Source organism: Xenopus tropicalis, chromosome 2 (assembly GCF_000004195.4).
Source record: "Xenopus tropicalis strain Nigerian chromosome 2, UCB_Xtro_10.0, whole genome shotgun sequence".
Lineage (NCBI taxonomy): Eukaryota > Metazoa > Chordata > Amphibia > Anura > Pipidae > Xenopus > Xenopus tropicalis.
In genome coordinates this window covers 72,174,620-72,246,708 of record NC_030678.2, presented here as the reverse complement: position 1 = coordinate 72,246,708, position 72,089 = coordinate 72,174,620, and the positions used below count along the sequence as shown (strand labels likewise).

Genomic DNA, 72,089 nt, shown 5'->3' with positions numbered 1-72,089 from the left:
ATGTAGTATAGTTCTATATTAGTACAATCAGATAAAGTCAGATGGTGGGTTTTGTTCCTGTATCTACATCTGACATTGTTTTTCTGACACTATCAGATTTTATCTTGTTGGATGCAGACACAGCATGCAACATTCCCTTTTAACAGGCACGTCACGTTGGAAAGGAAAGCTTCTATATAGTTTGCACGTCAGATTTTTCTATCAGTCCAATTATATAACCCATGCAACTAGATCCAACTTGTAGGATACAATCTGTCCATCCAACACCATCCGCACTTGCATCTGGGGGCTTTTTTAATGACTCCTTACTAATTTTCAAGATATACAAGCCACAGGTTAAGGCTATTTGGTTGTGACACCACCCTGCCGGATAATTGCAAAATAAATTAAAAATATACAGGCACTGGGGGGTAGGATATTGTATGTATTTAAAGCTTTAGCTACTAATAAGTCTTAAAATTAAACATATATTAATTGCAATTAAAATAATATTTTTGTAATGATTGATTCTTGTGGTTGATTGGTTTGGTATTCTTTAAATCTGTATTATTAGCCTACAATTACCTGCATTAAACAGGAGAATGTTTTGATGAACAAAAGTCTTCTTCTACTTTTGACTTTTGAACTGTGAGTTCAAAAGTGAGTGCCTTCCCAGCTATGAATGTTGGAACACTGTGTTGTGAATGTTGTATTTTACAGAATAATTACTTTTTTCTTTAAAAAAAAAACAAACAAAAAAAACCTAAATATTACACACTGTTTTCAGGCATGAGTGCAAGAGGCATCTTGTAGGATACTAGCAGTAATGAGCAAGAATTGATTGAACATGGACATATGATGTGCTTAATACTAACAGCTTTTCTATGAACACCCCAATCCAAACTGTCCACTGAGGCTGATGTAAAGGCTACTGTCCCTATGGGCCAGATAAGAAATATAAAATCTACCTGCTGGCAAATAGAGGTTTGGTTCATACTCATACCCTTATGACATCCACCTTTTACGAGAGGCATGTTGCAAGGGAGCCTGGGGCAGAAATAAGAAGTAAAGTCAGGAAGCAGGGATCCCAATGAGGTTTTAGTAAGTGACAGTTACAACCCCTGTCATAGTACACCCCAGAGATGTAAGATAGTCAGGACAGCTTAGAAAGAGAAGCATTTGAAGGGGCACACTTGGTAAGGGCTAGGCTTTAATCCCTGAGGCTTCCACTGGAAGAGCCCCGACCTCTAGCAGCTAACTCTGTGATGGTGATCTTAAACTTTTCACATTTCTTTTCTGGTACTTTTGCATGCATATCTACATTTTACCTGAACCTCACTATGTTCTTAAAATACCTTGAGTACCTTATTTATTTTAAATTAAATAAATATTTGCTTTATGGTTGAGAACCACTGATGGCCTTATTTCTTCAATCGCAGCATGTATGCTGCTACAATTGAAGAAATGACAATTGCACATTTGTTACACAAAATGGGTAACAAATGTAACTGCTTGGAATTAGCCAAAAACATGATCTGGGCCAAAAAAGGTTACATATGTAACAAAAAATGTTTGACGACTTTGGGGCTCAAAGTTCTCACAGCGTAGAATTATTTGGCAGTGAACATATTTGCTCTGACCGTGTTAATATTTATAAATCTGGACAAGATTGGTGCATTAAATGTGCAAACATAATTGTGAATTGTAGTGCAGTGTGATTGTCCTTAAGGGCTTTGTAAATATGACACAATCAAAAAAAAAAATGTGCACACTCTATGTTCAAATTAGCCACTTTGTTGTGTAAAAAATATTCACTAAACGGATTTCACAAGTTGTGAATATTAATATTTGGAAAGTGAAAGTGAAAATTGGCGCTATATTTGCACACAACAAACATGCAATGTGGCCATGCAAACCTCAACCTCATTCACAAACCATTTGCGAATTTTCGTGCACAATGAGCAATTCAAAGCGATTCGCAAAAAAAAGAAAATATGGGCATAAAAGTGCAAAATGTAACCGTTTAGGGGAAAACATGCACAAAACAACCATTTGCAAATAAAATATGCACTGCTCAAACTTTAAAAATGACCCCATTAGTCTCAATTACATTAGCATATATGAAACAAAATGCATGATTTACACCTCTGGATATCCCCTCTAAGCAGTAAGTGTTTAGAGTTTTAATGACTTGCTACCCATAATTATTGGGCTAGCTTTAGGATGCAGGAGGAGCCAATTTGTTCAAGTCCATATAAGGCTTGGTAGGATTGTACAGTATGGACTTTCACCAATAACAATATCAGCAATTAACCTCTTCTGGTCTGAGTGCATTATAAGCCTCATTAACAACCATATGAGTGCACTAAAATGCACACAAATGCTACACATATTGATGCAGTTCATTAATAACTTGTGTCCAAACATGCTCATTCCACAGCTATATAGTTCAGCTAAGTGCAATTATGTCGGTTTTTTCTTATTGAGCAATTTGTGAACATATTGACCTATTTTAGAGCAAAGAGTGACTTTTGAACCCTGGAGCTTCCGCTAGCCAAGTTGTTGTAATTCCAGGCATCGTATAGTAGTTTGCATTAATAGGCACATCAGAACTGTGGAAAAGAATGACACACTAAGGCTGATGCCACACGCGGCGTAGGGCTGATTTTTTCGGCAAGCGGAAAAACGCTTGCCGAAAAATCAGCCCTACGCCTGCTACTTGTGCCTGCACCCGAATGAATGGGATACGCTCGGGTGCAGGCACATGTAGCCGATATACGCATGAAAACGCGAGAGAATGCAAAGTCTCGCTTTTTCATGCGTATATCGGCTACATGTGCCTGCACCCGAGCGTATCCCATTCATTCGGGTGCAGGCACAAGTAGGAGGCGTAGGGCTGATTTTTCGGCAAGCGTTTATCCGCTTGCCGAAAATTTCAGCCCTACGCCTCGTGTGGCATCAGCCTAATACCCTTTTTAATGCTGATCAGCAGTAGCGACACAATCCCCATCTGCAAATATTAGCCACAACTTGCACCTGATTTCAGAACACCCACACTTGCAATTGCATTTGTTTTGACCCATTGGGTGCAATTGCAGCAAATGCATCTCCCCCTGTGGGCACAATTATCCTGGGAAAAAAATTGCTGCATTATGGGTAAATACATAGTGATGTGTGTCCTTGAATTGCTTTTTTCATATTCCACTGTATTTATATATAAACATTTATCCTTAGCCCATGGTTACTTTGCATTTACGGAAAATTTTAGCTGCTTTTCCAGTGTTCTTATCTGAGAGTACTCAAAAATGTTTCCACATGACTCTATATCCATACCTAAAACAATAACAAAACCTTTAAAGGGGTGCTTTACCTTTACATTAAGGAATTATTGAATGGCCAATTATAATGAACTTTTTAATTGGTTTTTATTATTTTATATAGTTTTGAATTATCTGCCTTCTTTTTCTAACTCTTTGCAGCTTTCAGATGAGGGGTCACTGACCCCAACAACCAAAACTATTAATCTGTGAGGCTACAGTGTTACTGTTACATTTTATAGCTTATTTTTCTATGCAGGACCTCCCCGATTCATACTCATTCAAACCACTCCCTGGTTGCTAAGGCAATTTGGATCCTAGTAACCAAATACTTGCTGAAACTATAAACTAGAGAGTCGCTGAACAAAAAGTTAAATTGCCAAAAAACTACAAAAAATACTAAATGAATACCAATTGCCCATTGTCTCAGAATATTACTCTTTACATCATACTAAAAGTTAGCTCAAAGACAAACAACCCCTTTGACATCCCAACTGGAGCTTCCATACTTTAATGACATACAGTAACATTTTTAAACAGTGTTCTGACAGTAGAGGGGACCTTGAAGGAGGGGGCAATGGGTTGAGGGGTGAGGATAAGGGGGTTTATCTCTCCTTTAAAGGTATTTAACTTTAAAAATTAACTTAAAGGAAAACTACACCCCCAAAAATGTAGATCTCTATAAAAAATATATTGCATAAACAAGCTCATATGTGAAACCCTGCTTTATCTAAATAAACCATTCTCAGAAAAATATTCTTCTCTAGCAGTATATGCTATTGGGTACTCCTAAATAGAAAATTGCCATTATAAGAATTAAGGGCCCCCTCCTGAGATCCTAGGATTCCCAGTGCACACAAACAAGCCAAGGCACACATCTGTTGGTTTAGTATTCATTCTGGGGGAATAGTTTTCTTTTAAACTTTTAGTATATTCTTGCAAGCTTTGCAATTTTACTGCATTGATGATCTCTTTTTTGGTGCATTTTTGTGGGGCTCAGTTACAACCACAGCTGTAGTTGCACAAAAATTAACAAAGTAGTTACATGCATTGATGCCATTCATTAAATATACTTACTCTTAAACGCACTCCCCGCTCTCATTGCCCAGTTTGTTCCGATCAATTGACTGACACAGGGGAATGCTGGAGCTGCCATGACCTCAAAGGCAAGCACCGAAAATTGCTCAATGCCCACACTATTTGTTTGCACAATTGTGGGCATATTTTAGTGCACTAGATGCAATTGCACCAAAAGCATATTATATTGGAATTGTGGGCAGTAAATTGCATTTTGCACACTGCACTTGGGTTCATAGATAAGATTTTTTGTACAGATAATACTGTAGTTGAGAGATGGTAAAATGTTATGGTTGCACATTTGCAATGTTATGCAGAAAGGCAGTAACTACATAAATGTTATGTACACCAAAATGTTAAATATTTGCACAAAACCCTGACCTGTATTGAACTCTTATAATGACGAATATTAAGCGAATATGTGGAAACCATTTAAATAAAAGGACCTTTGATAAACACTCATGGGCTTGATCAGCAAGTGCTTTTGCTAAGATTTCCATAAATAGTTTTGCAAATGATTTGTTACAAGTGAAATTACCTTTGTATAGTTTATTGTTACATAGTATAAGACAAGTGATCTGACAAAAATGAGTAATGACTATAATTGCTGAAGAGAGTGTTATTAAAGTTTTAGTAAGGAAAACATAATACTTGAATAGCTTTATGAGACTGGAAGTTATGCATAATACATTGTAATTTAGATTTTACATCAATCTATTAATCCACTAGTATCCATGAGCATAAGTTTTTCTCTTGTTCCAGTTTCCAAAATTAGTAAAATGTTAGAAGGACTATGCAAAAAAGGCACTACTTATAGATTTGTAAATCTTGGCACATCTCTCTCGCGATACAGTGTTATTTGCAGCCAGTCATACTGTTGTGGAGAGCTCAAAACCTCTGAAAAAAAAACCTTTTTATGATGTTGGGTGCAGTAATGGAAACAAATGGTCTAACAAATGTCTACTGTGTGTTGATGGGTTAATATCATGCCATATGTTGGGGATGTGAACAACTGAATTCAATGGCTGTAAATAAAGATTGGGTAAATCCAGTGTCTGCCAATTATTAAAGCTAATCACTGACAAAAATTGGAAGGAGAGGCAATTCCACTGTCCATTAATAGATACAACTACATACTGTATGCTCTGATCTGTCTATTGCACTGTATTGCTGACATATCTGGTGGTAGGAAGGTCATTATGATGCAGTGAATTGCGACTTGAAGCTATATATATGTCGTAATTAAAGGTTTTTTTTTTTACTGTGGTGTTTTTAATGCAGCTGGCAAGTTCATAACAGGTTACATGCACCTTATTTTTCAAAAAAGCCTATAAAGTTGGAGAGTGCTGACTAACCTGCATTTCTACCTTGTAAGTTTCCTGCCAATTAAGAAGTTCATACCAGTAGGAAATCTAGCGCACAAGGAAAAAAACGAATGAGCCTTAATTGTACTTTTTCTACACCCATAACCTTTAGGAACCGGAGATCTGTGTCAGAGCATATGTGAGCAAAATGTTTAGTTACATTAGTAATATCTTTAGAATTGAAAGCTATAATATGTTTCTGTGTGCATTCTTTGAGTTTTCTGGATTTTTGACCAATGAATGGACACCCACATTTCATGCAAGTGAAAAGGTAAATTACATTTCTAGCATTACAGTTAATATATTGTTTAATAGAACATGCCTTCCAGGTTTTGAAGCAAGAAAATGTTTTGGGACATGTGACGAAGGAACAGGTAATGTAATGTCTCAACCCATATTTAAACATGCCTTTATGTGTTAGCCATATGTCCTCCCACCCTCCAGTATCCCTTTGTAGTCTAGGGGGTAAAATATTCTCCATGGTTTTAGATTTCCTTGAAATAAATCTGCAGCCCTCGGACAAGGACAGGCTCTACCACTGTCTTGGTAAATCTTTTGTATAGTGTTTTTCATTTGAAAAAATTGGGAGCTAAATGTCAAAATACAAATCCATATCCAATAACTTCCCCTTTGTAACAGTAATTTTCTCAGAATGCTTTCTATTTCAACATATACCATAATCCACAGTATCTGTTTCTTTATGTCTGTGTTCATAGAAATGTTTTGTTAACATTGTTTTGTTTTAAATTCTTATGTTTATTTAATCCTATTTAGATCTGAAAGGACATCCAACCCACATATAACATGGGTATTTCAAGCGACAAACCACCCCTTTGGTATTGCAGGTTGTACAAGCTGTGTTAGAGCACAGAGCAATGCAGTGGATACAGACAGCCTGTTAAGGATAGCACATACAGAGAGACAGAGTTCAGGTGGAACATTCTTATACCATATGGTTGTTTGAGAAATCTATTAACACTTTTTGGAGAACTCTCCATGCCATCTCTGTATAATTATCAGCCTCCCTAGATTCTCTACTTTATCTGTGGAAATAAATCTGATAATTTCCCTGACCCCATCACATGGTGCAATTATCAGTATTGCCTATTTTATGGCTGTGACAAGTTGCTCCATGAGTTATTGCCCTCAAACTCTTTACTATCTCTTTCAATGCCCCAGTACCCATTAGTTCAACACTTAGGGCTTCATTCATGAAATCACGAGTTCGAATCCCGAATGGGAAAAATTCAGTTTGGATACGATAATTTCTAATGATCACAAATATCACGAAAATGCTTACAAAAAAAATCGTATTAGTCACGATTATATCATATTGGCGATCCAAAATTTTCATACCAAACGATTGTAAAAAAAAACGGGAAAACCTTTCCGACTTTGATCCTTCAGTGCATGATTTTGGAAGCCTCCCATAGGACTCAATGGCACTCTGCAGCTCCAACCTGGCCCAAGGAAAGTCACGATAACGAAGCTTGAATGAATCCGAAACTTTCGTACACGGCGCGACAATACAATTTTGTCACACAAATTTCGTCGCACAGTACGAAATTTTCGCACAAGCTATGAAATTGTCACGCTCGGAGCGTTCGTGGATTAATAAATGTGCCCCTTAGGCTCACCTGACTAATCAGGAGGCTTTAGGCTGATGGCCCATGGGGAGATTAGTCACCTGTGATTAATCTCAGCTACCGCAGACAAATGCCTTTCCATCAGTCTCCTACTTTTTCCTGCAGGAGGATACTTTTTGCTATTTTGGAAAACAAAGCAATGCTGCCTTTCCACCAGAGATTCACTTTATCACCAGTGGAAAGGTGTTTCAGGGAGATTAGTCTCCTGCTGTAACCAAGATTAACTGCGGGCAACTAATCTCCTGTGGGCCATTGCCCTTAAAACCCTATCTGGTTACTTTGACTGATTTTCAAGCTTAGCAGGTAAGAGTTGTGAACCTGTGTTGATGGAATTTGTTGTGGACCTTGTGTACATCTGTTAATGCAGTGACCCCCCCCCCCCCCCCCCGCCCAGTTCCTCATTAGTAATATGTTGCTCACTTTCCCCTATGATGTTGCTTCCAGTGGCCTCAAAGTAGGTGCCCTTTCATAAATTTCTGGCTTGGAAGCAAATGAAAGCACAGAGGCATAGTTTTACTCGAAACGCCTAGCATTATTAGAGCCTAGCATTATACATGGGGCTACCAAATAGCCAACCACTGCCCTTATTTGGCATCCCCAAAGAACTTTTTTCATGAGTGTGTGGCTCACAAACATTTTTACATCTGAGTCTGGTTCAGATGTAAGAAAGGTTGGGGATCACTGTGTTAATGTCTAGGTTAAGAGAAACAAAATAACTGCAAAACTGAGAAATAAGTCCAATATTTGCCAGTAGTTGAGGTTAGTGGTAGGCTGCAGCTGAGTCCAGTAACAGTATGGGGGGACAGGGCTGCAGAAGACAGTCCAAAAACAGGCTGAGGTCTTTGCAGGCAGCAGGCAGAAAAGAAGCTGGAGGTCAAAATCAAAAGGCATCCAGAGGCATCAGGCAAAGGATGGGGAACAGAAGCACAGGGACAAGAACAGAGTGAGTTGTGTGAGTTTGTAATTGCCCTTATATAAATACCCTGACATGTATCCATGGGGGCAGCCATTCAAGCTAGAAAAAAGTAGAAAAGGCAGAGGTTACATAGCAGATAACAGATACACTCTGTTGGATACAATGGGAATCTACACAGTTTATCTGTTTTATGCTATGTAACCTGTGCCTACTTTTTTGAGTTTAAACAGCTGCCCCCATGGCTACACAGTGGCTTTGTTTATATAAACTATAGTAGGGGTATCAGTTGCAAAAACATAACTTTAAGGCTAGTGCCAAACAGGAGGCAATAATTATAACTTTGTCCTTTGCTAAGTCCTGTGTTGGGCCAAACTCTTTTATTAATATATATGAAAATATTTGTTATTTTGGTAGCAGATGGGATGCAGTGTAGGAAAATGCAAGGTTATGCAAATGGGAGATTACAATGTGTGTTCATCATATAGTCGTATACATGCTTTATAAATTACTGTATATATTACAATTTTAAATTAAATAAAATGTATTTTAGTTTTGAAGTCATTTGCCTAATGGCAAGCCTGGGTTGCTATTCCATTATCCATTGTAAATGGACAGTTTCAGATTTTTTTTTTTAGAAAGGAAATAGATGTTTTTCTGGGACTAATGTAAGTATATGTAAGTAAACATCCCTTACTGCATAAAAACATAGTCTTAACAAGACATGGAATTTATTTAACCTTTAACCAATACACTCATCTTCTAAACAAGTAATGAGGGAGGAAGTTGTTGCTAATGGCTTAAATGTAGCACGGGAGATTTTGTACTGCTGGAATGTCCCATGGGGCAAAAGAATATAGTTTTGCCTCATCTTGGAAAAACCCACAGATTACTGCAGAAAAATGAAGTTAAACAAACGTTTAGTATGTTGCAGGTAGAGGTACTCTAAGCAGCTGTGCATCTAGTCTTTATTCTTCATGTCTATGATAACTATTTGCCTTTCTATTGTTTTGCTACTCTCAGATTTAGTACTCTGATCTGTGAGCACAATAATCACAATGCAGATGGGTAATGAGACTAGATTTTTTTTGTTTGTTATTTTTACTGTTTATCAGGCCTTTCCCTTTTTATATTTCATTATGAAATACAAACAAGTACTAAATTGTTTAGGTCAGTTGATACAGCATTCATAATACAGTCAAAATTACAAACTGGAGATTTACAGAATAAAATCATGCCATTTTTAATTAAAAATGTCTTTCAGTTTAATTTTCTACACGTTTATTGTATGAGAAACTGCCCCCTTTAATAAGCTTCAGCTGAATCTTTGCAGATTAATTATTGCACAAATGCTAGAACTGCAGGGATGGTTTGACTGAAGTCCTTCTCAGAATACTATTTATTTCAGATGCTACATTACATACTTAAAGGAACAGTAACACTAAAAAATAAAAATGTTTTAAAATAATTAAAATATAATGTACTTTTGCCCTGCACTGGTAAAAGTTGCGTGTTTGCTTCAGAAAGACTACTATAGTTAATAGAAATAGCTGCTGTGTAGCCATGGGGGCAGCCATTTAAATTGCAAAAGGGAGAAAAGGCACAGGTTACATAAGAAGATACCAGATAAACTGTGTAGAATACAATGGGAATCTGCTACTTATCTGTTATCTGCTTAGTAACCTGTGCCTTTTCTCCTTTTTTCAATTTAAATGGCTGCCCCCATGGCTACACAGCAGGGTATTTATATAAACTGTAGTAGTGTTTATGAAGAAAACACACAACTTTTACCAGTGCAGAGCAATAGTATATAATATATTAATTATTTTTATACACTTTCATTTTTTGGTGTTACTGTTCCTTTAAAGTAGACCTCTATATTGCTACTAAACATGAAGCATCAGAAAGACCTATTGGTTACAGTCTAGACATGTCCTGTCTTGAACTTAGGCTTTTGTAATTTCTGACCAGCACCCTTACTGGCTCAGCCACTAGAGGGTCAAAAGGCTTAGTTGTGCGAGTATTTACTGCATCTACCTATGCAGTATACACTTCTTACAGTCAATTACCTGCAATTTCCAAAAGAAGGTACTTAATAAGCATGCCTTCTCATTTCTTATTTATCATTGCTTATAAAATTTTACTAATCACTATCCTTGGACTCCAGATGGTGCTCTTCTTTGGTGAAAAGAGCTGTAACCCGTATTAAAATCTGGAGTGAGCTGCAGATCGCAGAGCTGGTGGGTGCAAAGTTGCCCTGTCCTTTATGCCATAAGGTAAGCAGTCAGGACAGGGCTTCTTTGAATGTTTTTAGCCTGTTGGAATAATTTCCAATATTGGGGGCAATACTGGGGACTCGTGAATCTCCCCCAGACTGCTCCTTATAAATACATTACTACTGATCACTGGCAGTGCTGTATTTATGAAGGAAAATACGATATTTGCGCTTTAGTGCAAAGGTCTGCATCTGTGGTGGAAAGTGCAGAGGATGGGGCAGCTGTGCCAAAAACATGGCTGTTTGTGCACTTTTTTGTACTTTGCACCCTGCCCTGAACTTTGAAAATTAGCCTGCAATGATGCTATTGTAACACTATTTTGGCTATAAAGGGGTAAATCCAGGCTAGTAGATGATGTAGAGCATGTGTTACATGCGACCCCCTTTCCCAGGATGGGCCTCCGCTATGTGGGAGAAGTAAGATAGGAGCTGAGGGTGTAGTTGAACTACAACTTGCTGAGGCTGTGTAGTGCAGATGGTATAAATGGACACCAGAGAGGTTCTTATGGTGAACTATAATACAGATTTATTGGTCCAAGGCACAGTTACTACGCAGGGTTATCATACTCCCAGACAGGCAGATTGAGATGGTACAATAATGAAATGCTCTTTTGCAGAAGAGAGGGTATGCACCGTTTTATCCCACCTCTTGGTAGAGTCTGGGCAGGAAAACACACCTTTCAACCAGTACCCCTTGGGAGGTAGTCCAAGTAGTAAGAACTCCTTCAGGTTGATAACCTCTAGTGGATGAGTCCTCCAGGTGAGTAGGGATCAGGGGTTATCCTGCCTGTCCTACTGCCCTGCACTGAGGCAACATTGCCGGATAGGAGAACTACTCCTGGATCTAATCACTCCTTTGGTGGGGCTAATGGCTGCCCTTTCTAGTTAGAGCTGACTACCTTCACTTTCCTAGAAAGTGCTATTAAACAATCTGACTGTGCTTGCTAATTCCTCGTTCACTGGGCCCTGTCCCCGACTTTCACTAGAGGTATAGTATCCTCTAGGGCAGTGCTGTCCAACTTCTGTTGTACCGAGGGCCGGAATTTTTCCAACCTACATGGTGGAGGGCCGATAATGGAAGCCAGTTTTGACCACTCCCCTTTTTGAAACCACACCCACTTGAAACCACACCCATGTTATCACATGACCATACCCATATTAATGGTTGTAGTACAGCAAAACCTGCCATACTCTGCCTGCCCTACCCTGCCTGTGTGCCATACTCTGCCTGCCCTACCCTGCCTTTGTGTGTGCTATACTCTGCCTGCCCTACCCTGCCTGCGTGCCATACTTTCACTGTGTGTGCCATTCTTGGCTGGTTTGTGCCATACTTGGCCTGTGTGTGCCATACTCTGCCTGCCTGCTTCTGGCACCTACTGTCTGCTCCCAGGCTCAGATGCAGCCAAAAGAGGAAGTCACACCCTCCTGCCAGACACTATATCAGTCTGCAGGGGGCGTGAACAACCAGGCTAAACCTATAGGGAACTGTTTTAGAAGGGCTCTTACCCAATAACAATAAAGGTGTGAAGAGGTAATGGTAAATAGAAAAATAAATACACGTTTCAAGCCTATTCAATAGTGCAATTAATTAATGCAAATAGAGACAGTACCATCACATCCGTTTCTGGTATCCTCTCCTGAGGCATACCCGGTACAATGGATAGCTGTAAAAGTTTAAGGCACAGAACATTTTAACTGTTTCGTTACTAGTTGTCTTGTCCCTAATTAAATCTGTTCAGGCACCTTGCACAGGCTTTGCAGGAGACTCTGAAGCATGTGGGTAAGACAGTGAACCAGATCACAGGCACACACACGAACTGGTCTTGTAGAGAATAACTTTTACTAAAGGTTAACGCATGTGACCAGCTGCTGTCCCAAGCTTAAGGTGACAGCACAATATATTACACTAGTTACTTGTTTCTGTAAACCATATACATACTTTGTACATGAGTGTCACTATGGATCACTCAGGCACTTTACTTAAAGGGATCTTGAAATACCACTTGGAACTTGTAACAGGGGTATAACAGGCACAATACTTAGTGAAACCGTGAGTCCCCCCCCCGAACCCATAAACAGGGGTTCTCAGGCACACACTTACATGGGATCATCCTGCCTTCATTCAGGTGTCCTAGGCACATGCTTGGCTGTAAAGAAACTTAGTGGGTTCATATTACTGTGGAAACATTCCCCACCCATCAACTTTATTAAGTCCATGCCTTCCCACCCTAACCCAGTGGTCGTGACTACCCTGCACGCACTCCGTAGGTGTAGATAAGGCAATGGGTCCTCCCCAAAGGCAGGTTGAGGTAGAAGTTGGAGTGAGGGGCCCAGCAGTCTTTCTGTAACCCAACTTTTTACAGTCACCTGACAGGGTTCTCAGGGTTGAGGCTTCCAAACATGAAATAAATGAACAAGTCCATCTCTGTGGACATAACTGACGGATGGGGTCACACCCTAAGTATCAGCAAACCGGCAGTCATTTAGGGGTGTGCCCAAAAACGGTGGAAAATCCCATCTGTGAAGGGGAAACCGAACCGGCATGGGGTTTTCAGTGCATGTTACGGTCAAACTTGGCCTTAGTGACTTCGTAAGACACATAATAAGCGGGGTGTGGTTTGTCAATCTTGCCTGCACTAGGGAAGTCCGACAGCAAGGTGAAATTTTTCTCTTTATCATACTTCCCACAGGATCTCACTCTGTGTTTGAGTACGGTGGGTCCAAACCACCACTCCCGGGCGATGTTTGCCAGATAGTCGACATCCTGATGACGTCTCTGAGGGGGTTTTGCCAATAGTCCTCCAAATCCCAGTTTTTCGTGCCTTGAAATCTCACCGTACAACCACTCATCAAGGTGTTTCTCCACTTCATCGAATACCCACTCAGGGGCATAGGGCATGTAGAATTGCCATAGCTCATAGACTTTATTATTTATTAGTCTCTGGACTCGCGACACTGCCCTATATTTTTCAGGGTCAGCACGGCCCGGGGCCACCCAGCAAGTTTCCTCTTTGCTAAAGGTGTATGATGGAGGTGGAGTACTTGACGAACAGCTTCCGTGGCCAATGGGGATGCACGAGAGAATCTTCAAGACCCAAACCCATGGCCAATTACTTTGTAGTATTTACGATCAGGCCTGCAGGTGCCTTTGCCTATCATGTCCGGCAGTGCCTGTCAGCAAAATTTAAAGTGATACGCACAGCAGCTCAGTGCCCTCAAAGTAATGGCTCCGGATTGAATATAATGGTTCAAAAAGCACTTTGGGCACCAAATGTAACACTATTTTGGCTATAAAGGGGTAAATCCAGGCTAGTAGATTATGTAGAGCATGTGTTACATGCAACACCCTTTCCCAGGATGGGCCTCCGCCCATCATTAATACATACACACACACATATATATATATATATATATATATATATGCATCAGGAGAGAGCCGGCACTCACGTCAATCGGGTCACAATAGCCTGGGTGCAGGTCCAAATGAAGAATTAGATACAGCAGTGAAGAGATCCGCACTCACAGGACTTATAGAATTAATCTGGTGTTTATTGAGAAGACTAACGTTTCGGCTACCTCAGTAGCCTTTTTCAAAGTGACTCACACAGCTAAACCAGTGTCTAATTAACATTCAGGGGCAGGAAAAGTGGGGAATAACATCATCAACACAAGTCAATCATTGGGGGAAAACACCAAAGTTGTGAATAAACAAAAGAATTTGCAAAAAAATAAAAATAAAAGGGAATATATACACAGAAAATACGGCATATAACAATATACAGGAGATTCTGAAGCACTTGTGTCTCAGGAAAGCGCAACATTGTATGCTGTTAAATGTAACAAAACACAGCTCAACTGGTGAGAAAAAAACATCAGCTACATCATCATAGATTTGTTGCAAAGTTAATTCAAGTACCTTAGAGTCAGTGAAGGAATAGGGAGTTCACACTAGGCATATGTTGCAATAATTAGGAGCGGTTACAATGTATTAGGGACTTACTGTTACAAATGTTACATCCAGTGTTGTAGCCAGATCCTGTCAGTGAGAGGCGGGAATTGTCCTTGCCCTACCAATTCTGATATACCCCATATACAGTAGTACATGGCCACAGCTTTTTTACAGGACTTCTGTCCTATATGAGAATGGGGAAATAAAGTACCTTAAGTACATTATGTCTTTATAGGATTCAAGAAGTGTTAATAACCATGTGATGGGTTTTGTACTTATCTTATAAGTATATCTTATAAGTATTATAGCTGACACTATAATGAAATAATGTGTTATTAACATCCTTACATGGATTATATGTGTCTGGCAATAAACTGCGCCAAGCATGGAGGGCACCAAGAACATGTTACACCATTAAAGGCATCTATTAAAGTCTTTATTGGATCTTTGTTTTTTCTGCCTGGAGATAACACTGCACTGATGCCTTTGGAAGGCTGTGGGTAACAGCATAAAAAAGGCAGTGACTTTTATCACAACACTGACAAGATATTTTCTCGCACAAATACAGGCCTCAGGAGACAGTTAAGAGGTTTCATTTCAAGCTGTCACTATGCAGCCAATTGTATGATGTCATCCCAACACTATATGCATCTACAGAACACTGTGCGGCACAGCTGCATCTCTTCTCAAGAAAGCAGAACCAAAAGGATTACCAATGACATAGTCTTTCTCAATTTCACATACCTATCTAAAAATACCAGTGCTTTGTTGAGGGCTAGCGTTCCTGTATCCAGTTCTTGACTCTTTGCAGTCTGGTTTATTCCAGCAACTGGTGAATACGCCGCAGTTATAAAAGCTATCAGGTATTTTTTTGTTTGACCACAGTGATACGTTTTAAATGTTAGTTTACCTGTTATAACCTCAAACTCTTCAATACATATCACCTGTCAAGGGAAAGTATGACATGCAGGTTCAGAGATTTACATCTGTTGCAACATGAGGACTTTCAATAGTTCCCAGGGATTAGCAAGATAACATTTAAAGTAACTGTGACTTCTTAAGGAAATGACTTATAGAACAGAATAAGAGGGATTGGACGGGTTGAAATTAAGGGCAAGCAAAGGCCTAACAAGGTCAAATATAACCACAGGCAGAATTAGCACAGAGATTGGACAAATGGTTGTTCGGGGTGTTTTCAAACATAGTAATACAAAGATGAGAGGAAAAACACTGTTTCAGCAAATGCAGCACTTTGGTTCTGATTTTTGATGCCCAGCACTACTAAAAAATCTACATCCAAGAAAAAAGCACTGATAAATAAAAGGGCATTGAGCATGGGCTGTTGGTTTTTCTTAGTACAGGTATAGGACCTGTTATCCAGAACGCTCGGGACCAAGGGTATTCCGGATAAGGGGTCTTTCCGTAATTTGGATCTCAACACCTTAAGTCTACTAAAAAATCAATAAAACATTAATTAAACCCAACAGTATTGTTTTGCATCCAATAAGGATTATTTATATATTAGTTGGGATCAATTACAAGGTACTGTTTCATTATTACAGAGAAAAAGGAAATCAGTTTTAAATTTCTGAATTATTTAAATAAAATGGAGTCTATGAGAGATGGGCTTTCCGTAATTCGGAGCTTTCTGGATAACGGGTTTCCGGATAAGGGGTCCGATACCTGTACTGCTAAGACAAATATGAGGACAGATAGTTGGGGCCCTTTGGAAAAACAGGGGCTACATACATGGCTCTGTTGAAGAAAAAGTTGTTTTAGAAATAACTATTAGGGAACAAAAAAATGTCAGATTCATTTGTGCATAGGTGTAAGTGTTCTGCTGAACCAAATCCAAACTCTGCTAATTCTGCTTATTCTGGAGAAAGTGCTGGGATTCAACTAAATCCAAAACATAATTCTGGATTTGGTGCATCCCTAAACCAAACAGCGGTTGAGCAAAGGGTGGAATTTCTTGGATGTGTTTTTATAACCTTGTTTGTTAGTGTGTTAAGGAATTAAATACATTGGGTTGCAATCTTTATTGCAATGGCCCCATAGCCACAAAATATTGTATCCATCTCAGCTGTAAACTACAGAGTGACTGGGCTGGAGGACAATCCAATAAAAAGAACTGAATGAATGATTTGGATGGCCTGTGCTGGCTAGTGAAATACTTGTTTAGGGTTAAAGTTGGGGACCACCATGACCAAATTTGCCCTGGGGCATTTGAATTTTCACACTATACAACCTGTAATGTTTGTGCTATAACTTCCGTCTGTCTTTCCTATTCAGTAGTGGTGGGTACATACCTACAAGTGATTCATGCATTTTTGCAGAAGGAAATTCTCTACAATTACACTTGCGCTGGTCTGCTATTCTGTATTGTGTTGTGACATTAGCTAAGAGATAAGAAACACTTTTCTATTTTAGGATTCTCCAAATGAAAATACTGCAAACTTCTCATTATGTTTGCTTTTATCATTGTTTCTATAGTTGTGTTGATTTTTGCAGCTTTAGTACCCAACAGAGGATGACAAAATTCCGAATGTTTGCCTCACATTGCTGAACTCTGTGACATCCACTTAGCTCCAATTGGGCCTTTATCATCTTGTACCTGTGTGAAGCTGCTTGATCTGTCAGAGGCTTTTTTGCCTGGAAGCAATGTCTCCATGGTAACTGCTGCTTCTGAAATGCTGAATGGAAAATACCGGTTAAGGAAAAAGAAAAAAACATTTTCAATCTAGGAATGCTGATTTTGCCCAGTGTCGGAGTTAAAAAACAGTTCAAAATGTCATAGCAACCAGGAACTAAAGGTAAACCGAACACTAATGCACTACACTAATGCATTATATAATATTTAAATATTTTGTAAGCTAAATCAGTATGTAATAAATAATTGTGCACCTGCCATCAAATCAATTTTGCAGCTATATGTACCTTCCATAGCTGTAAGAAAGTAGTCCCTCTATTCAATTTAGTAAAGTTATGAATATTTTTATTATATGCCGTTACACCATGCATTATAATGGGTTCAGCTGTTTATACTGAGATTTAATTGCTTGCTGATATTTACATAATTACTTAGTTAAATAATCAAGTAACAAGATTTCTTTTTTTTTTCAACTGTTTTAATTTATTTTTCACATTTAAAACATAAGCGCAATGCTCACAGAAAGTCGTTCATATGTAAACTTATATAGCAAAAGTACAAATTCATGCTTTCTAAAGAGAAGATAAACAAAGCAAAATATTTCATCATTTGAGAAAGTTAATGACAGTATGTGGTACATAGCTGGTAATATATTTAAGGTGCACCATGGTATTCCCTTTTGGGAGTGATATGTGCTTTTTCCCTTAGGATTTATCTGCTGGTGGTTTTACCCTCCCCTGAAAACACTGGAGCCCAACCAGGGGGATGCCAATACTGAAAGCTGTAGCAAGATTTCTTGATGTACAATTGCATTATTTTGCCTGCAGTGTACCAGAGTAGATCTCTATACCTTAAGTCTACTAAAAAATCATTTAAATATTAAATATGCTCAATTTAATATCTTAATTTGGATCAAGTACAGGGTACTGTTTTATTTTTACGGAGATAAAGGAAAACATTTTTGAATTATTTGTTAAAATGGAGATGAACTTCCTGTAATTCAGAACTTTCTAGATAATGAGTTTCGGGATAACAGATCCCATACCTGTACAAACATTTATATCAGGGGTCCCCAAACCTTCTTACTTGTGAGCCACAGTCAAATGTAAAACAACTTGAAGAGCAATGATAGCATCTTAAAAGTTCATGGAGGTGCCAAATAAAGGCTAAGATTGGCTATTAGGCAGCCTCTATGCACACTATCAGCTCACAGGAGGCTTTATTTGGTAGTAAATATTGTTAAAATAGAAAAAGAGAGACTTGTAGAAGATAAAGGAAAAGTGATTAAGAGATAAAACACCATGACATGAGAGAGTGTTGAGAAAATGAGAAACCCTCTGATGGGTCCATAGCACTCTAATTTGCTGTGATACCTACTAATAGTGGAAAACTCCAAATTCATAATGGGGTTTGGTGACAAGGTGCATTAGCTTAATTATCCATTTAAAACAGCACTAAACATTCACTAAATCCAATAGTTCACTTCTGTATGAATGTTTCCAGGGCTAATATATACAGAGAAAAATTACTCATTATTATAAAATATACAATATGCTTATGGTGGAAAACGCATAAAAACGAAAAAAAGAATGCAAAGTCTTGCGTTTTTATGCGTATTTCAGCTACATGAGCCTGCACCCGAGCGTATTCCATAAATTCCGGTGCAGGCACAGGTAGGAGCGTATGGCACATATTTTCGTCAAACCTTTTTTCAGCATGCCGAAAATATATATATACACTATGGGGCTGATTTACTAATCCACGAATTCGAATCCGAATGGGAAAAATTCGGATTGGAAACAAATATTTTGCGACTTTTTCGTATTTTTTGCGATTTTTTTCGTCGCCGTTACGACTTTATCGTAAATTGTCGTGACCTTTTCGTAGCTGTTACGACTTGCGCGAAAAGTCGCGACTTTTTCGTAGCCGTTACGATTTGCTCGTACATTGTTGCGACTTTTTCGTATTGAGCGCTCGTAACCGGCAGGCAAAACTTTCAGACTTTGCATGATTTTGGAAGCCTCCCATAGGACTCAATGGCACTCTGCAGCTCCAACTTGGCCCAAGGAAAGTCTCCCATAGGACTCAATGGCACTCTGCAGCTCCAACTTGGCCCAAGGAAAGTCTCCCATAGGGCTCAATGGCACTCTGCAGCTCCAACCTGGCCCAAGAAAAGTCACGATACTGAAGCTTGAATGAATCCGAAACTTTCGTACTCGGCACGAAGGCTACGAAAAAGTCACAACAATTCGCGTAAGTCGTAGCGCTACGAAAAAGTCACAACATTTTGCGAAACAGTCGTAATGGCTACGAAAAAGTCGCGACAATTTACGAAAAAATCGCAAAATACCGATCATTAAGAAAAAAACGCATTCGGACGCTTTGCGGACGTTCGTGGATTAGTAAATGTGCCCCTATGTGTGGCATCAGCCTTATATTTATATATAAACCGCACACCTGACGTTATTAAATGCCTATTATAACAAATAAGATAACTGCACTGCTTATAAAGATTTATCTTAAAGAACAATAATCTTGGCAGGCTGACCCACACTGTTTGTAATAGGTAAGTACACAGCCCTCACTAATGTATGTATTCATGATGTTGTCTTTCTTTTGCACAATTTGCTTTCTTAGCTCATCAGGTATCCCATTGCTGCACAGATTACACTGGCATTTTGAAACTGAATGTTCATCATTGTATGAACAAAAAGCCTCTCTACTATTTCTTGACTGTTGCCAGACTCCAGCTTAGTTTTCAGTGCACTTAGATTAGTTTATGTTTAATGTGGCACAAAAAATAAAAACACTTCCTTTCTTCCTTTCTGTTTGTGCATAATTAGAAAATATCAATGCATACAGGTCCGTAATTCACTCTGCTCTAGCTACTTGCCAACAACAACATTAAGTTTAGAGTATAATACATAGGCAGAAGAGCAGCAAGCAATTCATGGGAAGACATAAAATGCTTTACACCATGAGGCGACTATCAGATTTTTTTTTCTTTCTTATATTATAATTGTACTGGCTACAGATGTTACAGCTGTGTAGGCAGATATAAGTTACTGCCACTGTGGTATAAAAACTGTAGTTTAGAATTGCTACACTTTGTTTTTACTGTTCAGAGTGTCAGAAATTGTAGTGGCACTTTTTCTATTATTACGTTCTACTTTAATTTTATAATAGGATATATTCAGAAATCGAAACAATATCAATACACATTTGTTTAAAGAAAAAACTTTATTTTGTTGGAAAACAGTATTGACTTGTAAGCATCATCCAGAAATGAAATCCTCTTATTTTAATTAGCTGCACAGAATCTGTGGATTCTGGCAAATGCCAGGGGGGCTGCTGTAAGATGCCACAGACACAGTCACCATTTATTGGGCTGGTGGGGGCTGTTTGGGCCACTGTGTACTTGACTCTCATTCCAGACCTGGCAATAACTCCTAAAAAGGTTCTTATGCTTGTACCTTCGCAACAAGAAGGACCTATATGGTTGCATAAACTGATACTATAGTGTGGCCTATAATGCTCATACAGAGCATTGCTGCCTGGGAGAATGGCTGCACTGTGCATACTGCAGGCTCCCTTCATGATGTGTAAATTAGGGGATGGGTAGGTGAAGGGGTTTACCAAATGCCTTGCCCCTCTGACACCAAAATGGAGAGCAGAGGCCTGCAGCAGTCAGGGACAGAGGAATATATTGTGCAAAGTTAAAAAAAATGACCCTTAAGTAATTCACCCCTATGATGTTTTGCTGGGATCTATGCAGACACACACACCTATATCCAGTCAATTAATCTTGATGCCAGATGACTGAAACCCTGGTTAATGTGACAAGCCAAGCTGAATGTCTATAACACGTACAGCCTATGTTTGGCAAATTTATTTAACTATTTCAGATAAACTGAGAGAATCTTGTCTCTTATTTACAGAAAGATTTAGAGACAGCAAAACAAACAAAACTTCCACAGATTCCCCTTTAAACCACTTTGATGCTTGTAGTTCACCCAACCGCCCAAAAGGACTTCTCTTAATGATTTCAATGCAAGTCTGTAGATGTAAGTGCTTGGTGCCCCTGGGAGCACTCACATCCAAATTTTATATGCATATAAAATGCAGATGTACACAGCTTTTCAAGTATTTATTGATGCAAACCTAGAACACAAAGTTGCAGGCAGAGGGACATGCTGAAAAGTGTGAAAAACATGGCAGCTTTCTATGGTGGGCCCTAGGCAATCCAGCCAACCACCTTGCTTCCTACACGCGCATGTGCGTCACACCACGTTGAGTAGTGGCAGTGGAGAACAAGACCGTGTGGTTAGAGGTAGGTAGAAGAGGTACCTGCCTGGCGCCCCCCTGCGGTGCCTTTTCTGCCTACCCCTAGTTCCGGCCCTGGCAGCTTGCACCTGTTTTCAGCACTTTGCACCCTGCCCATCATCAGTAATTGAGCCCTTATATGTTTGTAGTGCTTATCTACAATATATAACCATTAGCACATATAACACATTTTTCGTTAAGTATATGTTTATCTGTTATTTTCTGAATAGGATGTACAGTTTGCTGTGGTAAATATCTGTCCTAATGTTAATCAGCTGCACACAGGAATTTTTTGATCTGCACAAGCTTTTTGAAATATTACAAGTTTTTGGTGACTTTAAATAATGATGTTAATTACAATATTTAAATGAGGTAACTTCTCATGGGTAACTTAATTTGTATTTGCCATGTAGCATGTTTAGGAAAAGCAATGTATGTGATAATTATTTTTATTCTATCCTGTAAATATAGGGGCAGAGAAATTTAAGGAAGACCTGTCCTGCATTCACTATTGGTGTCAGCTACTATGGGTACAGTCCTATAGTGCTAAAGAAAACACATTTACACAAGTGCAGTTTCCAAAAGCACACACTTAATAAGTATGTTTAAAGGAGAAGGAAAGGCTAAGTCACTTGGGGGTGCCAAAATGTTAGGCACCCCCAAGGGACTTAGATCGCTTACCTTTTACCCCGGGCTGGTGCCCCAGTACGAAGAGAACAGCACCAGCCCGGGGTAGCAGCGAGCGCTTCCTACTTCCTATTCGCATGCGCCGGCCCACGGATTTCGCCGGCAGAAGAAAAAGGAAGCGCTCATTACAAGTACCCTGGGCTGGTGCTTTTTTCTCCTAACATGGGCACCAGCCCGGGGTACAAGGCAAACATTTGCTACATGGCAAATACAAATTAAGTTTCCTTCTCCTTTAAAGTATGTTTGTAAAACATATTACAATGATGATGACTGATGATCTGTTCTACAGATTTAGTACAGGTATGGGATCCATTATCCAGAAACCCATTATCCAGAAAGCTCTGAATTATGGAAAGGCCATCACCCATAGACTCCATTTTAACCAAATAATTGAGGTTTTAAAAAATGATTTTTTTTTCTCTGTAATAATAGAGAAAATATAAAGAGATAATAAATCCTAATTGGAGATAAAACAATCCTATTGAGGTTATGTATAAATTATTTTTAATAGACTTATAGAGCAGAGATCCAAATTACTGAAAGATCTATTATCTAGCAAATCCCAGGTCCCAAGCATTCTGAATTACAGTCCTATAACTGTATACCAATGGGCATTTTAGGCAGGCCACAAAGACCCGGGCCTAGGGTGACAGGCATCTGACGTTGGCTTATATATTAGGAGCACTGGGAAACAGGCTCACAGGAGATTTTGACAGTAATTTGAATCTCCTCAGCGCCCTCTTCCCTGGGATTTAGGTGTAGGAACAAAGGATGCACGTGCGTATGATCCCGTAGGAGGAGAAGCGGCGCTGAAGGCTGCCAACCTCCAGTCATCCCGGTGCTGAGTGTAGAAAGTACAATAATGTGGATCTGAGCTTACATTTTTCCCAAAGAGTGCTGTTACTTAAATTACTATGTAACCATGTAGCTATAAAGCTGACAATTATTTTCCTTCTTTTAATGACTATGTATAGATCAGGCTTGGGATCAAAAGAATAGTTTGTATTGTTAAGTATTTCACTTTAATGAAAATTCTTCTACTGTTGCCTTTGGTTTGCTTATAAGAGCACTGTAATCTCATCAGTTGAGGAATCTCACCAAGCTAAACATAATGGGATTAAGAAAGGTGTGTTCTATTGCAGTATAGAGAAATATTATATCCAAGATTGTCCTAATAACCATCAGGCTTTTCACATATTGCATTGAAAAATGATTCCTAATTAGAAGTCTCCAGTTTGTAACAGAAAGGGATTAATCCTGGATCACTGGGAAGTCAGGGAAGTACTGAATCCACGTATCTGCCAACAAATGCCAAGTCTCATGTTTGTTGGTGGATATCTGCTCTGTGTGCCTGCACCCAGGCGGATTTAATGCTTCCAGTAACAGGCATAACTAGAAGATTTTTGCTGAGAATAAGCCCCATGCAGCATAGGCCTTATCCTTCAATGACTGCCTACCAGTTGATAAATGATGCTGCCACACACCATATTTCTATAAGACTGGGAGCATTAGTGAACTATATTTGAAAACATTTCTAGTGATGCACCAATGATGGTACTTGATTCATAAAAATTTGATTTTTACTTATATTGTGTGGCCATAAGATATTAACCTGTACCAGCAAAACAAAGGGACGCCCTGATCCCCTTGCTACATACCTGCTACACAGCTGGCATGCTTTACATGGTTCTTTTGAATAGTTTCTGAATTAGTTTTTCCTCTCACCATATAAAATGTCATGATAAAGGCAAAAAATGTACCATTGTAAGAAATTAAGACAGCAAAAATTAAACCCATTAACAAGGCAAATTTTTTGTATATCTCCTTGGATGAATTTAAGCAATATTATTGCTTCTTACATAATTGCTGGTGCTTAGTTTCTTAAATTGTCTGTTTATTATAAATGGCTGTTCATGTTCATTGGGGTGTGCATTAAACTGGCTTTCACATTTAAACCAGGACATTCACTTTTGTATATGCAGGGAGTAAGATGCTCCATATCTCAGGAGAAGGGGGACGGGGTTGACACAGTATGCTGTCCATTGAAAAAAAATAAAGCCACAACATTTAAAACGTGTGTGTTAAGAACCTGTTAAATGTGGGTATTGAAAGTAGAATAATAAAACACTGTACCAAAGAGTTTTCTAAAATAAATGTATTTATTTTCTTACCAAAGAAGCATTGTGTGTTGAAGGACAGTAACTTACACATTACCGCCCAGGTGACTTTAGACTAGTTTTATGCATTCATTAGCTGCTTGAAATAACAAAGGCACTACTGGGAGCAATAAATTCTAAACCATGGTACTATCAGGGCCAGTCTACAGAGGTTACAGAAAGTAACAGAGGTCACCTTTGGCCATTTGCACAGGGTGATGCTGCATTTGGAGACCTAAAAGCTGGGGTGCTTGTTCTTTAAGCTTTATTTACTAACATATTATAGTGGTTCCTGAGCATTAGATTGTATCTTACAAAACCCAGTATTCAGATTGCGTACCACCATCCAATGACTGAAAATAATATCTTCCTTTTGCAACAATTGTTGTTAAGCCTAATCATGCCTAATCATTTTTTCTAATCGACTAGGTGGTTTGGGGCTCTAATAACACAACTAGTTTGTCATAAAACACAATATATAGCTCTGCAGAGAATATGTCTAATAAAATGTGATATATATTTGTATTGCTAGATCCCCATTCTATATACGATAATGTTAGTACTCAATTAATATTGTTTTAGTTCACCTGGAAAGTGTCATATTTTGCTTGGTCCTACCCATCTGGGAGTTTCATGTTTGCGTTTGCTGCATGAAGAGTTCTTATTGTTCTTATGTGCGGAAATTTATATTTACCTTTCCACATATAAGTAACTCATATACTCATATATAGTACCAGGGCCTGAACTAGGGGTAGGCAGAAGAGGCACCTGCCTAGGGCGCAACAGTGAATGGCCTCTGTTGCCACCCCTAGTCCGGGATCTCATACCCCGACACTTCATTTCCTGGTGCTCCCTCCCTGCACAGCATCTGTGGCAGTGCTCTCTCCACTACCGGCATCCACACGTGTGTGTGCTTGAGTGCACGCGGTGGGTAGAGGAGTTTGGCGGCAGAGGGAAGTGGTAAGGCGAGGTGGCCGGCCGGGTCACCTAGGGTGCCCGACCGACTTGGCCCGCCTCTGTACAGTACACCTTGAGGGATTATTATTTGTAGATCGCTATTGCATCCTTTCATCTTCCCAATTATTGCTCAGAGATAATCTGATTTATGTTTTTATATGCATGTCATATTGTAATGAACCAGTGGGGTCAAGACAAAGATTGAACTCTAAAAGGGTCCTATGGCCAATGTTGGACTGACTCACCAGGGTACTTGTGTCATTGGGCCCTCTTGCTCACCCAATCATGTGACCTTATACTGTATGCCTATACCATAGTCATTCCCTATTAATGTATGAGAGAAAGGAGGGGTAATATGGAGAGAAGGACAGATGAGTGCATGTAATGTGAATAAAACAGGTGAGCAATAAGAGGAGGAAACATAGTGGGCCTGTGGTCCAAGGCTTCTTGACGGCCTTTGGCCCCCCAATCTAACACTGCATATTGTGTTATCAGATTAGAAAGGCCAGTAACAGTCTAGGTCAGTACTTTGTTTCAAACAGGATGTAATATGGGTCACAGTTGGTAAAGGCATAATAAGGTAAAAAAAATGCAAATCCCTTGCTAAGGGTCAAAAATAAAAAGACTCATACAGAAAGGATGAAAGGACAGGCAGGACAATAAGCAAGAAAGGAGCAATCAAGAAATGCAACAGGAGCAAGGCATACAGGAGAGTATTGCCTGTACTGTTTTAACATGTCCTTAAATACCCTTCGTGCCACATATTTTAATTTTGTTAGAAAATAGAGCTGCTGTATTGATTTTCATGTAATTTGTTATTCTCAATTCTCCCCACCCCCTTCTCATCTTTCAGACATGCTGTGATATATCAGAGTGAATGTGCTTTTTACCTATCTGCTCATGGACATGATGTCATTACAGGGAGAGACCAGACATACCAATGATTATATCATATCCCATATCATTGAGTGGTAAATCAGAACAAAAACTTCATTGACACTAAAAGTAGTCACAACACTGGCATTTTTTTAAATTGCTACATTTCTGCCATAGCAAGTGCAGCATTACCGTATGGCTCAGTTGAATTATTAAACTGGATATTGACATTAAACCGGGATGCAAGGAATTAGAGGCTTTACTGTTTGTGTACATGTAAGACACACCACTGTCTGGTACGTTCCCTTACCTTCAGATATGCCGGCCGGCCGGTGCGTTCTCCTTGTCTGCATGCATGTTCACGCCCCATCTGACATCTCTATGTAGCAACATGTACTGTTCTAGCACATCTAATATGTAAAGGCAGATCTTTTCCAGATCTTTTCCCGATATGTCCACCTAAGGTGGGTGATATTAGGCTAATTGAATTAAAATGATGGGTATAAGGGCTGTCAGACCAAGGACTGCATTGAGCTGATGCGGTCCGATGGAAAAATCAAACCTGTCCGATCGAGATCTGGCTAATTTTAGGCCAGATACTGATCAGGAGGGCCCCTCAGGGGTGCCCATACGCTGAAAGATAAGCTGCCAAAACGTTCTGAAGGACCGAAAGGCAAACTAAATCTTCCCTTGTATGGACACCTTAAGTAGGTTTTTCTGCTAGAACCACAGCGAAAAGCTCCAGGACCCAAAAAGGGCGTCGGTGAAGAACGGGGCTTGTCGGGTTCTTCCTACTTACGGAAGAGTCAGATTTCTATTGGCAGCCCTTCCTTTGGGTTTCTGTCTGCTAGAACTTATCAGTACAAGAACATAAGACTCAAATGCGCACATAGTGGTGCTGAAGAAGTGGCAGTCATTTTATACAACTGTCTCTTAAAAAGTTTGTTGTGAACATAAGGGCTGAAATTCCACATGCTTTCTTTGGAATGAATGCCATTTCAATTGAACAGGTGATGGAACCATGTGAAAAGTAAATATTTTTTTGAGCTAAGTAGGAGACATTTAAGATGTATATTGTAAATATTAAATAATATTCTGATGTTTTTATCTTATGCTACCTACCATCAACATGCATTTAACAATTTACAATTTAATAATTTACATTTAACTTATTGGCTAATAAATGTTAGGCTCACACCATAGTGTATCTCCAGTAGCAAGAGCATAATAGTAGAGACAAATAGATAATGACTGGAAGTCATGGTAGGGTTAAGACAGATTTAACAAACCCATAAGGAAAATAACAAAATGGAATGAAATGCAAGCTGAGAAACATAATGTCCAAAACCTCATCATGTGGTTAAGGCTATAGACACACAAAAGCAAGGTCTAGTATCAGGCTGGGTGTGGGGTATAAGACAGGCAAAGTCAGAAAGGTAGGTTGAGCTCTGGGCAGGCAAGCAAAGCCAGGAAACAGCCTGGAGGTTGGAGGTACTGGAGAACAGGAACAAGGAACCAAGCAGGGTCACAGGAACAAGGAAGGGATTCAAGAATCAGGCAGAGATACTCAGAAGTGGGGACTAACAGGCTGGAGTGAACTGAAGTGGGAGTTGCAAGGAGCAGGATTATAAAGACACTTAATTGCTAGATAGGTGACGTGTAGTTAGCAAGGTAGCACCAGTTCTAAAAGCCTCCAGTGGCTTAGACAAGTAATGCAGGCACAGTTCAGTACACAAGTAAAGGTTCAATCCCAAACAGTTTCTGACAGTGTCCATTAGATCTGATTATGGGCAGCACAGCAGGACAACTTAGAATCAATGTTTGGCAAAAGTCTTCCAGAAACACTCTCTGACCCAGTAATATCCAAAATGCTGCTGTAAGTCAGAGTGATGTTCATTTACAATTCATGGGCATGTTGGAGCTGAATTGCCTCCTTAACTGCCGATGTTTTACCTGTATTTTTTTTTGGCTGCATAGTGGTGCCAATGGAGCTAAAGCTTTCATGAACTACATAGTTTGTATAAGTAATATGAGAGCTAATTTGCAAAGTAAGTGTAATACAGAGTTTATTCACAGAATTTCAGTCCAATTGCAGACAGCAGCTGAGTAGCACCCACAAAAACTTGAATGCGAGAAGCTTTATGACTTAAAGGAACAGTAACACCAAAAAATGAAAGTATACAAAAGTAATACCAATATAATGTACTGTTGCCATGCATTGCTACAACTGTTGTGTTTGCCTCAGAAAGACTATTATAGTTTATATAAATAAGCTGCTATGTAGCCATGGGGGCAGCCATTCAAAGGAGAAAAGGCACAGGTTACTTAGCAGATAACAGATAAACCCCCATTATATGGGGCTTATCTACTAGTTATCTGCTATGTAACCTGTGCCTTTTCTCCTTTTTTTCAGCTTGAATGGCTGCCCCCGTGGCTACACAGCAGCTTATTTATATAGTAGCTTTTCTGTAGCAAAAACACCAGTTTTTTGCAGAGCAACAGCCCATTATATTTTAATTACTTTAAAATACTTTAATTTTTTGATGTTACTGTTCCTTTAAGCTTTTCTTATCCAGAGCTTCAACTGCCATTACCTTAGTCTAAGAATTTGAGAGCAAAATACAAAAATCTTCTGTAACTACCAAACCTGGTGCCACACATCTATCTCATAGAAATAACTTAGAGTACAGTAAAAAGTTGCCAGGTTTCATGTATTTTTTTACCTGCATAGAGCCACAAAATAGGCAAATTTAGGTTTCTAACATTGTTGGCAAAGAACAGAATTTTCCCTAATATGCTATCAAAGCAACAATAATGAATTCTCCCTATCGCTATAAATGACATTTTTAAGATCCATGCTGCATTTTACACAGTGCCTTTGGAGGTATAATGTAGTTTTGTCTTACGACAGTACCACTTTGCATCTAATGCTCAGTTTTACAGTTGGATTTTTGTGTGATTAGATTTTGCTTTCTATTTCTGTCTCTCTGGTTCAGCTAAATACATCTTGAAAGCATTTATATTACTACAATGACAGAAAGATTGTAATATCTGTGTCTACTTCACATAGATTCAGTAAGTAACAATGTGGCTCTGTGGGGGCATATCTGACATAAAACACCGCCAGGCTGCTGCTTGTTAAGAAGGAGGAAGCCGTTACAGCAGATATAATTACCTGAAATATTCTCCCCAAGCAAGCCAAACAAGCATCTACTCTTGATAATTCACCATTAGCAAAGATCACAGGCCATAACAGTTATTTCTACTCAACAGAGCATTTTATAATGTACACTGCCTGGTTGCCCCACTTTCCCTGTTGTATCTCTCCTTAATCCTTTTCCATTGCTGCACCTTCCCTGTGGAATGCCATCCCTGAATTCATCCATAGAGAATCTTCCTTAAATCTTTTCAGACCTAAACTCACAGACTACCTCTTGAAGCACTGACATAACATCAGACTTGTGCGTCAATGCCTCAACCACATGACTCAGGAGTCCAATAAGCCCTTTATACCCTTGGGCTAACCAGCAGCCCCTAGGTCTGCTTAACCTGTTCTTAGTGTACTGAAAACAGTCATGCAGGCCACTGATTTTCTTCTGCTTAAGTTATACAATTACTTTTTTGTTACAATGTTTTTATTGACATTGTGCTCAACTTGAAAAAAAAAAATATGAAAAAGACAGAAAACAAATTGATTCTATGTCAGCAGCAGGGGCAATTTTTAGCAGGGTAATTCAGGGATGCCTGCCTAGTCATGGGGTGCTGTTATGACCAAGTAGTATTGTTGCAAGCACACTATAGCACAGAACTTTATGAGGAGCAGTTCAATGGTACCTGCACTTAGGAGTAACCACGATCATTTCTGATGTTCGAAAATGTCACGAAAATTCTTTTCTCAGTCGTACGAAAATATTGTGGTTGCGATCCAAAAGTCAAAAAAACTTTCTGGCTTTGAAACCTTCAATGCATGATTTTGGAAGCCTTCCATAGGACTCAATGGCACTCTACAGATCCAACCTGGCCAAAAGATAGTCATGATACAAAAGCTTTTTTGTGGAAGTTAATGAAAACCACGAAAAAGTTAAATTTTAACGAAAATATCGTGGGCCTAAATACAGCCCTGCTAGGGATCATTTATATCTGAAAGTTCTAAAAGTCCAGTTGGCATTATTTGTGGCGTTAAGCAAGAGAGTGACATGTGCACATGAAGTGTGCTATGCCTACTGTCATTGTGTGGTTCAGGTGGCAGTAGTTCCAAGGTTCCCCTGCCTCCATCAACACTGCAGTGCTTGATTCAGAAGCATTTAATAATGTAAATTATATAATAATTTTGTGTACCTGGCTATGGAGACAATTGCACACCTACAACTGTTGTAAATAAATGACTCCTATCTGTGTTTAGGCTAATGCCACACATACTATATACACACTATATATATATATATATATATATATATATATATCAAAATAAAATAGCCAGCACCAAGGGTCTTTGACCCCTGGTGCTGGCTGTTTTATTTAGATATTTATATGATATTCCGTGCACAGGGGCAGCTGCAGAGCAGCGGATTTTGGAGTGTGGTGCTGTCGTGTGGACTGTTTTATATATATATATATATATATATATATATATATATAGGCAAAAAAGTAACTGCACTCGCTTATTAGAGTGTACGCCACAAAAAGAAAAAAAAACAAGTAAAGTTATTTTGTTATTCCAATAACTGTCTTCCTTGAGACCTTTGTCAAGGTTGATGTTTTCACTTACTATTAAGCCTCATGAGTGCCCTGCTTTATATGACACTCTCTCTCTCAGAATATATATATATATATATGTGTGTATATATATATATATAATATAAATAACTGTTTCTGTTTTTGTCCCTGTAACAGAAGGCTCATTAAAAAACGCTTAAATGTAATGCCATTGTCAGTATGTCCCTTCTTAGAGCCAGCATATAGTGTTGCAAGGATCAATGGGTGCTTATGGATTGTTCGATTTGTATAACCTGAATTACATTAATGTGCACACTAGTTTACCATTCTTAAGGGACCTTTGGCTGAATATACTATTCTGTGAGATGCTAGTGATGTATTAAATCAAATGACTTCCTCCTTTCTCCTGATGATACTTCCTCTTTATTCATCAAGAAGCATGCTGGCATTCCCAAATGGCTTATTCAACAATAGGTTTAAAAAGGAACAGAGTGTTGATATATCCAATCTATCACCCTTCTAATACTAGCTCTAAGATTGGCATCACATTAACTACAAGCTGAATTCTGCTGATAACACTGCTTAAAGGACTTTGTGAATAGGTGCAAAAAGAATACAATAGCACTCAAACATGCAATGTGAAATAGCTTTCAACTGCAAGCATGGCTGTTTGTTAGAGAGGCAACCACTGTGCACAGATATTGGCTGCAGTTTTTTTTATTTGCAGGGGGCAAAGGGTGATCGGGGATTAACCATGACAGTATTTTCTTTTACATTATACTCCATATGTAATAAAAGGCACTAAATCTGCCCCATCTAACCCATAGCAACTAATTTTATCTTAATAGATTAGGTTGAAAAATAAAATAGAGTGAAATCTTCAGAGACAACTCCAACTGACTTCTAAATAAACTCATCAGCTTTTACTTGCTTTTTATGCACATTTTTTGTGTTTTATTCCTTTAAATATATGTGACTGAGTTTCATACAGGGTTGGAGTGGGCCGCCGGGATACCAGGAAAAAATCTGGTGGGACCCAGCGGGCCAGAACTGATGCCTCTTACTGCCCCCGGTGTCCTCCCCTGACTTGTTTCACTTAAGCGTGTTCAGGGAAGTATGTCAGGAGGGTGGCGGCAGTTAGGGGGCGCGGAAGGGGGGGCGGGGGATGCGGCCAATGGGGTGGGGGCACCTTGGGGGGTCCCGGTTTTCATGTATAAAATATTTTCATCATGTTTTAGTTTCAAATCCTGGAAAAATCTAGATATGCAGTATGCATACTTTTGCAAACCCTTTAGTGTTTTTATTACAAAACACCATAAGAATGCTATCTAAGCAGCTGGATGTGCCTGCACTAACTTGCTTACTAACTGAGGGTAAGCCATTGTAAGTAATGATTTTTGTTACCATTATTTCAGAGAGATTAGTCACTCGTGGTAGTTGAGATTTATCACAGGCGACTAATCTCTCATTAGGGCATTTGCCTTACTTGCACGTCACTCATGTTGTATAAGTAAAAAGGGGTATACAATTTGCAACTTTACCAAACGAGGGGATCTTCTCCCAATATGTACACCTAAGGTGGGTCAAATTGGTCTAATTCGATCAAGGTGGGCAAAGGCACTGTCAGACCGAGGACTGACGGGAAAATCAAACTTGGCCGATCAAGATATGCCCAATTTTAGGCCAGATGTCAGTCAGGTCGGCCTGTCAGGGGAACATATGCACAGGCAGATAAGCTGCCAAATTGGTTTAATCTTGGACCCAAATCAGCAGCTGAAATCTGCCCATGTATGGCCACGCTTAGAATGTCTGCAGCTGCATTTGGAACCCTATACTTTATACCTTAGTGTATGGCTCTCTGAAGGTCACCATTGTGCACTCCTTATCACTCCAGCAATTGCACCTAGGTATTGTAATTTTTCTTTTAAATGTAGTGATGTTAGAATGTTAAGAAGGCTGATCTGAAGCATTTCCTTTATCTGAAGTTTTCTCTAAATATTCTGACCCTGTTGAAAATTCTGCTAACAAAGCTTTGGTTAAAACAAAGAAATCAATAAAAGTATTGGCATGTCCTTTAAACATAACAGATCATGCCAATGGATGATACGCTAATAAGGATGAAGTAGCACTTGGCAAAACAGCCAACTTTCTGTTTGCTGGGTGTTTGCAAGACTGCACTGTTCTGTTGTACTGCCATGCTTGCTTTGCTTTAATGAATGGACAACACAGTCAAGGTTTATAACATACTGTATCACAATAAAAACATGGGTGGACATTGCGGCAGCACATGCTCCCTTGTGTTGTAACATATGTCTTCTTATTCCAATGGGCTTACTAACAGGCTGGTGGCTGACTGAATCAACTGCTTTTTCAATTCAACAAAAAAAAGGGATAAGTATTTTTTATTAACTTTATTCAGAATCACTGTGTTTTCTAACTGTTGGGTTTAAATTTTTTCAAAAGTATTTGCTCTTTTTGGTGCCAATTTACAAAGTTTGGTTAACTATAAGGCTTACAGCAGGTTTGCCAGAGTTACATTCCTTTGTAATTACCCTCAGTTTGAGGGGGTGGGGTTTGATTAGTTGACCTTAACAGACTGTTGAAATAGAACCACTGGCACTCCAGTGGAGCTTGCTCTGGTGGTAGGTGCTCTGTAAGTGATTGCTCTTTAAGTGGGGGCTCTATAAGTGGAGTTATAATCACAGGAGTTAGTGGGGGCTCTGTAAGTGGAGTTATAATCACAGGAGTTAGTGGGGGCTCTATAAGTGGAGTTATAATCACAGGAGTTACAAACTAAGGGAGTTAAAACAAGGTTAAAAAAAAAAAAAAAAAAAAAAAATTTAATAGCCTTTTTTCACCAATTTTTGTTTAACTGTTTCTGTAACTGGGAGAATGAGTGGCAGCAACATTGAAGGTATGACACAGTGCACAGCCTGCCGCATGTATGCAGTTGTGGAACAACAGTTCCAAAGTGCATACCTCTGTTGTGGATGTGAGCGAGTTGCCACTTTAGAGGCTCGCGTTAGAGCACTAGAGGAACAAGTTGCAACACTGCGTTCTATTGACAATCTTGAAAGAAGTCTCTTGCTAACTGAACAAGAACTAGCGGGGTCAGATAGTATGGGGGGAGGGGAGCAAGGAAAGGATGATAGGGCAGTAAGCTGGGTGACAGTTAGAAAATCGAGTGTGGGGAAAAGAAAAAGGGAGGCTGCTCCAGGGTTTGCGCATCCCAACAGATTTGCCAGATTGTGTGAAGAAGATGGGAGTGTGAACTCTGGACTGGCGGTTCTAGATGAGGCTGATCTCTCTAACAGCCGGGAGACCAGTTTCTCTAGTAGTGGTGGGGAGGAGAGCAGAGCTAGGCCTAAACAGATGGTGGTTATAGGGGATTCAATCATTAGGAAAGTGGACAGGGTAATCTGTCGAGCGGATCGCTTCAACCGGACAGTTTGCTGTCTTCCTGGTGCCAGGGTTCGGCATGTGGTTGATCGGGTCGACACATTATTGGGAGGGGCTGGGCATGACCCGGCTGTCTTGGTACATATCGGTACTAACGACAAAATGAACGGTAGCTGGGGGACCTTAAAGAGTGAGTTCAGGGATCTAGGCTCTAAAATTAAGCAAAGGTCCTCCAATGTAATTTTTTCGGAAATTTTGCCGGTGCCGCGTGCTAGTTTAGGGAGACAGCGGGAGCTTAGGGAGCTAAATGCGTGGCTAAAGTCTTGGTGTAGGAAGGAAGGGTTTGGGTTCCTAGAGCACTGGGCTGACTTTTCTTTGGGGTACAATCTATACAGCCCTGACGGATTGCACCTCAATGGAAGGGGGTCTACTGTGCTAGGGGAGAGAATGGTTAAGAGGCTGGAGGAGTGTTTAAACTAGACAAGGGGGGGGTTGGTAAGCTAGATTCTTATGGGAGAGCTAGTGTAGATGGGGCAGTGGGACCAGTAAAGGGTTGTGGGGGAGGAGTGAGGGGGGCATATAGTTTATCAGATAAGGAGCTTCCATTGTTACAAGGGAAACAGACTAATTTTCACCTTAGCTCTAACTGTCCTTTAGCTAATGTAAGCTGTAGAGGAAGAAGTAGTAATCTCCGCTGCATGCTGGCTAATGCGCGTAGCTTGTCGGGAAAAATAGGGGAGCTGCAGGCTATTGCATGTATTGAAAATTATGACTTAATTGGTATCACTGAGACCTGGTGGGATGAAAAATGCGACTGGGCAGTGAATTTAAATGGGTATACGCTTTTTAGGAGGGACAGAGGGATTAAAAAGGGTGGAGGGGTTTGTCTTTATGTAAAGTCAGATTTAAAGCCATGTAATAAAGACATTACCAATGAAAACGTTGAATCTCTTTGGGTAGAAATTTCAGTAGGGCTGAAGGTCACAAAGAAAATGATCATTGGTGTATGCTATAAACCACCCCGTATAGATGAGGGGGATGAGGCCCAGCTACTTTTGCAAATGGAGGAGGCTTCAAAATTGGGTCAAGTTGTTATTATGGGGGACTTTAATTATCCGGACATTGACTGGAGTAATGGGGTGGCTAAGTCAGAAAAAGCTAGTAGGTTTGTAAATATGCTAAATGACAACTTTTTATTTCAGGTGGTTCAAGAACCTACTCGGAATGAGTCTATTTTGGACCTGGTAATATCTAATAATACTGAACTTATCTCTAACATTTGTGTGGGTGAGCATTTGGGGAACAGTGATCACAACATGGTCTCCTTTGAGATAATGCTACAGAGACAGCTCTATAAGGGAGTAACTAAAACGCTCAATTTTAGACGTGCAGACTTTGCCAGTTTAAGGGCATCTCTGCAATGTGTCAACTGGGAAAGGCTTTTCATGGGGTTAGACACAGAAGGAAAATGGAACATCTTTAAAACATTGCTTTGCAGGTATACACAACAGTATATTCCCCTTGTAAGCAAGGAGAGGCATCGCAAAGCAAAACCCTTATGGCTGAATAAAAGAGTTAAGGTCGAGGTTGGTAATAAAAAACGTGCTTTTAAAGCATTCAAGTTAGCTGGGACAGCGGAAACTTTCATCAGGTACAAGGAAGCAAATAAAGCATGCAAAAAAGCTATCAGGCAAGCTAAAATAGAGATGGAAAGGGATATTGCAGCTAGGAGTAAAAAGAATCCAAAATTATTTTTTAATTATGTGAATAGTAAAAAAATGAAGCAAGAAGGGGTGGGAACTTTATTATCACGGGGAGGTACGTTGGTTGATGAGAACGGGGAAAAAGCTGAAATTTTGAACTCTTATTTTTCATCTGTCTATACATCTGAGGAGCCAGATAATGAAGGCTTCCCTTTTAATATACCCAGTGCTAGTAATTTAGCTACTGGCGCATGGGTCACTCAGGAGGAAATTCAAAAGAGACTTGAACATGTAAAGGTAAACAAAGGTCCAGGACCGGATGGGATTCATCCCAGGGTATTAAATGAGCTGAGCGCTGTGATTGCCAAGCCTCTTCACATAATTTTTCAGGATTCGTTGAGGTTTGGCATGGTGCCGAGAGACTGGCGGATTGCTAATGTGGTGCCGTTATTTAAAAAGGGATCTCGTTCTCAGCCTGAAAACTATAGGCCTGTTAGTCTGACATCAGTAGTAGGAAAGCTTCTGGAAGGGGTAATAAGGGATAGGATAGTTGAATACATTGCAGTTCACAATACTATTAGTTTGTGCCAGCATGGTTTTATGCGTAACAGATCTTGCCAGACTAATTTAGTTGCCTTTTATGAGGAGGTGAGCAGGAACCTTGATGCTGGAATGGCAGTTGATGTCATCTACTTAGATTTTGCTAAAGCGTTTGATACAGTACCGCACAGAAGGTTAATGATCAAATTGAGGAATATTGGCCTAGAACATAATATTTGTAATTGGATAGAAAACTGGCTGAAGGATAGAGTACAAAGAGTGGTGGTAAATGGAACATTTTCTAATTGGACCAGTGTGGTTAGTGGAGTACCGCAGGGGTCAGTCCTTGGTCCTTTGCTTTTTAACTTGTTTATTAATGACCTGGAGGTGGGCATAGAGAGTACTGTTTCTATTTTTGCTGATGACACTAAATTGTGCAAAACTATAAGTTCCATGCAGGATGCTGCCGCTTTGCAGAGCGATTTGACAAAATTGGAAAACTGGGCAGCAAACTGGAAAATGAGGTTCAATGTTGACAAGTGCAAAGTTATGCACTTTGGTAGGAATAATATAAACGCAAACTATCTACTGAATGGTAGTGTGTTGGGGGCATCCTTAATGGAGAAGGATCTAGGGGTTTTTGTAGATCACAAGTTGTCTAATTCCAGGCAGTGTCATTCTGTGGCTACTACAGCAAATAAAGTGCTGTCTTGTATAAAAAAGGGCATTGACTCAAGGGATGAGAACATATTTTTGCCGCTTTATAGGTCCCTGGTAAGGCCTCACCTTGAGTATGCAGTGCAGTTTTGGGCTCCAGTCCTTAAGAAGGATATTAATGAGCTGGAGAGAGTGCAGAGACGTGCAACTAAACTGGTAAAGGGGATGGAAGATTTAAGCTATGAGGTTAGACTGTCGAGGTTGGGGTTGTTTTCTCTGGAAAAGAGGCGCTTGCGAGGGGACATGATTACTCTGTACAAGTACATTAGAGGGGATTATAGGCAGTTGGGGGATGTTCTTTTTTCCCATAAAAACAATCAACGCACCAGAGGTCACCCCTATAGATTAGAGGAACAGAGCTTCCATTTGAAGCAGCGTAGGTGGTTTTTCACGGTGAGGGCAGTGAGGCTGTGGAATGCCCTTCCTAGTGATGTGGTAATGGCAGACTCTGTTAATGCCTTTAAGAGGGGCCTGGATGAGTTTTTGAACAAGCAGAATATCCAAGGCTATTGTGATACTAATATCTACAGTTAGTATTACTGGTTGTATATATATAGTTTATGTATGTGAGTGTATAGATTGGCTAGTATAGGTTGTGTGCTGGGTTTACTCGGATGGGTTGAACTTGATGGACAATGGTCTTTTTTCAACCCTATGTAACTATGTAACTATGTAACTATGTAATGTTTGTTGACTGGTGCCATTTCCATCTAATACCAATTTGTAATCTTGATTTTAAGTAATATGTACAGCTGTAGTACCATTTGGTGCCTAATTTTGCCATATGCTTTTGCAGGCATGCAAAGTAATGTCCTACAACACTATTTAGTGAACTAGAATTTTATTCAGCTCATGACAGCTTGCCATTTGGCTGGTCTGTGATATCTAGTGTGGAATTTTATTCACATGTTGAAAATTCCTAAGTGTACTTATGAACCAGTTCTAGTCTATAATGCAGAAATTAAGATAAATAAATAAAAGTAAGATCACATGCAATGTGTGTAAGCTCTTGCAAGTAGGGTCCAATTGTTTGTAATTATTGTAAGACCCCTGTTTTTTATAATTTCATGTAAGATGCTGCATAACTTGCTGGCACTATATGAATAAATGACTATGAACCCAGATCTTTATCTGTAATATCTTATATACACATAAAAATTATACTCCATATGTAATAAAAGGCACTACATTTGCCCCAACATAGCAACCAATAATATGGCATTAAATCTGCCCCATCTAACCCATAGCAACTAATAATGTTTTACTGGTCACCTGGCTTGTATGGAAAAATATGGTTATATGGATTCATAAAAAAATAAAATAGAGTGAAATCTTCAGAGACAATTCCAATTAACTTCTAAATAAGCTCGCCAGCTTTTACTTGCTTTTTATGCACATTTTCGTGTTTTATTCCTTTAAAAAAATGGGACTGAGTTTCATACAGGGTCGGACTGGGCCACCGGGATACCGGGAAAAAACCCAATGGGCCCCAGCGGGCCAGAGCACTTGTTTGTTAAATTATTGTAAGACCCCTGTTTTTTATAATTTCATGTAAGATGCTGCATAACTTGCTGGCACTATATGAATAAATTACTATGAACCCAGATCTTTATCTCTAATGTCTTATATATACATAAAAATATCTGATAAAAAAAAATGTTGACTGAACTGGAAACTTTTAATGCCTTTGTCATGCAGTACAGTGGAGGTATTAATGAACATGGTGCATTCTAAGGAACTTACCTTTTGTAAGCACATTCTTCCCATTTTGTTATTTTATACCTTTTTGGAGATTATGTTACACAGTTTGCTCTTGTTGTGTCATTTCCTGTTTGCATTATTAATACTGGCAACCAGCTCATGTTTTGTTGGCCATGTTGGCCTTTGGCACAGTGACAGATTTCCAGCAGTCATTGTCTTGGAGAATGCTATTTTCTGACTAATTGGACTATTTAAGCCCCTGTCTGAAATAGCTCATTGGATAAGCAAAAGATATTGCTATGTTGTGTGTTGTAAGGGCTTTTGCTAAACACCCTTTTCATAAGCTTGGCTAATAGAAAATGTAGCCTTTTTTTAAACACTACTACCTGCCCAGATTATTGGCATGTCTGAGGACTGTATTCTGTCTGATACATGTTTTTGTCAACAAAAATGTCTTTTGTTGTTGCTTTTCTTATTACTTATAATTTTATATTGTGGGACAGCACTAATTTCTGTGCGTCCATCCAGAATATATTTTGTATGTATGTTTGGATCATCTACACCAATCCCAGTCTAAGTCATAAAATACAGTTTAATGGGGACAACTTTGAAGGAATGCATCATTACTAACATATCTGTTGTACTTTTGGGCTATGGTACCCCCAGTGCATCATGTAGTGGTGCAGCATTTTTACATTAATACTCTACTCTAAAACTCTATTAATAATCTTGAGCTTCAAATGGAATCTAATGGGAAATTAAACCCAAAAATGAATTGTAAATGAGATGTAAGCTTAGAATGACTCTCTGAGAACTTTTGCTATTTACATTATTTTTTTTAGTGTTTTCTACCTTTTAGTTAGAGCTGTTGAAACAAAAGCCTGATATTAACATTCTAAGACTGCAAATAACCAAGAAACCACTAAAATTTGTAAATGCAAAACAGCTCAGAGAATAGAGGAATGGGTTTACCTCAATTCATTTTTTGGGTTTAGATCACCTAAAGGTGAAAAATAGTATTTCTCAATGATTTTATCCTCCATGCATCCTACATTAGTAGGCTTATTTTTTACCCTACAACCCTTCTTAAGGAAGATGTGTTCATTGTATGACAATGGGTTCAAATTAAATTATAAGGGTTGATTAAACATTTTTTTTTCTTATTTAATTATTTTAATGATATAGCACATGTACCAGGAAATTTGCCCATTTTGCCTGAAGATCAGATAGGCTTCTGAAGCTTCCAGGAAGTTGCATTATTCAAAAAGAGTCTACTTTTTATTTGAAATAAATGACTGGATCATCCTCAAGCTTATGCACAGCTATTTAGTTTAGGAACAGAAAAGTGCATTAAGCTTACAACTCTTATTTTGATGGAAAAATCTTTGAATTTTCACAAAGCAAAAGTAAATGACTGAAGTTAAGGATTACATTATTTCCTTGGGGTTTGATCACTGGCCTAGTTTCCTCCATGTTTGTACAGTTTGAAAGCTACAGCCTGAAGCATAAAGTGTCCTACCAATAGGCAGCGTATCCCCTCTCTAAGCAGCACAAACAACTTGCCTACTTGTTACCAGAAAAGCACAGAATATCAACTTCCACGGGTGACCTGCAACAGCAACCATTGTAACATACTGCAAAGTAATATTCTTGCTATATTCAAGTTGTTTGGCACCTGTTCCTGTGATTCTAGTCTCTTACTAGTCTTCAAAAAATTCACTGGTCCAGGGTATTTTTTTCTTTTAGCACTCTGCCACCATATTCCCCTGTGTCTCAGACATCCCTGGGGTGGTTCATGTGCAGTAAAGGAGCAATTTATGTATTGTGCATGCACACAAAGGATGGTGCAGATGATGGTGGAAAACTGGAACAGTGCATTTCTTGAAAAAGAGGCATGCCGGCCTTTTGGAATTAAGTAAGTAGAAATACAGAGGAGTGCCTAAAAAATTGGAACCATCAGGGATTCTAACTTTAAAGGAGAAGGAAAGGTGAAAATTAAGTAAGCTTTATCAGAAAGGTCTATGTAAATACAGCCATAAGCACTCACAGAAACGCTGCACTGAGTTCCCTGTCAAAAGATTAGTTGTGTTTTTTTCCCTCTGCCAGAGACATTCAGCTCTTTGCTTTCTGCTCTTTCCTGCTCCCCCTCCCTAAAGAATGCTAAGAACTCACTCCCCCCCCTCAGGAATGTGAATCTGAGCCAATCAGCAGGAAGCTGACTCATAGGGGCACATTTACTAACCCACGAACGGGTCGAAATGAGTCCGATTGCGTTTTTTTGTAATGATCCGTATTTTGCGATTTTTTCGTATTTTTTGCGATTTTTTCGGCTTCTTTACGAATTTTTCGTTACCAATACGATTTTTGCGTAAAAACGCGAGTTTTTCGTAGCCATTACGAAAGTTGCGTAAAAAGTTGCGCTTTTTTCGTAGCGTTAAAACTTAAATGGTGCAAAGTTTTGCGTAAGTTTTAACGCTACGAAAAAAGCGCAACTTTTTGCGCAAGTTTTAACGCTACGAAAAATCGCCAGATTTTACGCAACTTTCGTAATGGCTACGAAAAACTCGCGTTTTTACGCAAAAATCGTATTGGTAACGAAAAATTAGTAAAGAAGCCGAAAAAATCGCAACAAATACGAAAAAGTCGCAAAATGTTCGTTTTCAAGTCGGAACTTTTCCAATTCGGGTCGGATTCGTGGGTTAGTAAATCAGCCCCATAGTCTTACTAACTGAGCATGTTCACTTGATCTGGGTGTCTGCGCAGGAGTGAGGCATTATGGGAACTTTCTTTACACAGCTCAGCGTTTTTCTTCCTGTTTGGCTTCTGATCATCTGAACAGTAGAAATATGGGGAGACTTAAAGGCACTATTGAGACAACTGAAGGTATGCCTGCAGCTTGAGATTAACTCTTTATTAGCCTTTCCTTCTCCTTTAAGGTGATGTAAAGCAGTTAGCAATCTGGTTTTACTGTATAAAAATTATTTCATGGGATGCCTGAGGTGGAATCAATGGTGTACTTGAGGCAAAGGGAAAACCCTTTTTATATGTTGAAATTTGACTCCTTTTGTGTTGAGAATGCAATCAGATTTTTGCTTTCATTGACGATCTGGTAGTAGACTATCTGGTAGAACAAAACTATCTGTGGATTGGTTGCCATTGGAAATTATTGTATACTTTGGCACCTGTGTTAGTAAATGAGCTTAACTGCTTAGGACCACAATCCTGTGCGGGATATTTTTCATTAGAGCATACATTTGGGTTGATTCACTAAAGTACGATAAGCGTTATTGCATGATTTTTTTAGTTAAAATTGATGCGAAAACAAAACCACACGATTCGCTAAAGTGTTATCGCATGCGTTAAGTCACATATTGCGTGCATTAAATAGCACGCAACCAAATGCGTTAATTTTACCGCATTGCGTTAATTCTCGCGTAGAAATAATACTAACGCATGATTCACAAACACTTAGACGCGCTAAATATTGCATTAGTATATGCGAAAATTAACACCTACTTGGGGCAAGCGGTAATTATAGAAAAGTACAGTTCATGAGCTTTTGGCAACACAGTATGGACTTTGCAGTGTGATTTATTAAAGTATGTGTTGGCCCTAGAGTGATGCAGCCTCCAGTTTGCAGGGAAATGGTCATTTTCAAAAAAAGTAGTTTTCCAAACATAATGATGTATATGGCTAATATGGCGTGCGCGCGATAAGTAGTGCACGTGCGTTAATTAGTGTGCACAGCAAGTAGTGCGCTGCATTAATTAGTGCGTGTTGTGTCAAATACCACACAAAACTAGTCTTCGCGACTTAAATAACGCAAAGAGCATCACAAGTATCCTTTTAGTGAATCATGCGTTAAGACGCGAAAAATAAAACGCGATAAAATTTTTAACGCATGCTATAAATAGCGCTCATTTTATCGCACTTTAGTGAATCAACCCTATAATGTTGTGTAATACACAGATTTCTACAAGCCACATGACATCCCAAAGCACTGTCTATATAGATATATTTGACAGGTTATTTGGTATTCATGGATTTTGCCATATTTTGGAATATTTTTTTCCACAAAATCCTAAAATGTCCTCGTGTTCTGTTATTAGCTTCCATGCATTATGAATATTTTTCCCTATAACTAAAAGAGTGACACTTCTGAATGATTGAATATCATACCGTTTATTTAGATCTGTAACCTTACAGAGGTAGAACCACATTCACCACTCACACAAGTGACAGAGACAGACTGCTTACATTTCAACAATGCAAAGTTGTTTTCTATAGGAAGACTAGGAAATTAGTTGAAACACATTACACACACTCTGGTATATTTATCTTATGAAGGTCCCAAGAGAATCTGTGAGTCCATCTCTATATCAATATCTCTCATACCTTTTCGAATTCCACCATCAGCAGCACAAGTAAAATCTCCAGAGCTCAGCAAAAAGCATGAGGCCCCAGTCTTATTTCTGTCTTTGGCACTGGCACGTCTTATTATTCGTTTCTCATCTAACGGCATGAACTGCAGGGGATCTTCATGATCCTCGTCTGACATTACGGCATTGGCATCTCCATTCTGCTTGGAATCTAAGAAGGAAGAAAGACTTTACTTAGAAATGCAAACCTGGAAGCTCTTCCCTTTAGAAAACTGACTAAGCACTCACAGATAGTTGTAACTAAATACTAAACTGTGGCCATGCCTTTAGAAAGCCCAACAGTCTTACATGCATGAATTGTCAAGCAAAAGTTTGAGAAAAACAACTCTGATTTCTTCCCATAAAAATGACCAGAGCACCACCCCTTTAAAATGGAGGAACAGAACTTTTATTTGAATCAGTGTAGGTGGTTTTTCACAGTGAGGGCAGTGAGGTTGTAGAATGCCCTTCCTAGTGATGTTGTGATGGCAGATTCTGTTAATGCCTTTAAGCGGGGCTTGGATGAGTTCTTGAACAAGCATAATATCCAAGGCTATTATGATACTAATATCTACAGTTAGTATTGATGTTGGTATATATAGTTTATGTATGTGAGTGTATAGATAGGTCAGTATAGGTTTGTGTGTGCTGGGTTTACTTGGAAGGGTTGAACTTGATTTCAGTCTTTTTCCAACCCTATGTAACGTGTGCAGCCCTTCCTATGTGCTCTTTAAGCCATCATAGTTAGATCTGTGTACTGTGCGGTAATTACAGCACTATGGCTAAGATAAATAGACCACTCACAAAGGGGCTCTGAATACAAAAATACAATAAAGAATCTGTTGCTGTTCTACACAAGTGAAAGTAATCTTCTTTGGCTGGCCTCTCTATATATTTGTTGCGTTGAGTCTATTTGTTTGTGTGAACTGACCACCTGCACAGCGGCATGTGTACAAAAATTGAAGACAAGCAAGAAGAATAAAGGGCACAAGGGAGCTTCTGATTCAAAAAGATAATGAATCCAAGTTATAGGAAAAAAAAAACCAGTTTGGTTAGGAGACATTTATTGAAGATTAGTAAGAATATTAATAAGGCATAACTAATTAGACTTAATCCTGCACAAATCTTCAAATCCTATAAAAATGAATCCGTATTTGGGGCCCATTATCATTTGTTATAACAACATGATTCAAAAAGCAAATAGTGGAGATTTATATTCAACTGGAGGTGGTGTAAAACTAGCCCTGTAAGTCTCTAAATCTACAGTTTTTTGTTCTTTTTGTATTTTCCTATGTGAAATTATTAATAGCTAAATGTTTATGTATTTGTCATTTGCTTTAATTTTCTGCATATTTAGCCATGCCTAAGCAACCACCGTCTCACTGGCAGGCTGTTTACAAGCTCCATATCTCCTCATACAGGTGTCCTTTTATGTTTATAATCCTATTACAAGAAACCAACTTTGCGTGTCGTGCCAAGGTGGCATGTTGTGACTTACAATGTATCTTTTTCCAATTATTTTTGACAAATTTTTATAAAAATAAAAAAGGATTTTTATAAAAAAAGTGATTTTTATAAAATCACTTAAAACGTGTCAATGTGTCGTAGAAGTAAATTGGAAGTGCGTCTTCAGCATTCAAGCAAGCTGAATGCTGTGGGGTTATTTTTCTGAAATTTTGCATCACAACCTCATTGAAAATTCATGGGAAAATGTAATTTGCAAATTTTTTGCAACTTTTGATTAACCCATTTGAAATTTTAGATCAGTTGTGCAACTTTCCACATATTCTGCTCTATCTGTACCGGTATAGATACAGAGCCATAGCTCCCAACTGTCCCAGCAGTCCCTTTGATCTCCTGCACTGAACACTAAAAAAGATACAAATTTAATTATAAAGTAGCTTTTGGCAGAGAGCCCAGAAAGTTAACAAGCTTCAGCTGCACTTAGAAACATTGGGGTTGATTCACTAAAGTGCAATAAAACAATCGCTATTTATAGCATGCAGTAAAAATTTTAGTGCTTATTTTTTGCGACTTAACGCTCGATTCACTAAAAGGACAGGCATCATAAGTAAAGGAACAGTAACACCAAAAAATGAAAGAGCTTTAAAGTAATATAAATATAATGCACTGTTGCCCTGCACTGGTAAAACTGGTGTGTTTGTTACAGTAACACTACTATAATTTATATAATAAGCTGCTGTGTAGCCACGGGGGCAGCCATTCACGCTGGAAAAAAGGAGAAAAGGCACAGGTTACATAGCAGATAACAGATAAGTTCTGTAGAATACAATAGTGTTTTATCTGTTATCTGCTATGTGCCTGTGCCTTTTCTCCTTTGAATGGCTGCCTCCATGGCTACATCGCAGCTTATTTATATAAATTATAGTAGACTTTCTGAAGTAAACACACAACTTTTACCAGTGCAGAGCAGCAGCACATTATATTTTAGTTACTTTTATACACTTTCATTTTTTGGTGTTACTGTTCCTTTAAGATGCTATGTTCTTTGCATTATTTAACTCGCGATGAGCATTTTTCTTGTGTTAATTCCCGCCACTTGCGTTATTTCCCGCTGCGTGTGACATATTTTGCCGCTTGCTATATTAGCACACGATTTTACGCATGTAACCTTTACTTTCAGAAAACTACTGTTCTGAAAATTAACATTTCCCTGAAAACTGGAGGATGCATCACTCTAGGGCCAACACATACTTGAAAAAATTGGTCTGCAAAGTCCATGTTGTGTTGCCAAAAGCTCACGAACCACAATTTTCTTTAAGTACCACCTGCCCCAAGTAGGTGTTAATATTCGAATTAATGCGATATTTAGCGCATTTAATGCTTCATATGTGTTTGTGAATCATGCATTAGTATTATTTCTATGCGAAAATTAACTCAATGCGAGGTCAATTTTTTTTTGCGCATGAGATACGCATCTTAACACATGCAAAATGACTTGGGACTTAATTATTTCATGGTTTTTAACGCAAAAAAGCATGCAATAAGCGTTATCACACTTTAGTGAATCAGCCCGATTGTTTCTCACATTTAATTAAAAAGTCGTTTTTGGCAGAGAGCCAAGAAAGTTAACAAGCCACACCTGCACTTGTACAATTGTAACTAATAAGCTAAACAGGTCTCTTGGGGGAACTGAGACTTGCAGCCTAAAGGGCAATTTCAGCTTTTTTAACAAAACTGTAATAACACATAAAACAAGACCCCAAAACCCCCCAGAAATATGTTCAAACTTTAAATGGGGGTGGTATTTAGGGGGTGTGGTTGCAAAAATGTGCGCAGTATTTCTTTTTGTCCCTCTTTCCATTTTCAAAATGTTGGGAGGTATGCAGAGCATTGAAAAAAAATTAGAATTTTGACCAACTCTCTAATTTTGTTGTTTTTATAAACAATGGTTTAATTTGAAAGCATTAAAACTTTTTTTTTTCATGTGATGGGTCATAGTAGCAAAAAAAAAAAAAAAAAATCTAGACAAATAGAATAGTACCAAACCCTCATTTGGAATAATTAGGGCTTTGACTGAACCACTTAAGGACATCCACCTTTTTGTTTTTGACCCATTCCAGTGTTATTTTGGCCTTATGTTTGGGATCATTCTCCTGCTGAAAGATGAACTTTCACCCTACGGGGTTTTAGTATTTGAAATAAAAAGATTTTCATTTTCTCTGTCAAAGGTTTTTGATTTACTCCTATCATGTCACCTATTGTATACTGTAATTTTCTATGAAGTTACCACTCTGTCAGGAGACCCCCCAGGTACCAGGCTCATACACCTCAATAGCTGATCTTTCTCTGCCATGATTCTCTGCCAGTACCAAAACTGGATTCTAATACTGTTCAGGATAAAATTCAAATTAATAAGCTTCACATTTATGCTTGAAAAAAATCTGATATTTGTGGGTGCACTCAAAGCCATTGCATCAGGCAGGGTGCAAGCCATAAAAAAGCAGAATTCGGCACAGAACTGCTTGTGTGTTGCACTAGCCTAAAGCAGTTCACAGTTCTGCTGCACCCTACATTTGACTTATCTCCAAGTACAAATCACAAGTCTTTATGCTCTTCTAAATATCGACTACGGATTTCACTCATTACCGATTCAAATACATGCATTCAAGACTTTGCTTGTGTTTTGCACTTTCTATCTAACTCCCAAACTTTTTACCTTTAACATTCCAATAAAACACATTTTTTAGAGAAGCTTACCCAACATAGTCTTGCATTCCATCATAATACCCTACCCATGCCAGTACTTTCTGCTAAGTGCAATGCTCAGTGCCACATCTCTAACATTGCTAACTCCTGATTTTGCTCTTCCCCACCCCTTCTGCTTCATAACCTCTTTTCATTTTTAGACTGTAAGCTCTACTGAGCAAGTTCTTCTTTACCTCTTGTATTGGTTGATATTGTTTTCAGATGGTATACCAAAATATCTTTTTTAATAACTGAATTTGCTCATTGTTCTCTCTCTTGTGTTACCATTAGCAGCTGAGTTACAATAGTTGTAGTACATTTCTCAGTAGTATCAGAGGATCAGCTGACTTTAGTAAAATGCAGGCCGTTTAGTAGGGAAAGCTTAGATACTCAGTAACCCTTCTTTACAAGGTGCTTTGGGAAACACAAGGGGGTAAATATTTAAACTTTAGAAATAAATCTTGGAAAAACAACCAAAAATAAAAAGAAAGCAAATGAGTAAAAAAATCTATTCTTAAATGTCATTACACACCTGGGATGGAGGGTGCATTTGAGGATGCAAGTAGAACGGTGCTTGCTAAGATACTGCCCAGTTGCTGTTCCAACTATTACATTTAATTTCATAATTCTTTTTGGTGTGACTTCTTCTATTTAATAAAGCTTGCCTTGCCCTCGAATCAACAGAACTAATAGTAATGAAAGGTATGGATAACTCCCAGACTATATATTAATAATTACAATTTCAGTGATCATCATTTCCTAATAACATGGGCATAACTACAGAGGCCTGGGTCAACCCCCTCGAAAAAAAAAAATAGTCCCCCTGCACCCTCTTGTCACCTACCATACCCCTCCATCCATGAAAAGGTGATTCAAGCAAAAACATGGGTCAAGCCACAGTGACTCACCCATGATCCCCTGCCGGGTCTGCTGGGTCCCTCCAGCATTGGGATCTGCTTTCTCGGTAGCTACAAAACTTCCTAATAACACTAAAGGGGCTCTTCACCTCTTTTCTTTTGCATAGCTGTAGTAAACTCCTTCACTGCCTTGCCAACAGGGGAAATTAGCTGGTTTTCTTAACATTGCCATTGCATTGTAAGTGCATATCCGACACGGGGTGGGATCTGCCCTATTCCACTGGGGGTTGCACTCCTTCACAGTCTTTGGAGGTGTCAGTGTTCCCCCCAGAAGAGGCGAGGAAGAGTCAGGACAACATGAGCTTCAACAACCACACATGCTTTGTCTCTTCATCACTTATTATTATCTAAAGACTTTTATCCTTTTTTTTTTGGGACCCAAGTTTGAAAAACCTGTACATATTCTATGGCTACAGTATTTGCACAAAGGAATATTGGCTCTTAGCAGCATAGTTCTTTTTTAAACTGCAGCAGTTTCCCCAATAATTTCATATTTATAAAATATAAAAGGAAAGGCACACACAAAATGGAAAAATCACTACATGGTATGTATATTATTTATATTATTCAGATGCATTTTATTGTGACAAAAGAAGGTTTGGATGCTTGTGAACAATTTATGACTTTTACATTAACAATAAATGTAAAAGCTAATAACTAGAGTTCTCTAAATATATATATCTCAAACTATATTTTATATATGTATAAGAAACTTTATAATTCTGCCTTTCAGTTCAATTAAAGGACCAGTAACACCATGCTTTGAGATATTAGGCCTCATTTACAATTCAGGACGCAGTTTGCAAAAGCAGGTGGCAGATTGGTTAATGGTGAGGGGCTGGGGGGGTAACGTATTGTCCTCCCATCTTTTGCGTCGTAAGGTAGGGGGAGGCAGAAGACATAGTCCATCACAGTCCAGACAGGAAGCAAGGAGAGAGCTGAGCTGTTCCTCCTAACTGCACTGAGTGCTGGATTTTTGATTTAGTGCTCAGTTCAGGGACCTACAACCCTGTTATTGTGTCCATTAGCGCTGCTGCACTTGCGCTCCCAGGGTAAGTAACTGACCCCTACAATGTACTCTAAGGCTAATGGTACACGATGCAAGTAAGTAAAACCACAGCACATAAGAATGTGCCATTTTATGCAAGGAAACATACGTAAAGAGACTTAAACTCTTAAAGGAACAGTAACACCAAAAAATGAAAGTGTATAAAAGTAATTACAATATAATGTACTGTTGCCCTGCATTGCTACAACTGGTGTGTTTGCCTCAGAAAGACTACTATAGTTTATATAAGTTAGCTGCTGTGTAGCCATGGGGGCAGCCATTCAAAGGAGAAAAGGCACAGGTTACTTAGCAGATAACAGACAAACCCTCATTATATGGGGCTTATCTACTAGTTATCTGCTATGTAACCTGTGCCTTTTCTCCTTTTTCCAGCTTGAATGGCTGCCCCCATGGCTACACAGCAGCGTATTTATATAGTAGCTTCTCTGTAGCAAAAACACCATTTTTTTGCAGAGCAACAGCACATAATATTTTAATTACTTTAAAACGCTTTCATTTTTTTATGTTACTGTTCCTTTAAGCTTCGTTAGTAGAATTTCCTTTAAAGAAACTCTGGAACAGGTTGATCACTGACAGAGCTGAAAGAGGCTCTAATTTAGACTAGATCTAGTACAGACTAGATCTGTGAAGCCCCTACAATTTCAATAAACTGCCCAACATGTATTATTGAATTCTAACTTCTGTTCTCACATCAAGGGGTGAGTTCTAGGTAATAATCCTTTATTTGGGTATCTGGACAAAAGACCACATATACTGTAATAATTTAGGCCAAGTATCCGTCAACCATTAATTCCACCCAGGGCACTATCTACAAAGATGTTTGTATGTTCATCCTGTGTTTGTGCGGGTTTCCTTCCACACTCCAATAATATACAGGCAGGTTAGCAGGTAAAATTGACCCTACTGTGTGTTAAGCTGGCCATATGCCATGACAAAGAGTGCAAGACGCCACTTTTCTTTGTGTACGTGGCAGCTGGACTAGCCCTAGAATCAATCTGTGCTAAAAGCTACCCTGCATTTTCCTCTTTAAGGCTATCTAATGTATCTTCCTGTACAACCACCTCAGGGAGAAAAGTCCTCAACTTCACTGTAGAAAAAACCTTTTTGAATATTATAATAATATTTCCTTCTTTCCTTTTTATTTAAATGGATGCTGTCATGTCTGCTGGAAGGATCTACGGCTAAATAAAGCCTCAAGCTTATTGTAATGTCTCTTATAGATTTAGACATACTCATCATATTCATGATATCTCCCTTTATTCCCTTAACCAGCCTTTCTTCATAACAAAGACTTTCCATACACTAAACCAGTTTTCTTGCCCTTATTCAGACTTTAATTCAGTTATATCCCCTTTGAGCACTAGAGAACAAAATTGCACCCTACCACAATTGTATATCTCTATCAATATAGCTCAAACCCTTGAGCTATGGGCCCTATTATAATGCTTCACTTGTGTGTGTGGCTTGACACAGGTCGCTGTGGGAACCCTGAAGCTACTACCTGGGAGGAGTGGTAGCTCCAGGTTCTTTGTATCAATAGGAACAGCTGTAGGACAGCCTTATTTAGACACAAACGTTTGAACTTAATGCACGTGCCTTTTTTCAACCTTATTTACTGTGTTAAAGGAACAGGACGAAGGTAGCGATGCCATGTGCAACTATACAAAAGTACATGGAGTGTAAGCTGACACAAGTACCTTAAATTAATAGGTTTTTAACTGACTTGCTTGGCCAAGTAGGTAAGGTGACCAGATCAAATTCCCAAATTCAGGGACAAGTCTAATAAAAACATGTTGCAGGACAACACTGATTGCATTCCAGGAGGGAGCTAGTGATCCAGTCTCATTTTTTGGACATGAATTCCTCTTCACACTAAATGATAACATAAAATAAGGTCTCAAAAAGGCCCGGAGAGGATAACTGTCTCCCTTGTGACATAGGGTTGGTTGACAGCTCTGGATCTGTTCACCCTAAAATATGGCATAACTCTGTAAATGTAGCTTTGTTGCTGGATGCATATATTTCTTTGTATAAAAGTTTTTTCTTCTGTCCAATTCTAGGATGTTCCACTTGTCACTGCACTTGATATCATATGTAATAAATTCTTTGTGATGTGCTGTATATCTTGAATAAAACCTGTAATTGCTGCCAGATTAAGGGACACTGCACTGACAATGTATACAGTTAGAACACAATAAATGTTTTGTATGGCTTTTCTTACTGATTACAAAAGGGATCTAAATAGAAATGCTTTGTTCTTTATTGCACAGGCACATTACTCAGCCTTATTATATTTATCACAATGTTTGGTCAGATTGACTATAGTGTGTCTTTCACTTATAAGTACACATACAAGTATGCAGATAGATACTGGTCCCCTTGTAGAATAATCTACGAAAATGTAATTTTCTAAACATTAATGGAACATAAAACAATTATACCAGCCTTCTTGATTTCTAAATCATTAAGTGGGGGCTAACATTGTACTAATTTCTTCTCCACCATTAACCCAAGGCATGCTGTAAGCCAGTGATCCCCAACCAGTGGCTCGTGAGCAACCACCCCCTTTCATGTTGCTCCCAGTGGCCTCAGAGCTGGTCTTCATTCTTGAATTTCTAACTTCAAGGCGAGTTTTGGAGGTATAAAGACCATGGGTATTACCAAACATCATCTGATAATGAGCATACAAAAATCAGTTCTCAGGTCACAGTCACTGCAAATTATTCACCACTTGTTTTTAAACAGCCTTACTGAATACAGTATATTGTATTATGTACCCCATACCTCTCACTATGTTCATATAAATAAGCACTGTTATGAAAAGTGAAACTTGAACGCTTTTCAGCTGCACAATGTTAAGGCCTAGTTACGCGCAAGTTGACCTCCACATAGCAGTGCAGTGTGCCTACTAACGCAGGGAAAACTTGGAGTTACTGCCACCATCAATAGACAATACAAAAGAACTGGGACATTATTCTGACATAAAGTGATAAAACCAAACATGAAGATTTTTAGTTCAACTTCGTCCAATTGTGGTGATGGGCAATCGCAACTATGTGCATTTTTATTGATTGGTCACAACTGTGTTAGGCACAACAGCACTTTACAACCATTATTATGATGGAATTATGAGGCTGCACTGTGGATGGGTATCAGCAGGTGGCATTTACTGTTTGAAAGCAAACATCTAATTGGCTGTTTTTTGTATTAGGCCTCTGAGCTGTACTTAGGTCTGGTGCTGTACTAGGACAATGTCCTTAACCCACCCCCTTTTCTCAATGATCAGCACATGAGGTCCTGCTGTCCTGCGCACGTCCAACTGCAACAAATGGATTCCCCCCAAAGCCCTGTGCCAGATTTAGCTGTAAGTATCCAGCAGTGTGCTACGAAGATTTTTTTGGTTGTGTGCTTTATTTATTAAATAGGCACCTGAGCACCATTCCCCTAGACAGGTCCTGTGCCAGGTGCAAACTTTGCCAGTATAATTACATTCCTTAATAAATACTATGCATGCTTAGATACTGACTAATCATAAACTAAACACTTTATCAGTAGAGATTGAAGGATTGAAGGAAAATTGCCAAATATATATATTGATCAAGTCTGCTGGAATGAAAAAGGGATATTCCAAAGCCCAGCACTGTCCAGTGACCCTAAAATGATTGCCTTCACACATGCTCTTAACTGATTATGTGATATATAAAACAAGCAGAGGGAGGAGATTCATCCAATAACACAAGCTCTGCCAAAAATCTACAGACCTGACAATATAGTGGAAAGAAACTGACACAGACGAGGATCTTTTTCTAGACATGTATTAAACGCTGAATAATTCTGTATCCTCCATATGAAATAAAAAGGTTTAGTGGTAGAAACTGCTGATGTTTTCATTTGAAGTGTAATTGCAAATTGCAGAAGCTCATTTTAGGTAGCCCAAAGCCAGAGCTAATATGCTTAAACTGCCTCATGTGCTTGTGCCAGGCAATAGCTGCCTTTGTATGTGTTCCTGGCAACTACTGATTGGCAAACACTTGCACAAGCATTTGTCAGAAACTTTTCCAAGTAAATGTATGGGAGTTTGGGTGCTTAAAGGGGAACTATCATGAAAAATAAATTGTCTAAATGGACAGATATGGTGAAAATAATAATATTCTCAAATGTATTTGTTTACCAAAAATGCTTACTTTTTAAAATAAAAGGAATAATATTACAGACTGTCAAGAGCCTTTCCCTGAGAGCCAGTTCAAGTGATCGCTGAATGGGAGGGGCAACACCTTGCTGTGATGTCATAAAACCAGTAGCAATGTCCCGCCCTCCCACTATGCTGAATGCAATGCATCCTCCCAACAGCTGCAGGCACTGGAATCTCATTCTAATGGTGGTGTGTGGTTTCTGCATTTTATGGCACGAGAACCCCAAAAGTACACATTTGGCCAAATCCAAAATAGGGGCCACAGGAAGTACAGCTTCCACATGTCTGCTGCTGTCTAGGGCAACTGCATGATTATGATTATGCCCAAAGACCCACTTGTTCCCTGATTAAGCCCATTGCCTAGGGGCTATGTGGTACCTAGAGAATTTGATCCACAGAAAGTTCTGCAGCACTTAAAGGGTTAAAGTTCAACAAGATGGACTTGCAAAAAAAACTAGTGGTCAATATGAGCAAGGAGGAGATAGGAAAGAAAACACTATAAAATGTGATAATAACTGTGGAAAAATAAAATATGAAAACTCTATAATGAATAAGGCATAGTTTACCAAATAGTTTGCCAAGAAGCTAATTTTAGGTTCAGAGACTTATAGTTCTGTGGTAGTTTAAACACTACAGTCCAAATGCTTCTATAACAGAATGAGTTTTCTGACATCATATCATCATTTATTGCTGTTAACATGCTCTGCTGGAGAGGTACCTAGTGTTTAAACTATTGTAGAACTATAATTCTCTGCATCAAAAATAGTTTTGGCACTTTTATGGAGTATACTTTCATTTTAATAGTAATATAGTTTATCTATTTTATTTTTCTACAATTAAGCTAAGTACTAAACTATAGTTTACTTTACTATCTTATCCTTGTTCCTACACACACATTTCCTTCTTTGCCCCCTAAAGTGGAAAGCCAGCAGTATCTGTATTGAAGGAAGTTTAAAAGCATCCTAAAGAAAACCAAACTCCTACTCTCCCCCTACCCCAAGAAAGACATAGAAAATCAGTAGCTCACTGCCTTCCTTCACTGTTCTCTGCAGCACATTCCCTAGTACTTATGCTGAGACTCTCAGGTGTTGCTTGTGCAGGGGGAAGGGTTTGATAAAGCAGCAAGCCGAGTAAAAGGAAGTGGGGGGGCGGAGTTTAAGAGCAGGAGTTATCAGTGCATCGGCAGAGGGAGAAAGAAGCTTTAAAAGTAACTTTACTACTGACTGACTTTACACATCTCATTCTTGAGAGAAGGGGGGCATCAAAGGGGAGAGAGCAGGAGATTTTTGTGCGCTCAGAAAACTAAGAAGAAAGGCTGTGAATAGGGAGGGTTTGATTGACAGCCCAACAACCAATGAGGTTGAGGGCAGACTTGTCATGCAAATGTACCCGACTCCGACTTCAGAGCTGGCTAGAAGCCGGGTAGGAGAAGTGCAGCTGCAAGGGGGGGACTGTATAACAACTCATATATCTTGAAAACTATTTAGAATTTGTAATACATTATATTTGGAGAATTTAAACATTTGTTGTGATTATTAATTTTAGAGATTATTAATTTCATGATAGTTCCCCTTTAATGCTCATAAAATAGCCCGGTCTGCCATTACCCTAACTAGCATTTATCACGGATGAGCTAGTGCACCTCTAAACAATGTTGTCGCCATCCATGTCGTGTCCCCTTATCTGGGCAAAAAAAGCGACACTGGATAAAGCTGGCCATACACGTGGCGATCTGACGATGTTTCGTACGACCATCGGTCGCACAAAACATCATCAGATCCGCCACACACCATTCAGGGCTGAATCGGCAGGTAAGGAGGTAGAAACAATAGGATTTCTACCTCCTTCTGCCGATTCAGATCTGAAGGGAGAATTTTGGTCAGGCGCCTTCTATGGCGCCCGATCAAAATTTTCAAACTGGTCCGATCGGCGAGTCGGACGATATCAGCAGCTTCCTGCGATATCGGTCGACTCGCCGATATACCATACACGCACTGATTATCGTACGAAACGAGGTTTCGTACGATAATATCGGTGCGTGTATGGCCACCTTAAGGTGTTTCAGTATCTTCCTGCATTGCATGCAATATAAGTCTGAGTATAACCCCCCATGGGATCAGAGCCCAATTGTGGAACTTGCCTGGGCTTGACCCTAATTAAACCTCTTCCCAAGAGGTTGTGTTACAGTGGTTGTCTCAATAATTGCTGTATGTAGGTCATCCTTAGTGGTGTAGTAAATCAATAGAATCAGTTAATCATTAAATTATTTTCAGGAAACGATGGTTAAAAAAACGTTTTGTACAAAACAAGTTTGATGTGTGAGCAGCATTTGTATTGTCTTCTGTCCTTTCCTGCTCTTCAGTGTCCTTTTCTGGATTGTCATATGCCATTTAAGGATATGGTGAGAGCTTATTCTTTTTTTTATAGACGAAAGGGAATTAAAGCAGAAGAGACATGAAAAAAAATTCCAGAAGCAATACATATCATATCATACAAAATCAAAATATTTCCCCATTGCTTACAATTATCTTAGTGAAAAAAATGCATACATTCCAAATACTCCTTTAAGAAAATATGAATGATAAAACAAGGAGGAAATTTAGATTCAATTACTGATACTAGTCTAAACATTATGTTAAAGTGGCACTTAATTATGTTTCAGGAATGAAAATGGAAAGACAACATAAATGTTGTTTTATGCCATGCCATTAATATTTCTAGTTATCACTTGGCATCATGTACAATTATTTACATAACCTCCATTCCCTTTTATCTGGTGTATAGCCCTACTCATATGTAATACTGGAAGGAATACAAGATACCGGGATGCAAAAACTTTAGATCCCAGCTCTTTTTAAAAGTGTACCTTAAATGTTGGACAGCATGCCAATGATTGTATATGAGGCTAAAGGTCCCCATACACGGGCCGATAGTAGCTGCCGATATCTACTACAGCAGAAAACTCAATTTACATTTTTTAAGAGACCAGAAAAAAATGGTGTAAAATCCGGGAAAGTGTAAAACCAGGGAAATTGATTATGCATTATATATTGGTGGGACCACAAAAAATGGTAAAAAATAAGGGAGCAGGTTATTCAGTCTTTTGAGGTCCATAGCTGCAAGTTGGTCTAATTTTATGTACAGAATCTTCTGCTTTGTTTGAGCTAAGATTTAATTTACTTATAATGTTATGTATAGTTAAAATACTTAAATTAGGGCTTTACAAACACAGTTCCTAAACAGAACATGCTGTTGGCCATGGGGGCAATCAGCAATTAGTTTTGATCAGTCTACTAACAGATGCAATCTGACAATGGGCTATGGGCAAATTTGGCACCTATCGTCGTAAATCACGATAGCTACAGTAGTTAAAAGATTTATACATACAGAGCATAACTCTACATAGCTAGAATGCTGCTAGAACAAAATATTGATTTGTAATACAAAAGATAGTAGCCCCATATATATTTCAGAATATATGGATTAATTCACAGAAAAATTAATTCTGCTAGTAAAATATTCCAGTTTTTACAAAAAAAGTGCAATGAACAAAGAAAGGAAGCCAAAATAATATTGTATCACAAATGTTTGAAGCCCTAGGCACTGATTGCATAGCTCTGTAATCATATAATACTGTGAATGGCTGCCATTTATATAACTAGATGAAGAAAGGTAAATTCAGATTTTAAAGCCATTTTCACATTTGATTATTGCACACATTGGTTTTTACTTTTTCAAATCAGCATATCCAGTGGCTCTGAGGTATCAAATTGCCCTTGACGGTTATTTCTTTTCAGATAATGGTCTCTTACCTGACCTCTTTTTCTCTGTTAACTCCTCAGCAGCCAATGGGCAGGTATCACTCTGGGTGCTATTTCGATGAGAGTTGTCCTCAGATTTTAGCGTTGTCTGAGAGTCCATCTGGGAAGTCTTTGGGACATGCTTTTTTTTCTTCTTTGGAAGCTTTTGTTTAGCCATAGCCAGAGAATAATACATTCCAAAATTATTTACAATAACAGGGACTGGCATGGCAATGGTGAGCACACCAGCCAAGGCGCATAAGGCACCCACCAGCATACCAGACCAGGTTTGCGGATACATATCTCCATATCCCAATGTGGTCATGGTCACGACTGCCCACCAAAAACCTATAGGGATATTCTTGAAATGGGTATGATTGCTTCCACTTGGGTCAGTGGGATTTGCACCAATTCGTTCTGCATAATAAATCATGGTGGCAAATATGAGCACCCCCAAAGCCAAAAAGATAATGAGAAGGAGAAACTCATTTGTGCTAGCCCTAAGTGTATGTCCCAGAACCCGCAGACCAACAAAGTGCCGCGTCAGCTTAAAAATACGCAAGATCCGGACAAAACGAACAACCCGTAAGAATCCTAATACATCCCTTGCAGCTTTAGAGGATAACCCACTCAGGCCCACCTCCAAGTAAAATGGGAGGATGGCTACAAAGTCTATTATGTTCAGAAGGTTCTTCACAAAGAACACTTTGTCTGGACAGCATATAATTCGAACAAGAAACTCCAAAGTGAACCAGAAGACACAGACCCCCTCAATGTAAGTGAGGATGGGTTCTGTCTCCACCTCCCTCACCACTAAAATCTCTGTCATGTTTCCAATAGTCACTGTCTCTGTAACATTTCTGTCCACAATAAATGACTCATGGGTCTCCAAGCAGAATGTTGTAATAGACATAAGGATGAAGAAGAGGGACACAAAAGCTACCACCTGTAAAAAAAAGAGAAAACACACACTGATCAAATAATCACTTGTGCTATTCATTCTATAGTCACAGACAAGACTTTTACATTATGACTGCTGTCAAAAACACTTGGGCAATTAAACATGTTGTTCTTTGTTGTAATGCCAGACCAACATTTAGCCTACACTTTAGATTGTGTATTGAAGTAAAAAGAATGTGTTTATTAGGGATTAGACAAACTTTTTGTCATTATAATTCACATGAGCCATGAACAACCTTAAAAATATATCCATATAAACAGTACTTAGTAATGTCATTAATAATCAGTGCATAGTGGAGTTTGTATCACACTTTGGGGTACATTCTTTTCTATATAAATGTTTCTTTTTTTTTTTTTTATAACATTTTATTGAAGTTTTGCAATAAACATGTAGGATGAATAATGACAAATTATTTAAATATAGGTTGTACAACAATAGTCACATTCGACAGTTTGTCCTTTAAAAAGACAAGAAATGAAGAAAATAGAATGCTTACAGAGAAACAAAATAAGTTTAAATAGAGAAAAACAAAACAAAAAACAAATTAACTAACTATGCCCAGTGTATAAACTATAAAAAGAAAAGAAAAGTTTCCTAGAGAGCAAAACCAAGGATAATTTTGCTTATATGTTTGTGAATTATTGAAATAAATCTATATATGCAGAATTTTATATATCTGATCCTTATTACTTATATCTATAGCATTAAAGAAAAATGACCATGTATTTTTAAAAGGGATCCTGGATTTAGGTTCACTTGTTTTTGCTTTGATGGCCTCTTGACAGCTAAGATGATTAAGATAAGAAATAATTTCTGTTATAGGAGGGGTTTCCTCTTTTACCCAATAATAAAATAATGCCCCAAAACACAAATCATCATTAAAAAACACTTCAACACTTAGTTAGCTTTGCTAAGCAATACATTTTGAATAAATTCATTTCACAAATAGGATTACACATATAATAATTCCATAATTATTTTTAAAGGCCCTTGAAGATAACTAATACTCTTGCAAAGTCTTGCAGAAGGTTAAACTCTACATCACGAACTGTAATTGTTGTGTGCTTACTTTGTGTACATTGTTTTAACTGTTTATAACTAATTTGGTTATAAGTTAGTAGAAAATTTGGCAGCTTTGGAGCTGTTTAGGTACGTACATGCACTTTAGATGGCCATAGATCCGCTCGTTTGGCATGATCGCTAAATGGGTGGATCTTCACCCTAGGTCTAAGCCAGTGGTTCTCAACCTGTGGGTTCCCACCCCTTTGGGGGTCTAACAACCCTTTCACAGGGGTCGCCTAAGACCATTGGAAAACACATATTTCTGATGGTCTTGGGAATAATTTTATGGTTGGGGGTCACCACATCTGTATTAAAGGGTAAAAGGGTAAAGCCCACCTATGGTGGCCAATATTGGGCTAATTGATCGAATTACGACAGGAATAGTACTGCAGCAATGAGCCGATGCAAACCCCAATCCAAAAGGAAAATCAAACAGCTGGCGGATTTTCGGCCAGATAACAAGCAGGCAAGCGGGCTCCATACACAGGCAGATAAGCTGCTGAATCTGTCTAAAGGATTCGAATCAGCACGTTAGGCCACCTTTACACAATACTGTGCATCCAATTAAATGGGAGCCTGCCACTATGGTAAAATAACTGTTTAAGTTGCTCTTTTTTCTGGGTTTCACAACACTAAATTATTTGATTAGACAGCACCACAAAGGATATAAGCTGAGGAAAGATCTAAACAATCACTATCCTTTTGTGGCACTGAATTGTGTGTTTGCCTGGCAAAGTGTGGTGACTTTCAGTTGAACAATGACACTTAAGTTCCTACACTGAAACCCAGACATCCCTTTGAAAAACCAGACTAATGGCAACCCTATCCATGTCACAGAGCTGTGATCTCCAGGAGTTGTTTTCCTGGTAGATTGTTGCTGCGCTTACTGAATGTGCCATTTGGCATGTGCATGCTGCCAGATGTTACATCATGCATATACACAATTGTGCCTTGTGACATCACTAATACTCACTGTGTGTGCACAGTTAGTGACCAGGAGATTATCTTCATCATCGGCTGGGAGATTATCTTCATCGTCGGGATACCGGGGGTGGGTAGGAAGTGATTTTGTGTAACTCCCAAGGTTATTGGTAGCATTGACAGCTCTGCAGTGCAGTTTTAAATAGAGAGTTTTATGTTTTACCTTTTTTAACCATAATTACTGCCATTCCATAACATTATTTTTTACAAAATTAAAATCAAAATTATACCACCTAAAGGTGCAACAAAAGTCAAGCAAATTGAGTTTTTTTTTCTATGATTTTAATCCTAGTCATGATTTTCTACCATGAAAAAAATGTAAAAAACACTGATATTGACTTATTTATTAAAAGATCCATATATAAAAAGCATGAACAAATAAAAATGACGAATGAGTCAGAATATGAAAACCTTGAAATCCTCATTTGCATAAAAATGTTCATGCTCTTACAAACAAAAACCACTAAAACCACAAATTCAATAAAGATTGTTACAATAAGCCTAGAGAAGCTCCTATTAACTTCTACATGACTTAAACCTAAAGATGACCTAAAGAAGAAGGGGGGCCAGGAATGGCTGGCTGGCAGCCTGTTCTCCACCCATCTGCTGGCAGCCATAACTGCATGGACGAAGGGGGACAAGAAATTTGTTTGGCACAGGGACATAGTTGTCCCCTATAGTTTGCTAAAGCCAAAGGGAACTTCTGGATTTTGATCCTCCTAGATTTATCATCTGCATTTGATAATGGTGACCAATATGTTTGAGTGCAAATTTTTCATTTTCTTCATGCAAATTCTTCATTAGCTTTCTAATCAGTAATTTTGTCTCCTGTGCTAACAAACCCTGTCACTTTTCCACTTTCTGTAGGGCTTGCCTCATTAGACAGTGCTGTATTCACGAAGAGAGGGATGAATGAGGCACGTAGGCACAGATGCACATGTTATGGAATGGCAGTCGACGCAGGTCACAAGAGGACCCTGTCTTACATCCCACCTTATTAAAGGACAGGGCTGGCCTGTCGACACTGTGCTTTGCACCTTACAACAGATTTATTTTTCAGTATTAGGTGCAGGGTGCAGCCGGATGTGGGCAGAAGTGACTTCTGCATGAGCACTTAGGGCCCACTCTTGAACCCTTTAGTGGAGCTGTACTACTGTCTGTGTAAATGGACAATGGAGTCATCCTCTTATGCTAAGCACTAGCTTAGAATCACAGAATGGGCATTATTGATGTGCAGGTTGGCCCAAACCCTTAGATAAACACAGGGGGGTTTGGACTGAACTCCCACCCCATCCATAATCTTATTATACCCTGCTTCTACCCCCACCAACAGCCTGTATTTATAGGCAGGCACCTGGTCTGCCCTGCCACTGTCAGAGACAGGCTGGTTGGGCACAGGTCATATATAAATAAGTGAAATTGTGTAAATAAGTGAATTTCCGGGTCGGGTTGGGTGCGGGTGAGTTTAGGGTCAGGTGCATGTGAACTAAAAATGCACGTAAATGTGACCTTTCCATGTCTTTAAAGTACAAAGTATGCCATGCGCCATTAATTTTAGGCTATTGCCACATGCAGTCCTTTTGCCAAAGTCTAGAAATAGATGCACAATACCATCGGTGCAGACTGAGGTTTTCTACATAGGCAGTGAAAAGGCCTAATCAGCTCCAGTCCACCATATCTTTAGTATATACTGACAGGCATGAGTTCAGCCTCTCCATGCACACCCAAGGCAGTTTTTGGCAAGGAAATGCTTAACAATGCCTTTGACCTTAATGTATACATAGATGACTTGCCATAAAGCACAACAGGACTACTGTTTCCTTGAAAATGTCCTAGAGTACCAGAAAATCAATTTCCCAAGCAAAAAATATTTCTTTATATTTTTTGTAGAAAACAACACTAATTAATATATAATTATACATTGGACATTGTTATTGGGTAGAAGTAATCATGGAGCCCCATACTACTAAATTAGCAGGGCGCTCCCTCCAGGGGCCCCAATTATCACCCCCTGGGTAATTATACATACAAGTAGAATTAAAAAAATTCCTATGCATGCATGGTAACCTGCTCCTTATATAACTCAGTCAAGCCCCATAATGCCAAACTTTACCTACTTCCATGCAATCCATGCCCCTTTTGGGGCCAATTTGCCATGGGGCCCCTGATTGCTGTGTCCCCTTTATTTCCATGATAGCAGCCCTGTCTGCACACACCATTAAACCAAGAGCATATCAGTATCTAGCCAAGCAATGTCAAATGTGCAGGATACATATACAATATATACACTTTTTTCAACCTGAGCAAAATAAGCAAAATTTAGGCTGTATATACAGTCTGGCTATTCTTATATAAAAATGTTTTAGTTGTTGTTTGGCTTTATTATGAAGCAGTAACAGAGAACTGTTTTACTTTCATACTTACCTAGTTTAACTAGATATAATGAGCTTTATATAAAGCTCTCTTCACCCCTTTGTTTCTACTGTTTTGGCTTACAGAGAAGCATAAGTCCATTATGCAGTAGAATTGCAGTGGACTGGTTAGCAAAGTATCTACCTATAAAGCCCCTAGTAATTGAAAAGCATGACCTATTACTTGAACTTATGCTGTACAAGGGGGTATACTTCCCCTTTAACCCATAAACTGGCATTTTGTAATTCTGCTGTTTACTTGCCATCTCCAAGAGTTTTCTGTTGACCTGGACTCTTCTGAGAAGTATACGTTTAAGTACAGGTATCGGACCCCTTATCCGGAAACCCGTTATCCAGAAAGCTCCGAATTACGGAAAGCCCGTCTCCCATAGACTCCATTATAAGCAAATAATTCAGAATTTTAAAACTGATTTCCTTTTTTTATGTAGAAATAAAACAGTACCTTGTAATTGATCCCAACTAAGATATAAATAATCCTTATTGGATGGAAAACAATCCTATTTGGTTTAATTAATGTTTTATTAATTTTTTAGTAGACTTAAGGTATGGAGATCCAAATTATGGAAAGACCCCTTATCCGGAATACCCTTGGTCCCGAGCATTCTGGATAATGGGTCCTATACCTGTATAAGCAAGGTAATTTGTATAATTATTTATAGACAGGACCCAAAAAGAAGGACACATGAAAGTCCTGCTTGAGGTGGTTAAGTAAGGACTGAGAATTGAGCGCCAACTCTTAGGGGTTAATTGTGCGCCAACTCTTAGGGGTTAATACTGGAAGTACTTTAGGGATTAGACAGAAGAAGGCAGCTCAAAGGTGCACATTTTGTATATAAATTTAAGATAATAGATAAGTTAAGTTTATTGTCTACTTTTTTTTTTTTCTCCTTTTTTTTCTCTTTCTTCTCTCTCCCCTTCCTCACACTGGTCCTTCAGTAATAATAAATTTACTTTGTCCCTGAATTTGTTTGAAGCGCTGATAAAGGTTACACGTGGTTAAGTAAGGAGGACAGAGTGCTCAAAAGCAGGACTGTCAAGCCTAAAGAAGAAGTCTGGCCACCCTACAAACTTGAATCCTGACGTTGACCTCGGACATTACATGTGTTACATTACGTAACAGTTTAAGAATCCATGTTTTGGGAAAGGTGTCTAAAAAACATTTATGGCTAAATATGTATGGCTAGATATACAGCAATAGGAAAAAATGTGTTTTTCAGCATTTGAGAAATATGTATTATGTTTTGTAATATAAAAAAACCCCAAAAAAACAGCTTTCCCCTGCAATTATACAATTGGTAGTAACCTGCAACCAGGGGTTACACAAATTTACTGGCCACTCCTTATCAACACTGACAGTAATGCTTCAGCATATATATATGGAGCAACACAATATTCAGGTGCAAGGTGGGCTACTCTTCTTCCAAATGCTTGAAATTAATGCTCTTAAAGTATGTGGCCTACTATGTGCCAGATTGCTATGTTGCTGCAAATATGTGTCTGGATCTGGAGCAGCTCTGCACTGCTGCTTTTTCCAAGCACTTGGACTGGTTTAAAGGTGATAACTTATGACTTGGTCTTACAGGTGCAAATATCTCTGCACTAAAAAGCTTGTTTATGGCACTATGGGGAAATACAATGAGGAGAAATGTATCCTGAGAGCTACATATGGGTTGAATTGAATTTGCTCCATGTCTAGCACTCTGTGGCAATCAGCGCGTAGCATGTTTAGCTCACCAATAATCGAACTGGTTGCTATTGGTTACTGGACACAGTGCAAACTTTGCCACTGTCTCACATTATGATGGGGGATTTTGCTCCAATGCCCTCTCCTGAGCCCATAAAAAAAAGCATTCTGCCTTTGTGAAGTGGCAGAGTAAATGGTATTGGGGGCTATAATAATGCACACAGAGATTTCAAAACCTCCCTGTTAGGAAGAACAGGACACAAGGCCAAAAGAGCGGGAAGCACTGCCTGACGCTGGGAAACTCACCCGAGCAGCCCTGGATGAATAGGGATCTTCGAATAGAGCCCACATCTTGGGTTGCCAGACTTTCCAACAGCCCCTGGACCTGTCCGTCCTCTCCTCAATGCAGAGAAGCTCTGGGGAGGAACCTTTATTCTCCTCTTCCCCATCCTCCGGTTCCACGTTCTCAAAAATGTCCAGAGCCTCCTCAGCATCCCGGTGTTGGCGGTAAGTCATCCAGCAACAGGGCTCCACGTCCGTCTCATCTATCCCCCAGAAGGCTAGCTCCTCCTCGAACAGGGGGCCGCAGATATCTGCCGGGCAGTGCAGCTTGCCTGTGCGGTAGTAATTGAGCACATAGGAGAAGATGCCTGGGTGCCTATCAAAGAAGAATTCGGTCCGCTGAGAATCAGATTCCGAGTTACTGGCGGTGTCGGGGTCTGCCAGCCATGCCAGGCGTGTGCCGGGCAACGTCCGTAGGGTGCTCTTGTAGGTCTCATGCCGAGTCCCCCCAACATTGATGGTTATCTTGCCAGAGTCTTCCCCCTTGGCCATCTCTTCTTTCAGACATGTTTTTGAGGGAGGTTTGTTCCCAGACTTGCGCCCACGATAGGATGATACACACACCGAACTAATCATAGATTTCCTCGGGTGAGCGGCCGCTACAGTCTAGGGGCCTGGCAGAGACACGGCCTGGGGGGCCCGACCTCCCAACAGGTGACAGAGCGGGAGAGACGCAGAGAGTCGGGCGGTGCGGGGAAGGGGAGTGACTGGGATGTGGAGAAGCAATTGGCTTCGACAGTTGGAGAAGTCTCTAAGCGTCAGGGGCAGGGAGGTAAACAAACTGTTATTCTCAGGTGCTCCTGTCTGACAGGGTCCTTCCCTGCTGATGGGGAACCTGATTATCTTCCAGCCGACTGCCCCTGTCCTTCTGCATTCACCCTTTCGGTACTGGGCAGAGACTTACTGCTGGTAATGATCAGACTGTTCCCATCCCCGTCAGATAACGGGTACTCTTTTAATTCTCGCAGGCACCCAGCGCCTGGCTAATTGGCTGATTTCTTTTTTCTGGTATTGACCTAGATGCCCTCTTCACCCTGGCACTGAGCAGCTTCCTTCTCTCTCTCAGATCCAGCCCAGTGTGAGGGCAGGTTACCTGCCAGGGTGCGTTCTGTCTCTTCTCTCCCGGCTCAAATACGAAATGCGCTTGTTGCTCCACAGTTAGATCGCACCTTTCCTCAGGCTTCTGAATCAACAATTGGGCTCCCGCAAGCAATCAGAGGGCTAAGGGTAGATGCAAACTTACAGAATGGCAGAGCATGGGATACACAGGTGTTTCCTACGATTCCCCAGCGGGTGTACTTGGTGTCGGACTGGATCAACGACAGCTGGATTAGGCTGATCAACTTAACAAAATGCCCGATCGGCTGCAGATGTTTTCTCTGGTCACCCAGCAACAGAGGGAGACGGTGGGGCTGCAGGTCTCTCTGATCTCCCCCAGTAGGAATAAGGGCGGCGGAGATTCCCTGCCCTGTCAATGTCACGCTGCCTGTGGTGCTTGAGAGATGGGGGTGCTGGAAAAGCGTCACTCACCCCCAGAATTCGGAGAAAACGCGCAGATTGTTCTTGCGATCGGGACTTCGCGGTGAAGCAGCAGCAGCAGGTGGAGGCAGGCGCTTCTCCCAGTAACCCTTTCAGCCCCGGCGTTTGCCATTTATGTACACTGGGCGGTGGGAGGTACATGCGAAGGAAATCGATACAAAAAGGTTAGAGTGGCAGATATTACCTCCTGGGCTTCACAAGTTCGCAAAGCGCTAATAGGCAGATGCAGTTTGGAGGCTCCTCACATCACACACCGGGGCATAGGGAGGCCGCGCCGAGCATAAGGGCAACACGGAAACAGCAAACTCAAACCAAATCCAATGATGGTTTAGAAGATAATGGCATCCCAGTGGCACCCCAGGTTCTACTGCAATATCCGTGCCAGGAGTAAGGTCTGCAGTTATACCAATTTCCCTCGTTTTATAGCACAATAATTAGCGATCTCAGGTAACGATAGAACTCTATAGAACGAGACAATAAGGATGGGTAATATCATTAAGTAATGCACATGTACCTACAGATCTGCTTTAAATTCAAATACTTCTTTCAGTTTCCGTCCTAAAGGGTTCAAGCCACCGCAGCTTTTGATCGCTAGTTTTTAAAAAGCGACTGATCTGCACTGCAAATTAGAGCAATACAGTATGTCTGTAAATATTTTCATTTATTCATAATATAAAGTATCTAGTAGAAATAAGTCTAAAACAACTGGACTCCTTGTTTCTACTAGGTGTTCCAGTAAAGCACTGTGAAAATAATAGAAAATCATATTCCATGAGTGGGCCTATAAAGGAACATAAAAAAGAAATAGGCATTATGGGTGAACATGATGGACGTATGTCTTTTTTCAATCTACACTTACTATGTTACTATGTAGATGCTACCAGACAGGAGGATATTAAATAGTTTCTGCTGATTGGTTGTATTGCATTACTGGAACAGAGAGAATGTTGCTCTGATACCCCTTTAGACAGTAAATTGATTAGCTTCCATTAGGTTCCGCCCTTATAGGCAGATTGCAAAGCTTTAGGAGGCTTCTGATTCTCCAATAGTGACTGTATGGAATGTACCACCAAGCTGTGAATGTAGCCCAGGCTAATTGCTAACTCTGCTTTTTTATGAAGCACAAGCCTGAACTGGCAATCTGTGTCTTCTGGCAAATGGCAGAGGGGCTGCTGTAAGATGTCATAGACAGTCACTATTTATTGGGCCTGTGGGACTGTTTGGGCCTCTGTGTACTTGAAATGCCAGAACCTATTTGGAATCCAAGTCCTGCAGAAGTAAATGCCCACTCAGGAGTATAGGAATCATCATGTACCTGCTGCTTCATGTGTATTGTTTAAAGTTTCAGTGATCAATGTTTCAGATCAGCAACCAAATGATTCTTTTCTGACCCCTCATGATGTTCTTTTGTAACAATGCTGCTACCAAGCTTTTGCTGAATGCAGAATTTATTAAATAAAAAGATAAGAATTATGTTGCAGCACTGTATGCCACAACTAATAATATTAATCATGTTTAATTAGGGTTGCCATCTGCCAGGTATTTAACAAGCCGGTAAAAATGAGGCTTAATGCCAATTTTATTAACAGGGAAGAAACAGAGATACTGTATAAAGGCCAGTGTGCAATTAATGGTAACCGACCTGCAGTGATTCCCCATATCCCCTAGGTAGAAAAGTTTGGCTGCAACTGTATATTAGAGTGGTAAGCAAGGTAATTGACAGTAATGTATAAAAGGGGAATTTCACCTTTAAGCTGATGTAATGTATACTTCCCATATTGTGCCCATGTAAACTTTTCTGTGCCCCCTGTTAATGTGATAAAAGTTGTAAAGTTTTCACCAAAATCCTTTTCTAAACACAGTGCAGAAGTCCCTTTCCCCAACTGATAATCTAAACTCTCAAAGTGGCTCCTGTTGCCCTATGCTTTAGGGCCCAATGCAAAGCTGTTATACAGGGGGGGCTGAAGTGTTTAGCCCCCATTTCTGTTATTGCCTACAAGGAGCATCCACAATGAAAACTGACATGTATCCTGCTCAACTCTTCATTGGGACCTAAAGTACAGGAGTACAAAAGCCCCTTTAGGAGTGCCAAAAGCACTTTGCTTAAGTAGGTGGTATTACTAGGGCATGTTGTAATTATACACATAACCGACTTGCATCTAATCAATCCCACGCCAAACTGGAAATGACACAATTTACGTCCTATTGATGCCAGTAAAATGTTAAAGCTAATTCATTACCCATGCAGATGCTAATTTACTTAGTGGGCGTTTACTTCTTATAATTATTTTGTTATTCTTGGGAAAATGCTGCATTGTGGGAAAAATCATAGCCATTTGCTTGACTTTTTTGCAGATTGTACGTACATCATAAATGAGCCAATATGTATAGATGCCAAATTGCAGAGAAAGATTGTTCAGACTACAACATTGATTTATACTTTCCTTAAAAAAAAAAATATTTTTTCTTCTTAATTAGGAAGTCAAGTGATTCATAAGGTTCACAAATACTTTCCATTAGCAATTTATTTTATCCATGCATTTTTGCCAAGGGTGCCACATTTTAAATCCTTCAAGATGACATGATATAACCTCATTCACATTCCACTACAGAACTGCCTAAATACTGGTTACATCTATTTTATATATAATTACCTTAGAAGCTTTGGATGTGAAAAAATGAATTGTGCAAGTGTTTCTCTTTTTGATTTGCTTTTGAGAAAAATGTTTCTCTTTTTGATTTGCTATTGAGAAACTTATAGGGAGCATGGCATTGTTTCCCAGCCAGACCAGCTGCAGAACATTGCCCTCTAGTGCTCATCTGGATTTTTATTTCTGGAGTTGAAAATTTTTGGAAAGAAACCTAAGAATGCATAAATCAGAGCTGATTATTTATGACTTTAATGGGGTTATGTATTAAAAGGCACTAAGTTAGCCCAGGAGCAGTAACCTATAGCAACCAAGAAGATGTTTTGTTTTTTTTAAACAGGTGAAGGTATAAGGGTTGATTCACTACGAGCGCTATTTATAGCATGCATTAAAAATTTTATCGCGTCTTAGTTTTCGCGTCTTAACGCACGATTCACTAAAAGGATACTTGCATTAAATTAGACGCGATGCTCTTTGCGTTATTTAAGTCGCGAAGGTATTTGACGCAACACGCGCGCTACTTTTCGTGCGCGCGCTAATTAATGCACATGCGCTACTTGTCGCATGCACGATAATTTACGTGCACACGGTAATTGACACAAGCAGTACCACATAACTAGCGCCATTTTGCGCATTTGCGCTGGGAGATGGAGCGATGGAGAGCAGTGTGGGAGCCAGCAGAGGGAAAAAGGTGACAAAAAGGAGGGAACACCTTGCAAGTGTTTTCCACCTTCTGCCTCCAGCAGTGACCCTGAGAGAGTGAGGCCTGGCTTGATGAGCAGCCCAGATGTGGCAGATGTGGAGGGCACTGACAGGGATTATCGGCCAGAGGAAGCCAGTGGAGAGGAGAGTGAGGAACTTCCAACCCACTTATCACAAAAAAGGAAAAAACAACAGGAGAGCAGGCACCGAAACGTAAAGTTTTCGGAGTTCGAAAATGAGGCTCTTGTGGAGAGCCTGGATTATTGGCAAAGCATAGCAGGGACATAGCCAGGGCCGGATTTAAGTTCTTGGCGCCCCAAGGCCACCCCTACCCCCGCCCCCCCACAAGTGCGCATGCGCAATCGCGCGGCGCCCTCTCCCCCCGAGTGCGCATGCGCGATCAATGCAGTGGGGAGAGGTCCTGACTGCTCCGTATGGGAGCCAAATTTAAAAATTCTGTTGCGGCGGGGCGGCATGCCACCCCTAAACTTGTTCCGCCCTAGGCCCGGGCCTTTGTGGCCTCTCCACAAATCCGGGCCTGGACATAGCAGACCACGTAAACAGCATTGGGGTCTGTCTGCGCAGTGTCCAACACTGTAAGACGAGCTACCAGGACATAAAGCGGGTCCTGAAGAAAAAGCTGTCAGAGGACTCCAAAGCTGTGGAGTAGAACAACAAATTAGGACAGTAAATAGGGGGGTCATTTAAGAAATATTTCCCAAAATACTTAATGCCCTGTACTCTCCAAGGAGGATTATTGTGGAAGTATTGTTTAATACAGAGTATAAGGCAGAGCCCTGGGAGTTAGCAAGGCCACTTAGCAGCAACTTGCAGCATTTTCGTAGGGTTTGTGTCAGAGCATGCCTTAGTATTGCTACACTTGAAAGTAAAGGGAATTGATTGGGGCAACAATGAGTAACAAAAAGTGACTGCGTTGTTATGGCTTGCTTATTGGAGCCAACACAATAAAAGCATTCATATATTTTATTTAGATCTGAAACTGGAGGTGGCCCTGCAAAGAAAGTGTTTCTTGCAAAATATTAGGAGCTGCTCCCTTTTCTGCACACAGAGAGCGTGATTGGTGTGTCCGGCACCTTCAATTCGGACAGGAATGTTGGCCAAGGTAGGTGTAATGACATTAATACAAGTGTATTTACTCTTACAGAGACGCTTAATATTAATGGAATACAATGTTTTCTAAAACAGATTTATCCTTACCACCACCTGGCACAAGCAGACTCAGACAATCGTCATCTGCTCCGATTCCAAGTATTTTTGCTACCAAATTTTGTTGGACCTGTGTTTTGTGTTAGGCTTGTGCAGTGGCATAATAGTGAATTGTGTCTGTGTATATTGCAGGTGTTTCAATTACAGAAGTGTAGTGTATTGCTAATAAGGTAGGTGTGTTATTGGACAAGTGTGTCTTGCTGGGTTAGGTGCAGTCAGTTCATCTTGTACTTTTGGACAGTCAATCTTTTCAACTTGATTTTGCCCTTGCACTCTGTATGGCAAAACATTTTACGTTTTTAGCTCATTTGGAAGGAATCAATGTCCACAAATAGTTTTGCAAAATAAACTTGTTCATGTTTTAAAACAAATGACAATCATTATTGTCCAAGAAGTTTGTCTGGCATCATGAACATAATAACAAAAAAATTAAATAAAGTCTTATTCTTTTTTCTGCTGAACTCTCCTCATCTCTGCTCCACTTCCCACAATGTGATCCTGCAATTGAAGGGAGAACTTTTAGTGGGGAGGCAAGTGAGAGAGGGTCACACGAATGTGGCAGCGACGTGGCCTTGTTTTCAGATGAGGAGCTGGCTAGCATTCCCCAGCACCAGGTCACAACCCAGGCCAGAACCAGCACAGCTAATGTGGCCCCCCAGGAACCTGAGAAAGATAGGTTCCACAAATCCCTAATGAGGCCTAATAAAAATTTAATGAAAAAGTTCATTGCATGTAGACTTGTGTGTGGCCACTAATGCCTACAATGCCAGTCAAGCACGCCAAGCTGCACACGAGGCTGCCATGTTAAGCCTCCAACAGGCGAGTCAGGCACGCCAAGGTGCACACGAGGCTGCCATGTTAAGCCTCCAACAGGCGAGTCAGGCACGCCAAGTGTTTAGAACTACAACATCAAAAAGTAGCATTGTTGGCTAGGCAAAATTTGCTCCTAGAGCAACAAATT

The 72,089-nt window shown here is 39.5% G+C and overlaps 1 protein-coding gene across 1 annotated transcript; it reads right to left on the bottom strand.

Moving 5' to 3' along the window:
* Nucleotides 1-43,106: 43,106 nt before the first annotated feature.
* On the bottom strand, nucleotides 43,107-66,809 carry kcnc4 (potassium channel, voltage gated Shaw related subfamily C, member 4). Its single transcript, XM_002932997.5, has 3 exons — nucleotides 64,977-66,809; nucleotides 57,563-58,496; nucleotides 43,107-43,535 (listed from the first exon to the last, which is right to left on the bottom strand). Exons 1-3 carry the CDS (start codon nucleotides 65,586-65,588, stop codon nucleotides 43,285-43,287), a joined length of 1,797 nt encoding a protein of 598 aa, XP_002933043.1. The 5' UTR covers nucleotides 65,589-66,809; the 3' UTR covers nucleotides 43,107-43,284.
* Nucleotides 66,810-72,089: the final 5,280 nt, after the last annotated feature.

Bases quoted from the DNA above. Each gene is read 5' to 3' on its own strand.
- kcnc4 (XM_002932997.5), bottom strand. From the start codon at position 65,588: ATGATTAGTTCGGTGTGTGTATCATCCTATCGTGGGCGCAAGTCTGGG. The intron at 58,497-64,976 runs GTGAGTTTCCCA...TTTTTTTTACAG, and splicing joins ATTCATCCAGGGCTGCTCGG to GTGGTAGCTTTTGTGTCCCT. The intron at 43,536-57,562 runs GTAAGAGACCAT...CTTCCTTCTTAG, and splicing joins AACAGAGAAAAAGAGGTCAG to ATTCCAAGCAGAATGGAGAT.